At 31.2% G+C, this 72,089-nt stretch overlaps 2 protein-coding genes, 1 long non-coding RNA gene and 1 pseudogene across 4 annotated transcripts; 1 reads left to right on the forward strand and 3 right to left on the reverse strand.

Moving 5' to 3' along the window:
- Positions 1-8,923: 8,923 nt before the first annotated feature.
- Positions 8,924-11,731, reverse strand: LOC107888559 (uncharacterized). Its single transcript, XM_016812713.2, has 2 exons — positions 11,403-11,731; positions 8,924-10,236 (listed from the first exon to the last, which is right to left on the reverse strand). Exon 2 carries the CDS (start codon positions 10,085-10,087, stop codon positions 9,284-9,286), a length of 804 nt encoding a protein of 267 aa, XP_016668202.1. The 5' UTR covers positions 10,088-10,236; positions 11,403-11,731; the 3' UTR covers positions 8,924-9,283.
- A 9,403-nt stretch (positions 11,732-21,134) lies between these two features.
- On the reverse strand, positions 21,135-26,306 carry LOC121206608 (uncharacterized). Its single transcript, XR_005901671.1, has 3 exons — positions 26,088-26,306; positions 21,300-21,426; positions 21,135-21,210 (listed from the first exon to the last, which is right to left on the reverse strand). It is a non-coding gene; the product is annotated as an uncharacterized lncRNA (long non-coding RNA).
- Positions 26,307-33,944: 7,638 nt separating this feature from the next.
- LOC121206746 (cyclic nucleotide-gated ion channel 2-like) lies at positions 33,945-40,293 on the reverse strand (annotated as a pseudogene).
- Positions 40,294-60,088: 19,795 nt separating this feature from the next.
- Positions 60,089-65,915, forward strand: LOC121206609 (cyclic nucleotide-gated ion channel 2). 2 transcript variants are annotated; one of them, XM_041077629.1, is made up of 8 exons: positions 60,089-60,364; positions 60,448-61,105; positions 63,159-63,374; positions 63,682-63,998; positions 64,631-64,742; positions 64,843-65,079; positions 65,179-65,265; positions 65,341-65,915. In XM_041077629.1, the coding sequence occupies exons 1-8, from the start codon at positions 60,180-60,182 to the stop codon at positions 65,827-65,829; spliced, it is 2,301 nt and encodes a 766-aa protein (XP_040933563.1). In that variant the 5' UTR covers positions 60,089-60,179; the 3' UTR covers positions 65,830-65,915. The 2 variants fall into 2 exon arrangements, with proteins under 2 accessions (XP_040933563.1, XP_040933564.1); XM_041077630.1 differs by having other exon boundaries at positions 60,089-61,105; positions 63,673-63,998.
- Positions 65,916-72,089: the final 6,174 nt, after the last annotated feature.

Genomic DNA, 72,089 nt, shown 5'->3' on the forward strand with positions numbered 1-72,089 from the left:
TTTTCTAGAATTTATATAATAAAAAAGCCCTCGTAATATTGTTTATTATTTTATAAAATAAAAATTATTCATTACTTACTCAATTGAGTTCAGAACTGATTGATAGTTGATATAAACTCATTTAGCTATTTAAATATAGTATAGATATATTAGATAATTTCTGTGTGATGCACATGTATTTTATATTTAATTAAAATATATTAAATCATTTTCCAATTGTTGAATAGATTTTTTTTTATAAAATTTGATAATAAAAAATTATATATCATGGATGGAATATTTTAAAATTATTTGGAATAAATTTTAATATTTATGTATAATTAATTATGTAAAGTTATTTTTTAACACATTCTATATTTAGCTCACTATTTTTTAAGTCTTAGAAAATAAATTCTCACTTTTTTTGGGTAAAATAACAATATCTCTAAATTGTATTTTCTTTAACTCTGTCAGTGCCATCTATTTATAAGGAGAGATAAGAATTTGGTTGAATTAGTATAATACAAATAATACTTATTTGATAGAAAAATTAGTCTCCTAATTTAAGTAGGAGGGGAGTTTTTGGACCTCTCCAGTAGGGTTTTTGGACTTCTCTTATATTGAGTCTAATTATATGTGCTTCTGAGGCTTTTAACCTAACCATTTATAATTTAATCGAACTCAATACATATTTTCTATTTTCCAAAATAAATATTATTATTAAATTAATTTAATTAGATAAATTAATTTTTCAATTAAATAATTTTCATAAATCAATTGTAATTTCGTTAAAGTTATGACAAATTTATCGTAATAGAATCCATGATAAAATATATTTAATTTTCATATTCAACAGATTCACAATGAACAATTAATTTTATTTCATTTTCGAACTTCAATTATTTAATTAAATAATAATTTGAAAATTTTAAATTAATTCTTAGGTCATTTCCATACTTAGTGAGAAACCATTAATTTTCGAATGTGACCCATTTCTCTAACTTTATCATTTCTACTCATTTATTTTCATTTGGTTCAACATGTAATTCATTTTTGGTTTTAATGAGCTAGTGGAGGAATTGATTGGACATATATAATTATGACTCAAATGATTTATAATTAAGTTCTAACTTTTTGCCTATTAATTATAAACTCATTTAGCCACGAAGTCATTCCTCTATAATATCTTGGTTGAGCTGTCCTTAATGACATACCATTGTGAAAGCTACTCGATCAGTGCTTGTCTAATGACCTTGTCACAAGTGTGTTACTATCATGTCACGACTTTAGACCACTCGATGTCGTGACGTCACTTACTGTTGGTTGATGTTGTGATGAGGTAGGTTGGTTATCAGGACGTGGACCCTATTTTTAGTAAAAATGAACCATTTGATACCTATTTCAAAGTTTTCGACAATAACCATTCAATATGTTCACAAAACCACCACATTTACTTTATTCAAAACATACCAAAACATTCCAAATATGTTCAAACATCCAACTTCAACTACTTATCAAGACATTAGCTAATTATACAACAATTAAACCTAAACATTTTGTCATTAGGGCATACCAAACAAATCATTCAAATACCTATCTTTACTTATACCATACCAATTTGAAACATGCTAATTCACCTAAAATTCATACACTTATGTTCATTTTTTTGATTAATGACTTATAAGCCTTAAATATGAACCAAATCAACCATTCAACAATACATATCTCAAGCATACCATTTCAACTAGGCATCATTTCAGCCATTCTACTTACCTCATTTCACTATCTTTAAAATACCAAGTTCAAAAGATTCTTGATGCTCATTTCCAAAGACATTAAATATTGCTTAGATATGCATTGTTAGTTCATATGCAATGCTTAACATTCAAAAATCAACATTTTCTATTATCATCTCAAACTTTTCAATTCACCACAACTTATATACATTAGGGTATCATCAAGACATCTTATATATACATGCCACAACCCTAGACTCAAAATGACCAAATAGCTACCGATTAGGTGATAGTGTGAGCTTCGAGATGATCTGACTTGACATGTTTTGTAAGGTGATGATCTATAAGAAAAAAGGAAAACAAGCATGATAAACATGTAATATGCTTAGTAAGTTCATAGGTCTTTAAACAAAACTTACATTATCTTTTATCTAAATGCAACAAGCTACCATAACTTGGCATAGTTTGGCTAGACATGAAAAATCAAAACAACAACAAGGTGAGCATTATCTTGTAATCAAAAAATTTTATATCACATTCACTTATTATGCCAAATCATATCATTTTATTTAACAAAACTAAAAACTTGTTTAGTTAAAGGGATGCTACAATCATATACATTTCAAAATCAATATTTCAATACCTTGCTCATGCTTAATTCAACATTAATCTATTTGAACATCAAATTCATATTGTTCCATTTTAACCAAATCAAGCTTGAAACCTTCAAATTTTCTTAAATATTTTTAGTAAAATCAATAGAGCAACCTCATAGCAAGCTTAGCAAGATATATTTTTGGTAGAGGAGAGAGAAAATCAAACTAAGGTTTCAAATCAAGAAAACAAGGTATAAATATTAAAGTTTTTCATGTTTTTAAGTTTAATCTTGCTAGAAAAAGCATGGAAATGATGTTAAAATAAATATTTCTAATGGAAAGTTTTTTATCCTCTTGACATGTAATTGAAGAGAGAGGTTGATGTGAGTCTAAAGGCCCAAAATTAGGCTCATGAAGGTGATGGGCTCAAATTTCCTCAAGGCCCAACAATGAGGTCGAAGGCCAAGCAAATTCGAGCAAGATTGAATGAGACCATCCAAGACTTTATTACCAAGGCCCTAGATATTCACATAACCGAAAAAGAAAATCAAGATTCACTTTCTTGTTTTCAAGAACATCAAGAAACCAAATCTTGGTCCAAATTTGATGTTTCAGATAATTTCAAAGATCAAGAAGATTAAGATTTCAAATCTTGGTCCAAGAAATTGAATCTTGTAGCCAAGGCGCATTGAATTTGATATGCGAGCTTAAACGAGTCAATTTCGAGAGCAAACAGATCACAAGACCAAGTTCTTGAAAAAATAACCCATTAAGATATTTACAAGCCCATCCTGAAGTTTGAAAAATAATTTAATTGAATATCAGGTCAAATTATCACAGTGGCCCAAATTGTAAAATATTTAAACTATAGGTTCAATTTTATTTTAATAGGTGAATCATCATGTAAGAATTCATCCCAAGGAGCCCAGTTAATTCATTTGGCTGAATTCCCATTAAAAGTTACACTTAGAATTATTTTGTTTTTTTTTATTTGATAAGTTGTCATATTAGTTATTCCATTAGGGTTAAAAATAACTTATTTTGGGGGCCTATAAGTAGTATAGATGTCCACCATTATAGACACATTATTTACGTTTTTTTTAAAGTTAATAGTAATTCTCTTTGAGTTTTTTTCAAGAATTGCTCTTGAGTTTCTTTTAGAAGCTGTTTTAACAATTTTTCAGGTTATGGGAATCATCTTCAAGCTTTTTCTTGCAAAGATTTTTTTTCTTAGAGGGGGAATTAGAGCCATTGAAAGGAGTTGTGGATTCTTAATGTTTCCAAGGCTTCTTAAGACGCCATCTTCTTTTTTCTATCATTAATTTATCGTTTCTTGCTTATTTAAGTTAGTTCTTGCTGTTTTGGCTTGCTGATTTTATTGATTTTCGTTCTAGGTTAAAGTTGATTCAAGAAAGACGTTCTCCTATCTTGTTCCATTAAGAAACACATCAAAATTAGGAGTTTTAATATTTTCTTGTTGTTTCAAACATTCTTGCAAAAAACAATTTGCTTTTGTCTTTAAAATCACTTCTAACAAATCTATTTGTGTTTTGTTTTTCCAGGTCTGGTTGGGGCATTTTCTTGAGGTCTAAGGACGGTTTCTTTGCATTCAAGAAACCCTAATTCGTTCTTTTTTGGACTCTTTACCAGCCGGTTCATCTTTCTTTTGTTTTATTTTCATTTGACTCTCATTTGTGACAACTAATCTTTTTTTACTGTTTCTCGTTTCAGTTTATGTTCGTCTAGAGATCTAGGATAAATCTGTAACTTAGACAAGCTACGATCCTGTTCTGCACGCGTGCCATATCATTCTGTATCAGAGGTAGATGAACTGACTTAAGTGATCAAAAGAAGAGAGAACATGTGATTTAAGGTGGAAGATTGATAAGTACTTAATATGGATGCTTTTATTGCAATAAGAGTTTTAGTTTTACTTATTTATTAAATCAGATTTTATTAAGAGTTTTTTTAACAGTAAATTCATTAATTTATTCAGTAAATAAAACCATACAATTTAGGAAAAAAAATAACAAAGACACATCGTAAATGGGGAAAGACAAGCTCCATCAGCACAACAAAGGATTTAGCCTCAGTATCAATAGAACATTCTGACACATTAACAATTGGTTTTGTCACAACTCAAGTAAGACATATTTGGAGTGATTGCAAGCACTTAATACGATAAGAAAATCAGCCATGAATGGTCCAAAGCGGCAAGCAAAAATTGAACATTCACCAAACTATAGAGGATGACAACAAAAATATCTCTAAAATCACTTGTAAAACTAAGATTACATGCATAAGCAGGACTAAAAACCGTGCTATAAGAGCAGACAAAAACTTCTAAAACTGAAGACTTATTAAACAATGGAAAAACAAACAAAAAAAACATATAAAACTTAAGACAACAAGAGTCCAAATCGACTTGTGAAATCATTTATTATACTGAAATATTCTCAAAACAGAAACAAATTAAGAAATTGACGAAGAGCCACCCACTTTAAAATAAAACAACTGGTGCTCGGTGGAGTTTTAACGAACGAAAAATATCGTCATCTATCCATCATAACTTGTGAAGACACCAAAGATACCCACAAAATATATCTGCAAACTGAAAAAGAAAGAAGACATGTAGAGTGAATGAGAAGAAGAAACAAAGAAAGAGTTGATGGGATGGGGAAAAGAGCAAGTGATAGCCAGCCTGAAGGCTGGCACTGCAGTTGAGAAAAACAAAAGATAAGAAACAAATGGCTTATGTTTTATTAAGAGTTTTTGTTTTACTTATTTTTTCTATTATATTAGGTTTTTATCTCATTCATAAAATCTAAGTTAGGAATCTTATTAGGACTCTTTCCTTTGTTATTAACAGTCTATAAAAGGCTGTCAATATGAAATAAACAGGTAAGTAATTATTCTATAAAAAAGAAACATTATTTTGGAAGGGGTTTAGTCAAGGACAAATCTACCTCTTTGAGTACCATAGGTCGAAGCAAGAATTCTTATTCGTCTAGACCTGTGACTAGATTCTACGGCAAGACACATAACAGTACCTTTGAATTCTCTTGTTACCTAATGACTAAATTGTAAACTTTATAAAATTTATAGTCAAATTAGAAAGTAAAGTGTATAAAATTTTATATGTGAAATAAAATATAATGATGAAGTGTTTAATTGAAGTGATTTATGTAGTGAATTAAGTAAACAATGGTATTAAAGTGATATCATTGTAATTATTGAATTTTCATAATACTAAGGACTAAATTATAAAATATTCAAAAGTGACCATATGTATTTAAATAAGGAAACAAAGTATTTGAATGAAGTGTTATATGGAAGCATGTTGATTCTAAAGTGAATAAATAAGGAATATAGTAAAAATTGTCGCAGTAAAGACTAAATTGAAAAGTATGAAAAGTTTTACATGTAACTAATTGATGAGTAAAGTGATGAAATAATTCTAATTGTGCTAAAATTCTTGATAAATAACATAATTGTTTTTGAAAAATTATATGAGAAATATCATGATGTGATAAAAATAGATATATTATGTTAATGATCTTGATAATACAATTAAATGTACCCAAATGTTCCATTGATGTGATTATTGGATTAAATTGTAAATGAAGCAAAAGTAAATTGAAACAAGTAAATAGAGAAATTGATATTAATGAGTATGAAAGTAAGATTTGTCATTAACTAAGAATATAATAATTAAAATCTAAAGAATATTCACAATCGAAATTATAAACATTCTTAAAATTGTATAAATGAAGACTAGATTTAAAGAGATATAAAATACTCCTGAAATCTTGTGTACTGATATGTCAATGTAAATGGCAATAAATTTATTAGATATAATTGGCATACCATAAGAATGATGGAGCACTTCGTCCCATGCACTTATGTGCTATAGGGTGTCCTATATGTGAAAATTGTCCTGTATAGTTCCATGCATCCATCATATTCAAGTCTACTATGGGCAATAAAAGAAATACCATATGGAGATGCTAAGTATTCCTAGCAAGTGACTCTCATTAACAAAACTTGTTAAACAACAAAGTGATAGATTCATGAATAAAATTTTTTGCTAAATTTATAAATTTTATTTAAGTTATTGCTTAATATATTATTATCTTAAAATTCTAGACAATAATGTTATTTAGTGTCTGTTTGTTTCATTAAAAATGACTTTTGAAAAATGATTTAAAAAAAACTTAATTTCTTAAAAAAAAGTTAATATTTTCTAGTGTTTGGATGAATCTGTGTAAAATATTTTCTGTTGTTTGACAGATTTTTTAAAAATATTTCATAAAAGTTGTTTTCAATGAAACAAACATACATTTGAGATTTTCTTATCTTTCATTGTTTAATTGAGTTTATTTTATATCTATAAATTTATATTTTACATTATTTTTGCATATATTAAAAATATTTTGTTAAATTCAGATTCATTACGTCATTTTTTAGTTACATAACTACCAAGTGATTAGTTTTTATTTAAAAATGAGACATCAATAAAATTGAAAAAAAATAACAATATCAACAATTGGACTTGATTTTTAAATTTGAAAAATAGAGAGACTAAATTCTTAAAAATAAAAGTACAGAGACTAAATTATAAATTTGTGAAGAGTACACAAACTTATGACATTTTAACCTTTATACTGCAAAAAATTTATTATTAATATATTTATAATTGTAATAAATATTTATTATTAAAATATTCATATTAAATATTTTCAATAATATGTGAAGAATATTATTTAAAATTATTATTTTTACAAATTATTATTAAAATAAAATTAAAATATTAGATAATTTATTAAAATAATAAATTATATTAATTATATTAGTAATTTATTAGATGACTAAATATAAATAATTAAATATGTATGTTTAATAATATTGAAAAGGATAATATTTTATATTAATAATTTAATTATTTTAAATATTTTAAAAAAAATAAAATTTATTATCAATATAATAATATTAAGCTTGATTTAAGTTAATTTTTATATAAACATAAATTTATCTATAGAAGAGTTTTTTTCGAAAAATAACTTACGCTTTTTGTTTAACATGTAGGTGAATAATCAGATTGAAGCTCCCAATTGAAATAGTGAACTCAACACAACTTATCACATCACCAAGATTAGAAAGAAAGTATGAATTTAACCTTTTGGTATAAAATATGGCATGTACATAAGTTTAATTAAAGTTTATGTTTAATATTACTAGTGAAAATACTTGGTGAATCTTGAATATTTGGTTAGCTTTATGAACTAAGTTGAGCTTTGTCTTGAGCTATAAAATGATTATATATATATATATATATATGATAATTTGAGATGTTTTATGGTTTAAATTGGTTGGTGGATGTTTGAGAATGAATTGGATTGATTATAGCATGAAAATGAGTGTTTTGAGCATGATTTAGGATCCATGCAAAAAATATCAATTCTTGTATAACTTGTATTGGTATAAGTGCCCTATTTTACCCTATTTTTGCTCAATTTGGCATGAACAAGCCCAAACAACCTCTGATTGCAACTAAATTTTAGAAAAAACTTAAAAATGGTTCGATAAGCCTTAAATAATCTTTAAAAAAGATGAATAGAACTTCAATGTAAAATTTAGAACTAAAATGAAGAGATCAACTTGTAAATGTAGCATTCCTTACTTGGATTTAGATCTAAGCTCAAGTAAGAGGTGTTACTTATATACATATACATATATATAGCTAACCTCATCATGCTTACCTTTACAAGCTCGCCTCTTTAGGCTCACTCCAACAAGCTTGCCTCCTCACGCTCACTTGTACAAGCTTGCTTTGTTGGCCTTTTCATGCTCATTTCTACAAGCTCCCCTCTTAAGGCTCTCTTCTAAACGCTACCTCATTACGCTGTTCCTACAAGCTCTAATGTAAGTACAATTATTAAGTCTAACGTTTAAATTGAACAAAAAAGAAAATTTCAAACCCCAATATAAAAACAAATATCCAAATTAAAACTTAACTTGGACAAAACAAGTTGAGGCTTCAATATGAAAATAATTGCCAAATTTAAGTCCGAAAAGTAATTTAACCATGTATATATATCTATACATCCAACATTAATAATGGGTTTGCATGAATACAGTATCTAATCTCACCGCCACCACTATTTTTACATTAACCGTAAGTAAACATACTGCCCATCCAAACCAACCCTAATTCTTTTAAAATCCAAATATATATCTAATACAGAACATATATTCGACCAGTGTTCAATGGTTGAGAATTATCAAATTCATTTGTATTTAAAACTCAAAATTGCAAATAAGTACCAGAATTTTTGCTTGGAACCTGAAACTCATTTTTCAACACATGCATAAATAAAAAATTTCACAAGATAAAAATAAAAAATAAAAATAAAACCCCCTAAATATACACATACTGGACACATATTCTTAACAAATACCTGCATGCAACTAACATAAAGTAAAATTAAAATCATCAGCTTCTACAACACCATGACCAAACACATGAAAAACTCAAATTCCGTACATATGAATTAGAACATAGATTAAAAACGAAAAATAGAACCCTGCAAACCATATATCAAGCCATGCTCATCCATAAAATTGATTGATTTCATTCATACCAAAAAGAAGTACAAGCATAAGCATAAGAGCTCCATTATACATGAGCCCTTCCTACTGTATCTTGAAACTTTGGTTGGCATTGTTGGACGATCAAATCCCACAAATAAGAATCGAAACAATCATGCCTGAGTTGAAATGAAATCAAATGTTCCAAAATGGGAAAAAAACTATCAGGGAGCAACTTATTGAGAGCTTTGAAGAACTAATATAACCTAGGGACAGCAGAAAGTCGTCAAATTCGGAGATTTGATGGTGTCTTCGAGTGAATAAATGGCATGAAAGTGTGAACTTACAATCATGATGCTTGCTGAACAAGAAACAGATACCATCTCAAGTGATGATCTCTTTCACAAGCCAATCTAAACTCGGATATGCAAAGTATAAGATAAGAAACGAAGGGAAAGCAAAGAGAATGGTTATAAGTATGTACAGGGCTAAGATGGCCGCACTAGCAGGAACTGCATAAAGGATGATCAAGAGAAATATGATGATTAATGGGAACTTGGCAGTCAGATGTACAAAGAACACCAGAGATTTCCGAAGGACAGTGTGTATTCTTTCCAAATTGAAGTAACCGGTAAGATGAGTACGATTTTGTGTTGATCCCGATGACTCAGAATGATGGTGGTATGCCCTTCGATGGTTACAACGAGTTACTTGGTTTCCAACGGGTAAACTGTTGTTAGATGACAAGTCCGGTTGACGATCTTCTGAGAATGAAGAATGAGACATTAGTCTATCACCATTCATGCTCTCAACCATCCAAAGTAGAAAATAGTTCTTCCGAGGGAACTTGAGGTTTCCTCGATAAACCAGACGAAATGACAAGAGATTGCACCACGGGCAAGAGATGAAAAGTGGAAGTTGGATTGGTAGAGTAGGGAATTTCATGACAGCCCATTGAAGTCCTAGAATGCAGTTTTTACAAAGGGTATGACCACACCATAAAACATACGGCACATTTTCGACAATGTTGAAGGATTCACAGCATATCGGACAATCTAAACCTTCATCCCTGCTAACTGCTGAAGAACTTTCATCATCTGAACATTCCGATGCAGCACGCGTTTGCCTTAGAGAATCATTTTTCAATCCAACAGTTCCAGCGATGCATTTGGATGCAAAACTCCACATGCTGATGTAAGGAACATAAGCTATTACATAAACAACATCATTTTCGAGTAGTAGGAACTGAACCTTGTGAATTACAACATAATGTCAAAACCCAAAAGTCAGTCTGCCAAGTGCAAATAGAAACAGTGCTGCGTACCAACACAAACAACCTAAAAGGAAAACGAAAGAAAAACTTCAGGCAGCAATAATTTAGGCCATTTTAACCGTAAGCAACTATCGTTAATGTAACGAACTACCAGTACATTCAGAATTAACCTACTATTAATACAAATCCATACCATACTACAAATCAAAGGGGAAACAGTAAGGTCTCATGTATATATATTCAATAAACATACAAGAAACTCAAAACCACGGGTTAGCAACAAAACTGAAAATTCAATATTAGAGGGACCATTGTTGGCCTTCTAAGTTTGAAGTAAGCCTAATCAGTAGAATGAAGAACACAAGGCACCAAAAAAACACTCGCTTGAATGAAAAAAGATGGTAAAAGTACCATGGAAGCCCTTGTATTAAGAGTCAGATTGCATTTTTCCCTTTTACTAAAAAAAGGGTAAATTAGTCCCTATCCGTTAGATCAAAGAGTAAACTATTATTTTTTGTTAAAAAATGTTACCCATTACTAAAAACTGGCGTGATTGATGGAATAATTAGACATTTAGATGTGACCTCACCCTCACGTGTAGCTCGTGATAACATACAAGGACCAGTTTTCACCAGTAGAAATGGATGTGATACTTTTACCGAAATAAGACACACACACACATATATATATATAAGCTTAAGGATATATAACCATATATTATTGTTGGCTTTCTAAGTTCCAAGTAAGCCTAACCAGTGTTGTGAAGGATGCAAGGCGTGAAAATGAATGCTAGCTTGAATTTAATAAGACGCAATATGTATATGTATATGTATATGTACATGTACATGTTTTTGTATGTGTGTATATACACACACAAAGATATATACATATATGAACTCTTAAGATGTAGAACTACAACACTAGATTTCAGTTTCAACTTATCCCGTTATCAATAAAAGATTCTAAACAAAACACCCAATTCCTGAAAATGACAAATCATCTTAAATCAGAAAAGGATAAACAAATTGATTTACATCTTCCAAAATCATTTTAAGGATTCCAACAGATTTCATTTTGAATGAGAATTGAGAAATGCAAGAAAATAAAATGAACCCAGAAAGGATAACACTTCAAATAATCATTCATATGACCCGGAAAGAAAGCAAGAATCCTTACAATTGAAAGAATCTTTTAACAGTAAATAATAGAAATTTAAAATAAAGGTCTTACAGAGTCTTGGGTATCTTTGATTGATGATAACAAAGAATTTCAGCTCTCTTTTTCAGTTTTTCTCTATGCTTTTTTACCTTTTTTCCCCTATGACTAGATGCTGGAGACGGGATTCTGCCTAAAAATGGGGGGGAAACATGAAAGAATGTAAAATTGGGGGTTTTTTAATTAGTATATAAAGAGAGAAAAGAAAAGAAATCAAGAATCAAGGATCGTGGAACATGTATTGATTTGGTAGAGGGGACAATATTAATACCAATGTTGCCTATTTCCGATCGGCAAATGGCAAATGGCAAATGGCAAATGGCAATGAGGGCTTTTTCTTGATTGTGACTTCACCATTTTTGCGTAGACCGGGCTTGTACTATTGATTTTATAATTCAAAACTAGCCCAAATTTCTTTTTCCTTTTTCTTAATAATCAAAAGGGCAATGTTTATTTAAGTTTACGATTCGGTCATTAATGTTTCAATTAGTACTTAAAGGTCACGAATGTTATTGATCATTGACCTTTGTTACACTCTTTGAAGATGAAGGATGAACGTATATATACACTCTTTGAAGATGAAGGATGAACATATATATATATACACATACACATACACATACACATACACATACACATACACAGGGACCTTTCATTGATTATAAATAGAAAGCCAATGGCGAATAGAAGTGGGAGGGAGTTGCCTTTAAGTCGAGCAATTCACTTCCTAGGGAACTTAGCCTGGTTACGTGACTTGATTTAGTAAAAATTTTATGTATGCCAATCACATCATTGCCTCACTAATAAATTTACGTGGATTTTTAGTCGATTGACATGAAATTTAAGATTCGATTTTTATATATGTAAATTCTTTTGTTCTTTTCTCCGTTATAATGTAATTGTTTGCTTGTATAAAGAAAAGAGAGACTCGATGTAATCAATTAGAAGGCTTGATAATCATGTAATATACTTTAGCAATGTTGTTTAAATTAGATTAGATAGGTCACTCAAACTAGAAATTAATTGAGATATCAATTTGAAGAGAAGAGTTAGACCGATTGATTTGTGAATCACTCAAAATTGGTTTAATTAAGCTAAAAAAAATAAGTTGAACCAACTATTGAACCAATTTCTATTTTCAATAATTTTTTAAAATTTTCTAATAATAAGTTTATCAATGTACAAATAAGTGATAGAAACTCTCGATACAAAATCTATACAAGTTTCTCCAATATACTTCATTTTTTAGCAAGTCATACTTTCACAATACCGACATGATTTATAACTGTTCTAAAAGATTGTCAACTCTAATCATAATAAGTTATTGTATGTCGCCTGTCGCAGTGCTAAATGATCAATATCAACATGATTTATAACCTAAGGTATAAAGTAGTAGACACAAATGCGAGTTGGGGGGTCTCGTAAAGGCCATGGATTTTCTCTAATGCTAGCTAAATGATGAATGATCTTTAATAAAAAATGTCCTACTTGAGTAAAGAATCCTAACGCTAAAAGAATAAGGCGGTTGATTAGCAAGGTTTTCATAGATATCGATTAGGGCTTTCACTGAGAGCGCATTAACAATCAAGCAAACCAAAAAAGATTTCAGCTATTCAAGGAGGAGGCACCTACTAATGGCTGCTAAGGCTTTGGCCAGCTACGCAAAGTTTAAGCACCGCAAATCCTCTATAGGAATTTAACTTATGTAACGTGTTCCACACCCTTGGGATTAATGTAAATTTTTTAATCTTTTAACGCATCGTTTGGTTACTAATGTAATAATATGAAGAAAAATTGTATTAATTATATATGTATTACAATAAAATAAAACATAATTAATAATTAATATACATCGACACTTGACATTAGAAAGATGAGTAATAATTGTTGGAATATTTTCAAAATATTTATAATGTTCCAAAAGTTATAATTGAAAAGTTATAAGTGCTCCAAAAATAATGTCATTTGGTAATTAAGTAAGAGTTGTCACTATTCAAGTTGATACCTATTGAAGAGACATGAGATCTCTTATAAATAGGAGAGGAATTTCATTTGTTGGACACACTGAGAAACATAGAACAAAGTTTCCTTTTGGGCTCCCACCTTTTATATTCTCAAGTTGTTTTAAAAAATAGTATAATTTGTTTTCATTTACAGTTCAACTCTAAATAAAAAAATTTATCTGCAAAATCATAAAAACTTTTCAAAATATAATATTATTAAATATAAATGTCATTTTTAAAAACTCAACGTTAACTTTATTGAAATTTGATCTTATATGCATGGCACTTTGCTTTTGATAGTCAATATAGATTAGTGATGAACTTGTACTTGAATGTGAATGTTTTAACTTAGGATAGGTCATCGCAACAAGTTTGGCATTTGTGTATCCCTCCATATGTGAAGGATTTTATTTGGCGCTATCTGCACTTTTTTCTTCCGATTAAAAGTTAGCTTTTTAAAAGGGGTATTCCCATTATGCAAGCGTGTAGAGAGGGTGATGGGAATGAGAACATTGAGCATGCCTTGTTGCGTTGTTGTAAGGCGCAAGTTATTTGGACTATAGCAACAGTGCCTACAAATGGGGTTACATGATCGGATTTTTTGTCAGGATTGCTAGCTAGGTTGAACAATGAGGCTCAGTGATGGAGGCTTGTGTTGTTGTGGCAAACCTAGTTGGCTAGGAACTTATCTTTATGGCAACATCATGAGCTACCACCATCTCAGGTTCTTTATAACGCCGAATGTTTCATTCAAGAATGGATGGTTGCAAATGTTGTTTATTTGGAAGTTGATTCCCAAGCGACCTCAGGGATGGCAGGTGGGGGTGAGAGAGGGATTGCTGGAGGCTCCGAGGTGGCAGCCACTGACCGCCTATAAACGTGTTCTTGTTTATAATAAAATATTACAGCAAAAATATATATAAATTAAATCGGGGGTATCTGCAAGTGTACGGGTCAAATTGTAATTTGATATGTGTTACAACGAAAACCTGTAAGTATTTCAAGGATAGTACTCAGAGATTGCAGATTAGATAAATTAATATTAGATTAATTACATAAAAAAAATTATTGATCTAATCGAGTCACGAATTAGTAGTGTTAGTCCAAATTAATAGATTTATTAAACTAATTAAATTATTAAGCCTAAATTAACCTAAATGACTTTCCTATTCCTAGTGTCGACAACGCGAGCCTCTAACCTATGATCGATTAAATCCCTAAGTAATAAAGAGTAGTTTAACTAACTTTAGAATTAGGAGTTTAATATGAATTAGCTATTAATTAATTAGTATTACCACCCGACGCTACTAATTAATTAATCGGTGGATACTCGCTTATCTTTCGACCTCACTTTCTCCGCTAGGATAAACCATGATTTACTCAGTTCGACTTATCTCCCGATCTCGTCTCCCATATGATAACTTATCAGGGTTATCAAACCTAACAATTTAAGAACACATAATTCATATCCATTAATCCTATTATTAACCCTTATTATGTTGTTAATTAATCGACTTGCTTAATTAATTAGTTTAATAAACGAATCATGCAATATATAAAATAAACACAAGAAATTATTATAATATTCATATGACAGTTAATTAATCAAGTTAACAAAGCATAAATAAAAGAATAAAGAAAGAGATAAGAGAATGCTCATGAATATTATTGAAGCTTGATGCCAGAGCAATCTCTGCTCACTATTGTCTTCACATCAGAATAAAAAAGTTTCGACTAAAATATAAAAGAAAAGAAAAATAAAAAAATGTGTATAAAAGATGTGCACTTTATGCTCGATATACGCCCGATACTTTGGGTGCAAGTAAGAAATAAAATCTCCAAGAATTTGCCAAAATGTGGTTGTCAACATCATCTTTTCTTGTAGCCCACATCTATGCTTTATGGTTCAACACAGGTTGATGTGGCTTAACATAAGGCTATTGTGGCTCAACACAAGGTTGTGTGTTGCAACACAGACATTGTGTGTCGCATGACACACATTGTGTGTCATGCAACACAAGGCATTTTGTGGCTTTGGACGTTTTTCTCATGTTTTTACAATCTGGGAAGCTTGTGCATCACTCGCCCCAAATTCTTACCTCAATTGGGCCTAAAATTAAGCTTCCTACAAGTTAAATACCCAAATTAAACCTACCTAAGACCCATATCGACCTAATAGGTCATCAACACTAAAAAAAAATATGTTAAAAACACCTAATTTTATTAACTTTTAATCTTAACCTATTAATACTAAAACTATAATAACTAATTATAAAATACCTAGAAAACAAACTTGTTAAGTGCGGAAACAACCTAAATAACTACTACAAGTGATTTCAGGTCAGCCACCTCCTTCTAGGTTGTTCAAATGTAATGTTGATGCATTTTCTTTTCTTTTTTTTTATGTAGATGAATCAACTGTCGAGATTGGACTAGTTCTTCAAGACAGTCGTGGTGATTTGGTAAAAGGGCTTTCGACATTTGAAAAGGTGACATTTAGCCCTCTGTTAGCTGAGGCCTTTGCCATTTAGGAGGCCTTGGCTAAGACCTAGTCATTATGATCGCATCATTATTGAGTCGGATTGTGTGTTGATGGTGCATGTCTTGAATCGATCCATTGTTTACAAATCGGAGTTTGACTATTGAATTCCAAACTGTTTAATGTTGAGTACTTTATTTCAACATTAAACTTTTAGTTGGGTGCGTCGATCGACTAATAAGGTGGCTCATTCGCTTTCTCGAGTAACCTTATTACATGTAAATCACATTGAATAATCTACTTTATTGTATTTGTTTTTAGATGTTTTAAATGGTAATAACGTTTTTATTTCGTCTAATAAAGGTGTTAGATAAAAGAATATGGGTGTATAAGTAAGCCTGTTGGCTCGGGTCTTAGTGTTCCTTCCCATTAGTCGTTAATTTTGTTGATTTGTTTCTATTTGAATATAAATTTTCATTTTCATTTTGGAAAAGACCACATTCATTTCCAAATGTTTCAAATTTATCAATTTTTACTATTTCTATCCATTTCTTATCATTTGATTCAACATGCAATTCATTTCTGGTTTCAATGAGCTAATGAAAGGACCAATTGGACATATGCGATTAGGATAAAATGATTTATAATTAAGTTATAGATTTTCACCTATTAATTATAAATTCATTTAGTTACGAAGTCATTCCACTATAGTATTGTGACTGAGCTTTCCCAAGTGACATACCATTACGAAAACAACTCAATCAGTGCTCATCCAATGACCTTGTCATAAGTGTATTACCCTCATTGAATATCCTTAATCTCTTTGGGATAGATTTGTTATCCCAATATGATCCTATTTTATCTCATGGTAACCATTACATCTTTCTTCATGAAAATTTAATTACTATCAAATAGTAATCAAGTCATTCATCACAAAAAAGACTGACCTTTGGCCACGTTTACTTTTCATCAAACATGTAGTTCCATTGAGAGGATATCATTTACTCATATATCGGGTTATGAATTCCATTGTTGTGAATGACGCTACATATTGCAAAAGTTGTATACCCAACATACCAATTTTTGGTTCCTTATCTATTTGAATTCAGGCTTTCACTTACATCAAAGTATACAAGTCATGCATACATAGTCTATCATCCACTCAGGATTAAGGTATGCCGCACTTTGAACATCACAAGTTGTAACATCCCGAATTAGGGTCTAGTCGAAACAGTGATTTTGAGACCACAAATCTGAAATAGAAATAATTATTTTATGATTATTTGATGATCCATAACATGATTACATGTTTGTGTGAAATTTTCATGAAGAAATTCTATGCTTAAGGTGTCTAATTTGACTTCAGGAACTAAATTGAATAAGTTGTAAAACTTGTGTTCTAGAAGCTACAAGCATGAAATTGCATTGGATTATTAATTAGAAGTCTTAAATAACAATTTGACCAAGTTTTAAAATTTTGAACAAAAATGGGCATGAATAGGAAAATTTTGAAAGAAAGGCCTTAAGGGCATTTTTGTCTTTTGGTAAATAAAAGATTAAAAAGAGAAAAAGAAAGCAAAATTTGTCCATCTTCTTCTTGCTTGTACCGAAATTTCAAGGGTCACCATAGCTAGGGTTTGTTCATCTTTCAAGCTCAAAAGTAAGTGCATCCTAGTCCCATTTTTAATGTTCTTTACATTTTTTAAGTTGTCATCAACCGATCTAGCTATTTCTACCATTATTTTGAGTTAGGGTTCATGGATGAAATTTGACCCATGTGTGACATGTTTTTATTTTGATGTTTAATGGAAGAATGTGAAAGTCTGATGTGTGTTTAACATCTTTTACTAAGTGATTTTTTATAGAAATGCATAAAAATGACTTGTTTGTAAAAGATGTAAAAATGAATAGTAAAAAGGTGAAATAAAGGAAAATGTGGGCTGACATGAGCATAGTATAGGTTCGACTAGACTTGTGTAATAAAGCAAACGAACACATTTAATTTTACGAGCCTAGGGACTAATTTGTAAATAAGTGAAAGTTTAAGGGCAAAACATAATTTTGCCTAAATATAGTTTTTGGACTGATTTGAATAATGTGATGACTAAATGAGCTGAATTTTCTATTATAGATAAAGAAAAACGGAGTCCAGAGTTAGACCGGGGAACAAACAAGATTTTGGACTAAATCGAATTAACTATCCATATTTTGTACCGAGGTAAACTCGTGTGTAAATAATGCAATGATATATCTTGTTTGAATGCTTTATTTATGTATGAACCTCTATGTTTAATTATTATGACGAGTGTATGAACGAGTTTATTATCTATGACATGACATTTCAAATAAGTTCGACAAAGATGTGACATCGAGAAAATCCCGTTTGAACCTTAGGAATAGTTTAGGATACAAGTGACATGTCACTAGGAACTCTGCGATTATGAGCTCACGAGATTATGTGTATATGTGATTATGTGACTCCGAGTGCTAGTCTTGTACATTCTACTGGTGGCTGGGTAGCCCAGCATGTGTTGCGGGTACCTATAGTTACATCCTGAGTGTCAGCTTGTGTGAGCAGGCCCGTGATTAGCTTGAGAACGAGCAATGTGTGATTGTGATATGATGTAGCATGTGGCTACGTTTGAAGCACTATGTGCAAGTCTTCTGTGTATCCAATAGTATTCCGAGTGTTCAACAGGTAAACTTATGAGTTAATCAACAAGTAAGTCAATGATGAGGAAATATTACAGTGTGATTCGAGTTGGTATAGGTATGTACGAAAAACTCATATGTATGAACTCGGTATGTATGAACTTTTGGTAAGGTTGAAAATGTGTAAGTTATGTCTACAAATTTGAATTATGCCTATGAATCTATGTTAACACATAACTATATTATGTCATTGGTATTTATATATATATGGTCATGTTGCTATTAATTTGCATGTGAACTTACTAAGCTTTATGTTTACTCCCCTCTCTTATCCCATTTTCTGATAATATCCCCAAGTTAGCTCGGGAATCGAAGGACGTTGGAAGCTCGATCACAATATCAATTGGACATTTGGGTGTAGTTAGTCTCAACATTTTGAATATGGCATGTAAAGGGACTTGGTCTTTTTGTTTTATGTTATACTGGTCTAGTCAAATGTGTTGGCTTATGGAAATATTTGATTCATTTTGTATATTGCAATGTGATATGATTCATATTGATTATTTGGGTTGTAACCCTAATCAATTATGTATGCATGCAATGTGTTGTGCTTGATGTGATTGCTTGTGGATGAGATGTGTGGTGAATGACACATGTGCTAAATGAATGAACTATGGCTAATAAGTATGACCAAAACTATGGTATAATTGAGTAAGTTGAAAGTAGGTTTAACATGAGGAATGACTATGAAATTGGTGTGGAATGCCATATGAAAGCATGATGTTTTGGACAGGTGATATGTTGACATATCAAAGGCATGGATTAATCATGTTTATGAGTGTTGAGAGTGACTAAATATACTACGTTGCATGCCATCAAAGATGAATGAGAGAATGAGTATTTAAGGGTGACAAATGGCTTGGAAAATAGCCTCAAAGTTGTCCATACGGGTAGACACACGGGCGTATGTCTAGGCTATGTGTGACACACGGTTTGACCCATGGGCATGGGATCCGACCGTGTGTCCCCTGCACCCTATTTAATGCAAAACAGAATGCCCAGTAGTAAACACACGGGCAGAGACATGAGCGTGTGTCTCTGCAGTGTGAAGGGCATGGCCCTAGAACATGGGCGTGTGCCTAGGCCGTGTGAAGTCTACACCAAATTTTAGAATTTAATTCACCACACGGCCTAAGCACACGAGTGTGTGATTTGGCCGTATGACCTTATTTTGGATAATGACATCATAGTCAGAGAGTTACACGGGTTGAGGACACGAGCGTGTCCCAAACCACACGGGCGTGTGCCTAGGCCGTGTGAAGTCTGCACCTGATTTTAGAATTTAATTCACCACACGGCCTAAGCACACGAGTGTGTGATTTGGCCGTGTGACCTTATTTTGGATGATGAGGTCATAGTCAGAGAGTTACACGGGTTGAGGACACGGGCGTGTCCCAAACCACACGGGCGTGTATGACCACACGGCCTACTCATACGGGCATGTAACTTTCCAAAATAAGAAAATTTACCTAATTTTTCCCAAAGTTTTTCTAAAGTTCTTGATTTAGTTCCGAGTTGCTTTCGACATATGTTTTGGGCCTCGTAGGCCATTATAAGGGACAATTTGCATGAAATTGAAAAGTTCTAAATTTGAACGAAATTTTATGACTCGATTTTGCGTAACTGTTTATGTAACGACCCAAAGTTTACGGATGTTGAAAATTTGAATTTTCGGGTCATAATTTCCGCAAAATGAATTCGTAAATATTTATTAGAAATATTTACAAAGTTAGTAGTGTGGTTAATTATATTTTGGTTAAGTGAATTAGTTTAAATTAAGGCTAATTTAGTGAAATGACTAGATTGAATAAATGTTAAAAGTTAAATTGTAGAATAAAGAAAAGTCAAAGGATTAAATTAGTAATTAAACCAATTAAGTGACAAATAGAGGTGTGCATGGGCCGGGCCAGGCTAGATTTGGGTCGGGCCCATAGAAAATTCTAGGCCCGTTTTCAAAGCCCGGACCCAGCCCGGCTTGAAATATGGGCCTAGAAATTTTTCCAAGCCCGACCCGAAAAAAATTGGTAGGCCCGAGCCTAGCCCGGCCTGACCCGACCATATTAAATTTTTTTTATTAAACAGAAAAATTTAAAATATAATAAATCAAATACATTTAAAAACATAAAAACAAATATTAAAACAAAAAATTAATAAAAAATTATACTAAAATAATTCTTAAAATAATACATAATTTGAAAATATAATAAAAATAGTTATATTAAAATTGAAACAAATTAGAACTAACTTAATAACCAAATTAATAACAAAACAAAAGTTTTACAATATCAAATTAATATTAAAAATGACAACAGATAACATAATAAATAGCTGCAAAAGAACAATAAAACACGACAAAAAGTAGCAGCAAAATAGCACCAAAACAGCAGCAAAACAGCACCAAACAGCAACAAAACAACACAAAAAACAACATCACCAACAACACCAAAAACCTGCAAAATATAATCACCAACCAAAATATCTATACGTTAATCAATCAACATATTTAATTTTATAACAAAATATAAATTGTAAGCTAAATTAAATTGTCAACAATTAGAAAGGAAGGTAACTTAAAAAGCAATCGAAGAAACATCATCCTTATCGTCCTCATCATTCTTGCAACCAATTTCTAACATGAAATAAGAATAAATAATTAGATAATTAAATTGATAAAAAAATAATATAAAATTACAACAATAAAACGAGAATAAGAATTACCTGTTGAAAATCCCTTAGCTCGCATCCAATCATCCAAGCAAACAACGGCTTGAATCGTTTTTTGGCTTAAGTGAATTCCTCAAAGGTGTGATAATTTTCTTACCCATGCTAAAAGCCGATTCGGAAGCTACAGTTGATATTGGAATTGCCAAAAGATCACGAGCCAATAATGAAAGCTCATTATATCGAACTAAACTTTTGCTCCAATAATCCAAAACATCTATTTGACTATTCAACTGTAACGCCCCAATTTTCGGGAATTCTGTGAATGTTGGGATAGGTTTAATTATGTTAGTGGGCCTCTAGAAGGCCCAAGCTTAAGATAGAACCCGACAATTTTAGTTAATTTTTGTTCCATAAGAAAAATGGGGTGAAATTATGAAATAGGACCTATGTGAAAATGTTTGAAAATGCTATATGCTAAATTGAAGTGGCCAAACAAATAGGAGTGCAAAATAGGAGGATTTGCATGACAAACCTCCCATTTTACATGAAGTGGCCGGCCATCATGTTGTTGAAGACAATATGTGCACTTGATATCCATAATTTATGGTACAAATTGATAAAAATTGATAATGGGTTAGGTAAATGTTCCACGATAATAGGTTAGGTAAATGTTCCATGATGGGCAATTAATGTCTTTTGTATTAAAGAATTAAATGGATGAAATATGAAATTTTATTAAAAGAAAAAGGGGTGAAAAGAACAAAGTTTTGTCCATCTTTGTTCATCATAGCCGAAAGTTAGAGAAGAGAAAGGAGAGGAGAAAGCTCTTGAATGTTCGGTCACTTGGGGAAGAAAATTGAAGGTAAGTTCATGGTAGTTTGCTTCTATCTTGATGTTCATGAGTTCTTCTTAATTCTACCTTAACTCTTGAAGCATATTTTGATTTTTGGGTGTGTTGTGAGCATTTGGTCATGAATTAAAATGAAGGAAATGGTTGTTGTTTCATGTTCTTTTGATGAAAAATGGAATATAGGTGAAGTTGAGCCAAACAAATGATCATGCATGTGCCTTAGATGCTAAAGGGAAAAATCGGCTAACATGTTGTGCTTTAAAATGATGAAATGGAGATTATGCTTAAGTAAAAATCATAGATATGTGATGATTGATTGGTGATATACATGTTTAAATAACATACATGCAAGATAGGTGTGTGAAAGAGTGATTTGGTAATAAATCTGCTTGGGACAGCAGCAATAACGTGACTTTGGAAAATCACCATAAATTGTGGGAGATGAATTAGAAGCTGAATAAATTATGTAATTAAAGCTTAATGAGTCTAGTTGCAAATGAAATAAACGAGAACATATTTTGAATTCTGTACAATGAGAAATTTGATTCGTAATGAAGAGTGGTCAGATTAGTCAAACAGTGAAACATGGGAAACTTTGAGAAAAATCTGGTATTGATTGGCTAAACCAAAAATTCTGAAAATTTTATGGATAGAAGATATATGAGTCTATTTTTAGGGAAAATTAACGGCACTTGATTTGGAGTTTCGTAGCTCCAGTTATAAATGATTAAGTGACTGTTGCTCAGGAAGACAACTTGCAGTGAAATTATAATTATGTGGTAAACATTGACAAAAATTTGTTAATGAGTTGCTTATTGATTTCTTATAAGCTTACTATGACCTGTAGGTGTGGTTGGCCGAATATTGTAAGGGGTTAATACGTAGTTTGTATTTGAATAGTTATATTAACGTGTTAGTAATCCAATTGTAGGCGGTTCGTGTGTGGATCTCGTCAGCATATCGTCGCAAACAGGTGTGTAACTAACACCCTCTTTTTTAGTCTATATCGGCAAAAGCCGAAATGCCGAAAACCGGTATTTTGTAGATTTGCGAGTGTGCGAATGCTCGTGAGGTAAATTGATTAATGTTTTTGGTAAGCTGTAATGTTTGGACTGCAAAGTGCATGATTTCTGTGCCCTCGATATTTTTGGGCTTAATGGGCCAAAATTGGAATGATGGGCCAACGGGCTCAATTCGGTAAGAACCCTCGGTATGTAATTCTGTTAGTACGTGAAAGGTAGGAATATGCATGAAAAACCCTAAAATAGATAAATTACTGAAATACCTTTAAAAGTAAAAAAATTACAATTTTACCCCTAGGAGATAAATTATCGAAATACCCCTAGGGTTAAATTGACCTAAATGCATGTTTGACTGTTGTTATTTATTGCATGCCATGTTGTTATTATCTGATGCATGGGACTGGGATATTGACGGAGGAAGTACTGAAAGTGGCTTGTCCACGTACTGGAGGTTTTGCCTCAATTTACTGTTAATTGAGCAACAAGGCTGCAACTGTGGAGTGTTGGGCTGGGTGGGTTGAGCTATTCCCCACATGGAGTGTATGGCTGGTACGGTTGGAGTGTAGTGGTTGGTGGGTTGAGTAGTCTCCCCAAATGGGCTTGCATATGTTTATTGATATTGCATGTATTTTGAAATGGGCCTATGGGCCATACTGTTATATGAATAAGGGGCTAAGGCCCAGTTTATTGTAATCTGAAAAGGGCTCTGGCCCAGTACCACTGTTACCTAAATGGGCTTAGGCCCAATGGGCTTGAGCTGACTTGGGCTTTGAATGGGTTTTTCTTACACACCGTGTTTCCCTAAACTCACCCCTTCTTTAACCTTGCAGGTGAGCCTTGATGTGGGTGACTTGGAGCCGGAGGGGATTCAGAGTGGCCATGGTGAATATTTTTGGGTTTGAAAAAGAGACTGGTTTTCTTAAGTTATTTTTAATTACTATTTAATTTTTGGGTTGTAATAAGGTCATTTTAACTTTATTTTCTTCTTTGATTTTCTGGGATTATATTATTTTAAACAACTTTAAATTGATGGATAATAATTCAAATGGGCTAGACTTAGGGCGTGATTTCAAAATGATACTTGTTTTTTTTTAAAATAATACGACGTCATGAATACTCGATTTACCAAAGATAACCAATCAAAGAAATTTCAACTTGTTATAACCAAGTGTGGAAATGGATGTGGACATGTCTAGGATTGGATCCAATCGGAGAGCTTGGTACTTAAGCAGCCTTCATGGCTCACCTCCTCTGTTATGGATACCTACCTGGTGCCCAGCTTCCATTCACTTGGTTAGTTTAACAAAAGTCGGCTTTTAAAATACTAAAAAGGGAACACGGGTTTTTGACTTCAATGTGGCACGTCGGATTCGGCCTTAACGTCTGGGCCGAGTTTGGGGGTGCTACATCAACTCAAGCTCCGGTTCTTTCAAATAAATGTCCAACTGTGACTTGTCACTCATAGTGCTAGATTCATTTAAATACCGTTTTTAATCATCACTCTCATCAAAATCTCCCCCAAATCAACACTATTGACATTGTGTTCATCCAAACTAGAATCAACAGGATTTTTATCCGAAACATTAGAACTCCCAGCCAAAAAGGAAGACGTGGATTTGGATTTCTTAACATACTTATCAAACAAGAGTCTAAGATTGCTAAGAATGGTTTCAACAAAATCTGAAGCATGAATACCATAGATTGTAGTAAAGCAATACTACACATAATTCAACTTGTAATGAGGATCTAAAATTGCAGCACATGACAATATCAACGAATGCTCAGCCTAATATTTATTAAATTTCTCTTGCATTTGCTTAACCATTGGAATTAAAAACGAATAAGGACCTTTAACTGTATCAAGCAAGTTCTTGTGAACCTTCCAAACCCCTCTAAAATAAAGATTATTCGTTGGATAATTAGAACCAGAAAAAACACAAGCCACATCATAAAAGACTTTCAAAAATTTGCAAAGAATAGCAAAATTTCTCCACTCCTAGTTAGAAAGTGCAAATATTTGATAATCTTTATCCCGTTGGCCCCAATAATCTAGCACATCTTTATAGTAAAGAGAAGATTCAAGCATCAAATAAGTAGAATTCCATCTCACACAGACATCTTGACACAACTTTTTGGTCATATTCAAATTAAAACTTTTGTCAGCCACATCATAAAATATTTTTCTACGAAGCCCGACTTTTTTATGTACTTAATTCCATTTCGAATCTTACCAACAACATCATCAGCAAGTTTCAAACCAGCTTTAACTATAAGATTCAATATAGGTGCACAACATCTAACTTAAAAAAAAGCACCATCATACAAAATAGCTCGGTTTGCACGAAAATGATTTTTAAGACAAGAAACCATAACATCATTATAAGAAGCATTATCCAAAGTGATGCTAAAAATTTTCTTGTCTATACACCATTGAGATAAACATAAAACAAGTTCATCCGCTATGTTCAAACCATCATACGGAGGAAATAAAGCTCTAAACCTTATGATTCTCTTTTGTAGCTTCCAATTTTCATCAACCCAATGAGCAGTAATGCAAATATATTCATCATTAGTATGCTCCGAGTTCCAATTATCGGAAGTTAGACAAATTAAACCAGGTGTTTTAGCCAACTCTTCTTTAACATGATCTCTCTCTTTTGCATAATACATTAGGACATCCCTAGCAGCTGTATATCTACTTATATTCTTAAAATTAGGACTAGAAATACTCATCATGTATTTAGCAACTGTCCTAAATGAATGCTTGCCACACACAAGAAAAGTAGAAACAGCTTACGACACTCATCAGCATCAAACTTGTGTTTTTTTTAAATAAAACACCTCCTACTGATGGTTGAGTGGCTATGGTGTATTGACTGATGTCTTTATTAACTTTTTTCAAACATAGATTTAGATGACGTCTTAAATGAGAGGTTTCATTAGAAGATTTAACATATAAGATAGTCTTACAGTGATTACATTGTGCCTTCAATTCATTTTTGTTCTTGCATTCAAGCTTTGTCATTTCATCCCACACCTTTGAAGTGGTAGACTTTTAACGTTTGGCAGCACTTTCATACTCATTAAACCCATCATCCACATGTATAGGACTGTTCGAACTAGCCATAGTCATAAAAACTCAAGTCCTGAAATCCAAATAAACCAAAATATTATTAATTTTCATACTAGAAATATCTAATAATTATGAAACAAATTATAATTGAGACCAAATGGCTTCATCTTATTTAAATATCTACCACAAGCCTGACAAAATCAACTATAGTTTGGAAATAATTAAACAGTCATTGAAACCCCAACCAATCAGTTCAGTCCAACCAAAAAACAGATCAAGATAATTCTGATCATGATATATAGATTGCATTGATGTTTGGTTTCAAAACAATGCCAATTGCCCACTTTGCAGAACGAGTATTTTGAGTAGTAACATCAATGCACCAAGCTTAGCTCCACAAGATCCAATCAGTAATGGTGGTGATGAAGATTATGTGGTGATTGAATTAGGCGATAATAATAACCATAGTTCAAGCGATGAGTCAATTAGTTGTTAACCTATGGAGCTCAAGGATGTGGAGAAACGAGGAAGGAAGTTGCATAAAGGGACAAGCATATTTAATTTATTTTAATTTTATGAGAATTGAAAAATTAGTTTATTTATTTTAATTTATTAGAAATTATTTCCTACATATTTTATTGTTTGACTTTTGCTTATTCATTACATATAAATTGCTAAGTGATTAATTTTCAGATTAGTAATTTAATGGCAACATTTAATGATTTAAAAAACACATTAAAGAATGGAATTCAAAAATAGAAAAAGAAAATGATGATTTTATTTGGATTTGTTTATGGCATTTATAAATTATAATGACTTGTCATATGGAGCTGGTCTATTATGTTCTCAAATGACTCAAAGCCATGATTATGGACATCATTACTTATTGCTTAAACAAGTAGTTGATTAAAGATTATGTAATTATTATCTAAAAACACACTTCATTAGTTATAGTTTTATGTTCTCTGCAAAATATAAATATTTTTAATTAGATATAATATTTTAAATTATCTTGAAGATAACCTAAAATTGTTTAATGAAACCCAATATATGTCATGATCCTCTTGGAAATTAATGTTAAACCAGAAGTGTTTGTTTTAAAGACATCAAATAAAGACATCAAATTGTTTTATTATGTATGGTAAGTAAATTAAAGGTAAGTATTGTTAAATTTGAAATGTATTAACTGTTATACGAAAATTTGAAAGTGAAAACCCTATTAACAGTGTCTGGCTAGTCAGATATAGTTGGCATGCCATAAGATTGGAAGTGTTCAGGGATATTTCGACTTTGTGTCGAAGAGGCACTATAAGTGTCTACTACTGTTACTTTCCGGATTCGTTCTGATGAGGTACTCTGTGTACCGCTATTGTTACTGTTACTGTTACGGTGTATTCCTGCTTCGGTCAATGAAACACTATATACTATCTCGGTGTATGGGTTGGATCCGTGTATCCGTCTAGGTCTGAGTTATGTTAATAGGGGTAATTTAATGTACTGAACTATTGAATGATTGTGCCACTGTACTGAAAATCGACTGTTTCTTATTGATATCATTGAACTGAATGTTTCATTGAAAAATAACTTTAAATATAAGTAGTGCAAATATATTTGAATTAAGTAACTTAAATGTATTTTGATGTTAATATTTGTTTAAGTGTTAGTTTATAGAAATACCACTGAGTGCATACTCAGCGTACGGTTTGTTTTCCGTGCGCAAGACTAGGTACGAAAGAAAGCTAGGGACTCAGCATCCAAGCCAATCCCGAACTCATAGTGGTGAAATACTTTTCTTTTGGTAAAATGGCATGTACCTAAGTTGTTAAGATGTTATTTTGTAAATGATAGTGAATGAACATGAAAGATGTTGAAGCATGGTACGAAATATACATATTTTGGAAGTTAAATTTACATGAATTTGATCAGTATGATAAAGTAGTATAATTTCAATATGAATTATGGTACCAATGAAGATACATTGGTTGGATGATTTATTGTTTAATTGGACATGTGTTAAGTGTGTTTAATCGAGTTTTGGTTGAGTTAAAAGTTGAGGAAATTATTAGCTTGAAGCTTAAGTTATGCAGGGTTGTAAAACTTGAAACAAAAGGCTCATTTTGAGTCCACACAGCTTGGCACACGGGTGTGTGCTCAGACCGTGTATGACACACGGTAAGCCCACGGGCGTGTGATATGACCTTGTGTCCCCTGCATCATTTAATGTGAAGTCAAGATAGTATACGGGAAAAAGACACGACTGTGTGTCTGGGTCGTGTGAAGGACACGGGTTTCAAGCATGGTCGTGTGTCAAGATCGTGTGAAAATGACTTAAAAATGGTGAAAAATCAGTTTACCACACGGCCTAGTCACATGGGTGTGTGCCCAGGCCGTGTGCCCCTTTGATGCTTAAGAAATTGCAAGTCAGAAAAGCCCATGGGCTAGCCACATGGGCATGTGCCCCTAACTACTTTAATTTTTTTTTAAGTTTTCAAAAGTTACCGGTTTAATTCCAAATCACTTCTAAAGTATGTATTGGGCCCCGCAGGCCCATATTAGGTCTTTATGGTGAAATTTGAAAAGTTTTGATTTGGAATGAAAATTTATGATTAGGTTTTGTACAAATGCTAGTGTATAAGTCCGGTAATGCCTCGTAACCCTATTCCAGTGACGGATACGGGTTAGGGGTGTTACAGTTTATGTTATAATTTGATAATGCTTTAAACCCTGACCCGACATCGGATACGGGGAAGGGGTGTTACACAAGTGAATAAATCCATAAACGGATTTAGGATCTATTTTTCTTGGGTCCAATCCGGTGTACTGTCCGTCTAGCCAGTCACATCTATGTCTCTATCTTCTAGGAGTCATCCCCTTCGATGCCCAAGACAAAACATCTCCCCAATTGGACTTGATAGACGATATATTAGTCTTTCAATTAGTTTGCTCATTTCTAATTAGACTAAGAACATGTTTAGATTTATCTACTAATACAAGTTGTCTTTTTGTATTATGATTCAACCAGATAGTACCACTTAGAATTAGTATAAACATTAGACAACCAATGAGCTAATATTTGTTTTTATTTTACTTTACATGCAAAAACTACGTGAGGAATGTTACAAACCCAATTTGCCCGGCCCAAATAAATTAAACCCACCCCAAACTAAACCTAAAAAAAAAACCAAACCCAACTAAGCCCAATTTCAAACCCTAGCCCAATATCTAAAACAAAAAAAAACAAAAAAGAAAAGAAACCCTAGCCCCTGTGGCCACCTGCCCTATGGTCTGCCACCACCACCTGCCACCACCCTTCTGACACCTCTGACACCGTCTCAGCACTGCCCCAACTGCTTCTGCAAGAGGAACATGCAAACAATAGTGAAAACAATAGGAAATATGTGTAAAATGGCTTTAAAAAGCCAAGCAAAAAAATCAGTTAAGGGAAACAGCAACTTTTGAATAAATACAAAGCCTTAGTTTTTTTTTCTTAACAGGAGAGCAAAACAGTGATCTCAACAACAACAAATCAGGAAAATAGCATCAAATCGGAGAATCTAAGTGCTAAAAGAGCAAGATCGAAAACCCTAGGTGACTTTATTTTTGTTTTTTTTTTTTTTACTTTCGAAACTCCCCTTTTTTACACTTGTGCATGCATAAAATACGAAATAATAAACTAAAGAATCGGAAAATTTCAAAAAAATAAAAAAATATACCTTTTTTTAATTTTCGGCCACCGTGGCGAAGATCGTCGGCGGTGGAGACACGGCGGAGGACCGTAGCAGGTCACCGGAGTTGTTGACCGGGCCATGTGAACCTACAAAGAAAAAAAGAAGAGAAAGGAATTTTTTTAAAAAAACAAAGGAAAGAATGAAAATTTTAAAAAAATCTGACTTATATAGGCCCCCAAAACGACGTCGTTTTAATGCGACCCGGTCCGACCCGACCCATACTCGCTTAGGATCCGCGTGTTTTTTACGGAAGGGCTAATTGCACTTTTAGCCCTTCCGCTTTTTTATAATTTTATAATTAAATTTTTCGTATTTTTAATTTTGCCCAGAAATTTTGTTTTTGTCTCATTTTGGTCCCTCTTGGTGCTGTGCGTTTTGGGAGGATGGGATATTGCCCATTTTGGTCCTCCCTTGTTATCCGCACGCCCAAATTGGTCCTTTTCTTTGTATTTTATTCCAAATTCGCTCCGAACTTTTAATTTAGGCTCAATTTAGTCCTTTTTTTGTTATTTTCAATATTTTAATCAAACTAATCAATTCAATCTATTATTATTAACTATTATTTTACTATTATTATCAAATATATTATCATTATCTCTATTATTACTTTATTATTGTAACTTAATATATTATTATTATTATATTACTATCATTATTATTATTATTACCGTTAGCATTATTTTCATTACTATTATATTTTATTGATTATATTACTATATTTGTTATATTATCATTATCATTCTTACTATTGTTATTATTACTACTACTATTATTCTTATTAACATATTATTATTATTTTTACTATACTATTATTATTCTTTTTTTTCACTTATTAATATTATTGATATTAACATATATTAATGTATTATTATTATTATTATTATTATTATTTTACTACTATTATCATTTTTAAATTACTGTTACCATTTGTTTTACCATTTAACATGTTAGTATTATTACTAAAATTTTTTATTATCATTATTATTATGGTATTATTACTGTTAGTATACTTTCACCTATATTTATTTTATCTAACTTATCTACCTATATTTTTATTTTTATTATATTTTAAAGTATTATACCTCTATTTACATTTATGTATTAATATCATTATTGCTATATTTTTCATATTACCTTACTATTATTACTTATTATTTTACCATTGTAACTTAATATGTCAGTATTGTTATTTTTATTTTCATCTTATTATTATATATTAGTGTATATTTTCATTATATATGTATATGTATATATATATTTGTATATAGTATTATTTTTATTATTTATTTTAATATTTTTATTATATTTGCTTTTTTTTGTATTTCAATATTATTACTATTATTATTATTATTATTATATATTAGTGTATATTTTTATTGTATAGGTATATGTATATATATTTATATCTAGTATTACTTTTTATTACTTTATTTTAATATTTATATTATATATATTTTGTATTTCAATATTATTACCATTATTATTATTATTATTATATATTAGTCTATATTTTCATTATATATGTATATGTATATATATATTTATATATAGTATTATTTTTAATTACTTTATTTCAATATTTTTATTGTATTATATTTGCTTTTTGTATTTCAATATTATTGCTATTATTATTATTGTTATTACTATTAGTGTATATTTTTATTATATATGCATATATATTTATATATAGCACTATTTTCAATTACTTTATTTTAACATTATTATTATATTCTATTTGCTTTTTGTATTTCATTATTATTGCTAGTGTTATTATCATTATCATTATTATTAACATATATATATACATGTCTATTTTTCATGTACATACTAATTTTTTTCTACTATTATTACAAATATATTATTTCTTTGATTATATTAGTAGAACATTATATTTTGTTATCATTTTCTTTATTGTGAATATTATTGTTATTTTTATTCTCATATTGCATTCTAATATTTGTCATTAATCATATCATCGTTCGCGTTATTTACAAATTCCTATTGCAAATGATATTTTTTTATGTTTTTAATAAATAAGGCAACGTACCGATTTCAAAACTAAGTCACTGATTTCATCGCCATGTTGGGTGGATATCATTGGCTTGTGTTAAAAACGGAACGTCCTTCTCAAAAGAAACCGAAATTTTAAAAATTCTTGTGTTTTGATCGGATCACGATTAAAATTTAAACTGAACTCGTATTTTTGAGAATTAAGACAACGCGTGTTTAATGAGATACCAATTTTGGGCGTCGCGGGGGTGCTAATACCTTCCCCGTTCGTAAATGACTTCCGGACCTTGTTTTTCTTTGAACTTTTGACGTAGACCTAAACTCGGCCTTCTTTTTCTTTAAAAATAAATTTTCTTTTAAAAAAGAGGATTTATTAGGTGTCGGATCATACCTAAGAAAAAGGATCGGTGGCGACTACCTTTTTAAATAAAATCGAAAGTCAGTTTTCAAATTTTCAATAAATCGCCTCAATTAGCGACCGAAAGCAAAATTTTTACGTCACTACAAGGAAGATATGCAAAATATATTAATGCAATCCATGAATTATTTTATTAACCAATCTGTTCAAAAAAATTGCAAGTGTACATAAACGAAAATACTACACTTAGGACACTAGATCTAAACTTGTCCATAGGAAGGCCCGCCCAAAAAGGCCTGAAAATAGGCTTGGACAAAAAAATAAGGCCCATTTTCTAAATGGTTTGGGCCGCAGGTAAGCTTTTTTTGGTTAGGCCCAACTCGAATTTGCAAAAAAAACCTACTACTATTTGTTTACTGTTTTGCCATTATTTTTCCATTTTTTGCTATTATTTTGCTATTATATTACTACTATTTTGTTGCTATTGTTTGGAGATTGTATAGCTCTTGTTTATTATTAATTTTGCTACCATTTTAGAGGTATTTGCTTGCTAAGTTGCACTTATCTTAGTGTTATTTAAGTATATATATTTTTAATTTTTTCTATTGTTGGGAAATATTTATTTTAATATGTTTAATGTATTTGATGTATTATTTTTTTAAAATTTATTTTTATATAGAAATTAATACGGGCAGGAGGTTTTAGCATTTTTATCTGGATTGGGCTTGAGCAAAATTTTAAGCCCATTTTATGGGCCGAGCTCAAGCATAGAAAACATGCCTAAAATTTTTACTTTGCCCGGCCCAGCCCGACCCATGAACAACTCTAACCAGATCCAACACAATTCATATTGCAAGTAATCTTGTTTTTCATGAAAGGATAAAACACATAGAAGTCGATTGTCATTTTGTGAGAAATGAAGTTACTAGTAAGAAGATTTGCACTCCCTTTACCCTTTAAGAGAACAAATTGCTGATATGTTCATGAAACACTTAAGAAGGAAGACTTCATCATATTGAGTGACAAGCTTTGCATGACAGACATCTATGCTCTAGTTTGAGGGTGAGTGTTAGTTGTCTTTCTATATCTAGTATTTACCTAGTTTAAGATTGAAAGATTTGTGCCTCATTTGTAAGCTTAATTTATAGGCTAACTTTTAGTTGTATCCATATTACTTGTATAGTAGACTTTCCTATTAAGACTCTTGTATACATGTATATAAGATGTTACTATTATATAGAATAATATCATATTATTTTCTCTACAATTATGCTTGTTTACACTATAAATGTAAATATTAAAAACTATTTAATTGTATATATACAATTTTAATAAATGAAAAATATATAAAAGTATAAAAGTAAAAGTTAAAAATAATATAAATATTTAAAAATTAAAAATAATATAGAGAGACCTAAAATGAGTTTAAATTAGTCATTTACAGATATGACAAACTTAAATAAAATTTTAAAAACAAACTGAAATTTAATAAATATAAAATATATTAATATTTTACTCCAACCCAACTCTATTTATAAACTCCTCCATTCGAGACAGTGAAATATGTCTTCATTTGCCAAGAAAAAGGTTTTATTATAAACACAAGTATAATTTTCAATCTACAACTTTTATTATACATTATTTTCACCTTTCAAAAAAGAAAAAAAAGTATATTTGTCACGGTCCATGCACACCGGTTCGTGACCATCCGGTTTGGACGAACCAAAAAGGTTTTTCTTTTTTTTGTCCTTATTCAAGATGATCATGTGGCTTTAATGACATGAACATTGCAGCATATTTTCTAAGTCGATCTTCACTTCCACCATTAAGTATACAGGAATCGACGGATCTGATTTAATCTTCATCCTATAGCATCGCCATGCAAATTGTATATTCACAGCAGCCCATGATCTCCAGTTTGATGAATAATATCTAGTCGTTCTTTTGAGCTGATTGTTGGCGAATCGGTACCTAAAGTGTTCGGTAATGTACCGGAGATCATTCGCGTTGAGTCCGAATGCTTCCGTGTATTCAATGCAAGTGAATGTTGTCGATGAGGCTGGAAGACGGTCTATAAACGGGCGACGAAGGCACCACGAAAGGAGTTCGTCACCCAAAAATCCACCTGGTTCGAGTATACTCGTGGCTATTTTGCCTTTGCTGAGGCCTTGGCTACGTTTAACTCGCCCGCTAACGATAAACACCATTCGTAGCACCGGATCTCCTTCTCGTATTATCTGTCTTGTATGGACTACAAGTTATTGTTTGTAGCATGGTACTCGAATAATATGTTGTGTTTTTCTTTTTTTTAAGCGCACCTTTTCATCTTTTGAGTAAACGAGAGGCTTCACACGATCGCATATGTTGTCGAGGATTATATCATCTAAGCTATCGAAAAGTGGTACCTAAGAAAAGAAGTTCCAATTTTGGATGAGTATTTGTGCTTAGACCAAGAACATACAATGACGATGTTCGGGCTACCTTTTTTATCAAGTCGAGGCAAAGATAGCGTTTAATGTCTCTCCGAAGCCCATCGGGAAGCTCTTCGATCCATGTCATCTCTTCTTCACCTCCCATGGTATCCCAGGTTTGGGTTTCGAAATGGCGTACTCGTTGCCTTAAACCGGAAGGCAACTGCCTTCTTCTCATCCACCATTCGATATCTCGACGCCTTAACTGCAATTTTTTCCGGTTCGCCATGACCACATGTAAAAATACCTGCATAACAATCAAAATGACCTTTAGCAATTTTCCAGAAAATAAATGAAAAAAATTCAAGGAGTACTCATCCAAGTAATTGAATTTACCTGAATATTCCCTATCAATAAGGTGAAGAGGAGCAAGCCCCCAAGGACAATGCAAATGCTGAATGCCACCTCTAAAGGGTTACTTGTTGGGCTAAGCTCGTTTCCGAATGAGCTGTAAATTTCAATTACCACAATGTAATTAACCTACAATTTTCAACTGAAATATCTGATAGAAAGCTTGTGTCGCAAAGATTTAGATAAAGACTTGAAACGTGAAAACACTAAGGCTTTGTAAGTTTGCCTCTAGGATACACTGAGTCAGAAAACAAGAAGAAAAACATTGTAGTCAAAATAATATTGTTGAATATTATATAGGCACAAATATGTTTTTCATCAAAGAAAGTGTCAAGTTGCCTCAAGTGTTTATCTTTTCCAGATATATATATATATATAAAGCCCAATAGGTAAGTTCAATTATCTAGTAGGCTAAACACAAACTCAAGTACTCGAGTTATAAAAAACTACTTATTTAAATTCTTTATACTATATATTCGGTTCTATTTGATGGGGCTTCGGTCATATCCAGCTATAAGTTAATACCAATACCAATATGGAGCCAATTGAATGATATGGACTGCGTTTATTTCAGTATTATAGTCACGAACTTTGGTTCACTTGTAGGTTACCTCAGGTTCAATAAACCCCAAAATATAGGATAGAGAATCTTAACAGCGAGAGAGTTGCTAGAAATGACTGGAAGGGCAGGTTCGTAGATCCCGTATCGGAATATTCCATCGGGATCAAAACAAAACGACTTGGTCATCAATGTCGAGTTCCCTCCGCATCGACTCATCTTCAACATATTTGCCAGCGACAGATACTGATTACTGCAAACTCCCTTAGAGCAAGAGGAAGATATATCGCAACGAGCACTTCTTTCGCACTGTTGTTGGAGGCACGTGACGACACGTTTTGTCGCTAGGACGTACCAGCATCCGCCGGCAACCTGTGTAGCAAGCAAAAAGAGAATGTCCAAAGAAGTTTGTTAAGTGTGGAATGCAAAGAAAGCTTAATACACAGGTCTGCAACCCAAAATCGAAATGGAAATCAACTCACATGAGATGCGATTAAGTAGGCGATGAGATTAAGTCCGAAACCCCACCAAATGGAACCGAATATATAACCTGTAACTTTCCTCATTCTCCTCATTAAACAAATGCTATGGTACACCTTAGGGAGGAATTGGGACAAGAAAATTACTAAAAGGATCGTCATTATTAGCTTGTATTGTTCCTCTCTCAGCAATTTCGGCACAATTAACCAAAATACCGCCTGCCAGAAATCATGGTACACAACGTCTCAAATAAGTACAATTAACCAATGTACATACACACACAAAAAGAAAAAGAAGTTGATCACAATGAAATGAAAAGTAAAAGTATCATGGAAGTCCAGTAATAAGAGTTAGATTGTATTTTACTTTTTCTACTTAAAAAATTAGGTAAATAAATTCTTGTACATTAAATTAAAGAGCAAATAAGTCATTTCTGTTAAAAAATTCTTTTTTTTCCTGTTAAAAACTGATCTGGTTGACGGAATAATTAGATATAACATGTGTGACTTGCTATATATACCTCATTTGATGTACAAGGTTAGTTTTTAACAGAATGACCAATTTGCTTTTTAATCTAACATACAAAAACTAATTTGCCCATTTCTAGAGTGAATGGAGCAAAATACAATCCAACTCTCAATATAAAGATCTTCATAATACTTTTACTCAATTCTCAGTGAAGCCCATGCTATAGAACGAAATAGTAATAAGGGAAAAAACAACAAGGGAAAAGGACATTTTCTCTTTTACTTTTGCTAGAAATATCAGCAATTAGTGGATACCCAATTTAAGGTAAAGCAAACTTTCTAAGGCAATTTTGGATATTTTCTACTGGTAGTTAGAACCTCATTGTTGAAAGCCTCTAAGCATTTCTCTATTGATCTCAAGCTCTTATGCATTGAATACATCCATTAGCTTGAAAAATTTTGCCTGCTTTTGGGGTAATATTTTCCATTTTCTCATCCAAGTTGATAATAAATGCACATTACACCTGAGATGTACAAGTAGCTATTTTTAGAAGACACCAATGGTTGGAAGTGTAATTATAGTCTTTTTAACAAAGGAGACCCTAATTTTATGGGAAAAAATATATTAAAATTTGGTGTAACTCAGTTTGATGTTTATTTTAGTATCTACATTATATTTTTTAAATGATACCTATCTTTGATTTTCGGTATATAAAATGGTACATGAGATAAATGGTTTTAATTTTTTCATGTTGTTCATTGAATATTTGACACGTGATAAATCTTACATTTAGTATATGGTGACAATAATACCAAATAATGTCATCATTCGAAAATTATAAAAATATCTAAAAAAATTAAAAAATAAGAATAAGAATGTATATTAAAAATTCAAAAAAAAATTAAAAACTAGAAATATCTGTATAATTTTTCATAAAAAAATTCATTTTTTTATAGTTTTCTTAATGTTTTCTAAAAGAGTATAATTTTTTATAAGAATAAAAAATTATAAAACCAAAAAAAAAAATCAAAATCATGAAAGTATTCATTGGGTTACATAAAATTATTTAGTAAAAAACGAAAATTATAATTTTTTAATTTTATGTACCAAATATTTATTGGACCATATCAAAAAGTTAACACCATTGATCTCATATACTGTTTCGTGTGATGGAAGCTAAACCTAGGTAACATTTTAAGAAAAAAAAAATAAGTATTAAATTAAACATCGAAACCAAACATAGGTACCAAAAAATGAACTTACCCGTTAAATTTTGAACCCAAATGAATTAAATAAATGAATGAAATAAGCGAAACCTGAATTGAAATATGAACTTAAAGTGATTACATGAATTAAATAAGGGAATTTTTAATTTTGGTCCTTTAAAATTTATAAAATTTTAAATTAATATATGATAAAATTGTACTTTAACCTCCTAAAAATGATAAATTTTTTAGTCTTTTAAAAAATTTTAAAAATATACAATTATTCCTAAAAAAATTCTTGACTTTAACCTTAATTAAATAGATAAAAATTGAATTCAAATGAATAAAATAAGCTAAATCCGATGGGCTTTTAAGTGAATACATGAAGGGCTAAACTCGGATTCAAAGTCATTCTACTTTGCTACAACATAATAATGATGTCAGTAAATAAAACACTAAAAGTATCGTGGAGATTATTATATTAGGAGTCAGATTATAATTTATTCATTTTATTTTAAAAATAGGTAAATTAATCTCTGTATGTTGATTAAAAAGTAAATTGGTCTTTTCTGTTAAAAGTTTTATTCATTTTCACTGTTAAAAACTAATTTAACTGACAAAATAATTAGATAATTATACATTGTGTATGATGTTTACCTAAGCCTCCATGAATGGGTGAAAATAGAATACTGACCTGTGGAACAGGAAGAATAACGAAAACATCAAACCAAAAGCCTTTGAGGGACCTCACATAGTGAGAAGCAATAGCTCGAGCATCCCACACCAGTTTCCCGCATCCAATCACCAATGACTCCTTCGACACATACGCCATCTTTAATTGAAGCCAAAGGTGCCACAAGTGCACCCCATCCACACAGGTCCTAACCACCGTCACGATCGCCGCCAGCTCACCGTCCAAGTACACACACGGTGGCCCGTCATCGATCACCGCCAAAGTCAAAGTAGACAAAAACACCCTTATATAAGTTTTAGGGTTGTAAAGAAGAATGTGAAAAAGTTACATGCATAATATACATCTGACTTTCTTTTAGTTAAATTACGTACAAATTCGAGTACAAACATGCATAAATATTTTTAAAATAATATTATTTAAAAAATAAAAATTATTCAAAAGTATAATTTAGAATGAATTTAGACAAAAGGTTGTCCTAGGTCATTGAAATCTAGACACTCATTCGTCCAAATTCATTTTTGTCTAGATCTGTTTTTTTTTTAATTATAAAAAGAAATCATAACTGTCGAAACCATTTTTATTTTGAAAACAATGGGGATCGACTTTTTAAAAACAAAAATGTGGAGTTGTCACCAATCTCTTGGTTTAGGTGTGATTGGGCCACCTACTAGAACGTTTTATTCCATTAAAAATAAATTTGGTTCACGTAAAATAAAAATAAAAAGAGTTCGGGAGTCGGTTATGCATGAGGAATGGTTAGCACCCCCATTACGCCCAAAAATTGGTACCAAATTGATTTGATGCTATCCTTATACCAAAAGGTTTTTTAAAGAAAAGATTTTTCAAAGTATGATTCTTTTTAAAATGTTTGAATAGTTCAAATTAGCAGTCAAAATTCTCTCGTTTCAAAGCTATGCAGTATCATACCTAGCACGATTGGATACGATCCTTTATACCTTTAAAAATACGATTGATTTTTGATTTTTGAAAACTCGTACACTAATGTAAGACCCTTAATTTGCCCGGGCCCAATAAAATAAAACCTATTAACAAACCCACCTCAAACAACTAAAACCAAACCCAATTTCTAAAGCCCAATATGCAAACCCTAGCCCACAACCTATTTTCAGAAATCAGAAACCCTAGCTGCAAGCCTCAACCACCCTCTGCCGCTGCTCCTCTGACACCACCTGTCCTGCAGCACCTCCACTTACTCCACTTGCACCTGCAAAAGCCAAAAAGAAGAAAAGACAGCAAAAATAATAGAAAAAAAAGCATGTAACAAGGCTATAAAAAGCCAAATCTAAAACCATTGTAAGATTCGGCCACTTTTCATCAATACAAAGAATAGATTTAAACACAAGAAACAGATCTAAATACGAGCATAAAATCGCAGCAAAAAAAACACAAAGGAGAGTTCAAAGGTTTCGAATAAAAGGTTTATTATTTTCGTTTTTTTTGTTATTTTATTTTATTTTATTTTATTTAGAACCTATTTACCCTTTTTTTACTAAATACATATATATACATATTTTTTTAAAAAATTACCTTTCGGGTTCCGGCCACCGCGCGGCGCCGGTGCGACGGCGACGGCGGCCCTCCTGGCCGGAGCTGGACCTGGTCCAGAGAGAAATTTCCTTCCCCCCCCCTTTTTTTTTCTTTCCTCTGCTATAAAGTGTTTTTTTTTTTAAATTTGGGCCTTTTATAACCTCCCAAAACGACGTCGTTTTGGGGGCTGCCTTTTAACCCCAAAACGACGTCGTTTTGGCCTATACCCATGGTCAACCCGCGACCCAACCCGCTCCAACTTCAGGATCCGCGTGTTTTCATTGGAGAGGCTATTTGCGCATTTAGCCCCTCCGCTTTTTTATTACTTTGCAATTAAGTTTCAATTTATTTTTAATTTGGCCCATAATTTTTCGCGCTTTTCAATTTAGTCCCTACTGATACGCTGCGTTTTGATGGAAGGAATAATTTCTGTTTTGGTCCTTCCAGGTTACGCGTGTATTGTATTTTGGTCCTTTTCCCTTTATTTCTTTTTAAATTTGCCCCAAAACTTCATTTTTGTTTCGAATCTAGTCCTTTTTTCAGATTTAATTTAGTTTATACATTACTTTTACCATTTTTTATTATTTTTTAATATTATTTATTATTATATTTACCATTATCGTTATTATTATTATTAGTATATTTTTACTATTCTTAGAATTATTTTTTAGTTTCAATTAATACTTATATATTTATATATTTTATGTATATATTTATAGTTATTTTTAATGTTATTATTATTCCTAATAAATATATGTATAATATTTAAATACTATATTATACACATATTTTAATACCACGTTATATACATATTATTATTATATCTGTTTTTTTACCCTTATTATATTTGTTATTAATATTAGTATATGTTTTATTACATATGTATATATCTTTTAATACATATATGTATATATTTATGTAATATTATTAATAATTGGTTTTTAACATTATTATCATTTCTAATATATATGTGTTTCGTATATGCTTTTTATATATATTATGTATATATCGTTAGTATTATTAGTTATATGTTTTTTATTCTATTTCATGTACATATTTTTATTATCCTTATTATCATTATTAACATTAGCATGTGTTTTATTATATGTATATATCTTTAATGAATATATGTATATATTTATGTAATATTATAAATAGTTGTGTTTTTAACATTATTATTTCTAATATGTATATACTATGTAAATATTTTAATATTACATTATGTATACACTTTTTTATATATTACGCATACATATCTTTTAATATTGTATTTTTATTATTATGTATATATTTTTAATACTACGTATATATTTTTTTATTTCTATTATTACGATATATTTTAATACATATATGTATATATTTATATATCGTTATTATTAGTTTTTTTTATATTATTACTGTTTTCAATAAATATTGTATATATTTACATTATTAACATTATTATCCTGTTTAATACCATATGTATTATTATCATTTTATACTATTATTATTTACATTATTATTATTATCGTTTTCGTTATCATTGTCATTTTTATTTTGCCATGTTTTATTTATTTTTATTTATTTATTTATTTACTTATGTATTCGATCATTTTATTTTCCTCATGCATTTGTTTATATTTACATATTACTAACGTTGCTATTATTTCATCTTTTATAATTGCTTATATTATTGTTTTTGACACTGTCGCACCTATTATTATGTTATTATACATATTAATACCATAATTTGCTTTTATGTTTTACTATAAATCCCGTTATATTTTTTTACTCAATACATTAAAATAATTCTTTCATAAAAGTAATATTCCGTATTTGGTAATTCGAGACAATCGTGCCCTAACTTACTGGGTTTCGATTTTTCCCCTTTAACCTAAATAACGGAATATTCTTTTAAATCACAACACAAGTTTTGAAATAAATGCTTACACTCGAAGATGCGAGGTGTTGTGTTCTAACTTACTGAATACGACATCTTGTTACCTCGACATAAGAGCTTTTGCAAATAAATGCAATATTCGATATTAAGAAATTCGATAAAACGTGCCCTAACTTACTGGGTTTCGACTTTTCTCATTTACCCTAAATAACTGAACATCCTTTTAAAAAATTAGAATACATTAATTTTAAATAAAAGCAAGTTCATTCTCAAAAGTTCGAGATGTCGTGTCCTAATTTACTGGATGTGACATTTTATTACTTGGAGATGAGAAAGTCTTTAACACTCGAGTGTTTTTACAAAAAAATGGATCGTATTTTAAAGTCTTTCAAGTTTTCAATTTTCAACACTAAGACACTAATTAATCAACTAGGTACAAATTTTTTGGCGTTATGAGGGTGCTAATCCTTCCTCGTATGTAATCGACTTCCGAACCTGTCTTTCTAAATTTCGCGGACCAAAATTGTTGTTTAAATAAATCAAATCATTTATTAAAAACAACCACTTTTACAAGGTGGCCCGATCACACCTCATAAAAAAGGATTAGTGGCGACTCCCGTTCTGTCATTTTTGTTTCCAAAGTCAATTCCCGTTTTTCCAAGAAATGGTTTCGACAACTAAAATTATAAAAGGTTATTCAAATATTTGGTTCACCGAAAAAACCATACCCAGCACGATTGAGCACGATTTTTCGAATTCCCAAATATTGGATATTGCCTTATTTCGAAATTTTTGAATAATAAAGAAAATTAGAAATTCGCTCAAAACATGTTTATTTGTTTTAAAATAGATGGAATACTTAATGCATTGTATCGAAACATTTGCATAGGAAATGATTAATGAACGTGAAATAATAGGATACAACAAGTCACAATTAATAAATCCAACAATTATGTACAACTATTCTAAGTAAAATGTAACCAAATTCTTAATCATGGATGGTGAACAATCAATACAAAAATAATATGCAACAATAATTAACATGGCACAATATAAAACGATCCACAAAATATGTACAAAATAAAATAGAATTAGAAGTCAATTTAGTATAGGACATTTTCAAAATAATGATGAATTAATTAACATATAACATAAGTTGACAAGTTTGTATGAAAGCTAGGGATATATAATTATTTGAAATAAATATTGTAGAATAAAACATTTGAATCGAATAATATGCAAAATATTTTAAACACAAATTTTAAAAATTGACAATATGCATGGTAGCTTAAATAACCTATAAAATATGAAAGAATAATAAAAATACATGATAAGATGTAATATACATACTAGATTTATACAACATGCGTATGTAAATAGATTTTGGAATAACTATCTGTAAAAATAGCATGAGATTAATAATATATATATATATAAAATTAAGTTAATTTATAAATTATATATGTACCATTATACATAAAAACATTTAAATGAGATACTACATAATATAACATAAAGAATAATTTCAAAATAATAATTTTATAAACACAAAAATGAAGTTCTCAAGTAACTTCACATACATAATTAAATGAATTTTAAAACAATAAGTATTTTAAAATAAAATATGCACAAAAATATTTAAAAAAAAATTATATAAATGATTTAAACAATATAATATAAAATAGCTATCCCAACATAATTTAACATACATAGATGAGAAAAATTAAATGAATTCTCAAAATCATAATGAATAGAAGACTTGATTTAAATAATATAAGTACAAGTAAAAAATTTGAGTTAAACACTATGCAAAGCATTAAAATTTTATAATTAAAATTAGACTACAACTTAAATACAGACACAAATGCAGAAAAAACATTAACATAGATCAAATAAAAAAATTTAAATGAATTTTAAATAATCAAGTATTATAAATTAAGGTCTCAATAATACAAGTATAAATACGTACAAGTCATTCAAGGAAATATTTACAAACCAAAAGGGATCAACACATGTACAAACAGTAAGTGTATGGTAAGCTATACAAATAGAAACTGAATTAAAATTGAGCTAAAATATGAAGGATAATTTAAAAATAAGCTTTTGAAATCAAGGTAGGGACTCATGCGTCATGCTTGCAAATGTAGAAGGATCAGAACTGGAAATAATTCAAGCTCCCAAAACGTTGTGTTGAGGCACAGACCCATTTGTAAACATGAGCAAATTACAGGGATAGATTTAGAAATAAAACAATGCATATTTGGCACAATCGAATGCTTGTGCAAACGGAAAGGATTAATAGCACAAATTTCCCTCCAAGGCCTAAACACATGGATTTCATCGGATCGTGACTATTGTACGGCGTCGTTTTTGAACCATTGAAATTGGTCAAAACGGCGCCGTTCCTTATCCTTTAAGAATAGTTAAATCAGCAGAATTTTCCTTGGCCTTTAGCAAACCCCAAATCGTCCCTTAACTGCTGATTTTTCTTTGCAGCCTTTGCAGTTTTTGAAGAACCATTTCAGCCTTGACCTTCCTTCCAACTTCGATTCCAATGAAGCAAAGAGAAGATCCTTGGCCTACTCGCACGATATTGCTCCCTTCCTTTGTTTTTCTTTATTTTTTTTTTAAAAACGCAATAATGATGTATTCTAAAAAACAAATTGAAAAAGAAACTCGAATCGGAAACCACCTTGAACTTTGATTGATTTCCTTTGTTTGATTAATATGCGTAGTGTGCGTGCGTATGCATACAGTATGGGTAAAAAATTAAGGTCCAAATAATGGCTTTTTATAGCCAGATTTACAGAATAAATGAAAAATAAAAATTATATTTTTCTTCTGTCATTTGGCTGTATATTCTGTTACTCTTTCTTCTCGTGTGTTCTTTGCAGGAATGGCCGTACGGAGGAGCGGGGAAAGGGGTGCGTGAAAGAGGCCGTGCGAGGAAACCGTTCGTGGGAGCCCGACCCCTTGGCACTGTTCTGGGACGTTCCAGAAGATTCTAGTGCTCGCAAGCTGCTGAGATAATTTTTGGGTGTATTGGGCCTCGGGTTTTAGGGCTTATTTAATTGGGTCATGGGTTACTTTAGTAATTGGGTTGGGTTATTGGACTTTTATTGAATTGTTTTTTAATTTTTCATTTTAGTTTTGGGTTTTGTAAATGGACTTTGGCCCTATAAATAATCTGATCTTTCATTTATTTTTGTTTGGTTTTATAAATATATTTTATTTTTGGTTTTTTGTCTTTTATGGGCCCGGGAAAAATGGGCCTATTACAATAACCAATGAATATTTGGTGCAATGAATCCCTATGACGAATCCCTCAACTTGAAACGAAGAAGAGACGTGGTACATAATTATATATATAAGTCTAGGCAGCCGTCTCTTATCTTGCAAAAGAATCTTCTAAAAATTACCACCTCAACTAATCATAGGCTTTATCTAGATCAACTATCATCAGCCATCCACCCATCCTTGCTCTTCTTGGTTTGCATGGAATGAATAATCTCTTAATTCGAACAATCAGAAAAGGCATTACATGCTTTAACTTGTTGATAATCGTATGAGTCAAAATCTTGTACATGATCGAGCATAGGCTTATTGGACGAAACTAAATAATTAACTCTGAATTTTTAACTCTCAGAGCAAAACAATAAGCGTCTTATAAAGGGACGATTCCAAGTCTTCACCATTAAATACTCTCCTAATCATATTACCAATGGGAATTTTTTATAATTTTAAAAAATTACATCTTGACAAAATGAATCTGAACAAATTGAGTGTCTAGATTTAAATGAACTTGATCAACCATTTGTCCAAATTCATTCTAGACTTGAATTTTTAAAATAATTTTCTAATAATTTTTATTTTTATGATATGGTCAATTTTGTAAATTCAAGGGCTCAATTAAGCGTAAAAATTTCGAAAGAGCCTAATTAATTTTTTTTAAATAATTCAAAAAATTATAATATCATTAAGCCCTCTTGATATTAATACATGTTTAGTATTGTTAAGTAATTCTTAAAGTAAATGCATTTAGAATCAAAATTGGATTACTATAGCAAACTATTGAAATATGAAATGATAAGTACATAATATGAAAACTAGTTTGCTACCATGGCTTAATTTTGTTTATTTAATTAAAATATTTTAAAATAAAATCTATAATATTGTCAAATTATTGTTAGAGTATGTAAATATGATAAAAAGGCATTGTAAATACTATTAAAATTTAATAAATGCATTATACATTTCTATAAATTTAAGTAAACTATGAATTAATATTAAAAGTAAAACAAATAAATCACGGGAGTTACGCAAGTTGTTAAGGGTCTCTTTTACGTTAACCAGTGGTTGAGGGTTCGATTCTCAACTTGGGTATGGAATAGTTTTAAAATTCATGGCTAACATTTACCTCTTTAATGGACCTATGGACCTACCAAACGCAAAAGGTTAGTCATTGGGCTCGCTCTAGTGGTTACTCAGCAAAAACTTTGATCACTATAAATATCATTCAAAGGATATAAAAAATTATCATCTAAAATTAAATAATATTTATTCTAATTATCTTCATCCTTCTATCTTTTTACTCTTCTATGAATTTTAGACTCAACATTTTAATTCTATGAAAATTAGGGGTGAGTATCCGATCAAGCCAAGTCGAATCGAGCCAAAAATTTTCGAGTTAGTTGAGTTGACAAATCCTATTTTAGTACTGAACTCAATTTGAATTTTTTTCGAATCGAGTCAAAAAAATTCAAGTCGAGTGGAGTCGAATTAACGAATCTTATTATTTATACTCAATGTTCTGTTTACATGGACCGATTATTTTACTAGTAGACGAAGTACAAGCTTTTAGATTAATTTTGAATAAAGGAAAAAAGGAGAGTGGGGCGATTCGGGAAGGAAAGTAAGATTAATGGGTAAACATTTATCAAAACAACATAGTTTTGCAACTTAATATTTTTATTTTTAACTTTAGAAAAGGAACATTTATCAAAACGGTGTAGTTTTGCCTTTTCTTATTTGGATTTTCAGATAACTCGAATTAGGGGTGAGCATCCGATCAAATCGAGTGAAACCATTCGAGTTAAATTAGAAAAATTAATAATGTTAAATTAAAATCTTATACAATATAACTATTTTCATGTTATAACACATAAATTTGAAACAAAATATATTTGAAAACTTTTTTAAAGCCAAATAAAAAAAAAGATATTTTAGTATAATAAACTTAAATCATTAACCACTTATTTAGATTCCAAAATTATTATTTATTAAAATTTTAAATTTTTGATATATTTTTTAGATTTTTTTAAAATACAAATTTTAGAATTTTTATAAATATTTTAAATTTTAAAAATTATTTTCAAATTTTGAAAATTACTTTGATTTTTTTTTTGTAATATCTGTTAAGAGAGACAAATTTACTCATTTTCAAAGTTGACAGAGACCAAAACGATATTTATATTAATCTGTTATTCTAATTGTAAAAATTTAACTCAACTCGAACTCGAAATCTGAAATTTTTTATTCGAGTTGGCTCAAATAATTCGAATAACTTGATTCGATTAACTCAAAATTTGAAAAAAAATTGATTTTTTCGAATTGAATCGAATTTTGCTCACCCCTAATAAAAATTATCACAATTTTTTTTATAATATTATTAATAAAATCTCAACTGAAATTCTATTCATTACTAAAAATAAATTTTATTCAATCAAAACAATGAAAACATAATTTATTTACTATAAAGCTCTCTAGAAAATAGAATTCACAAATTAGACAAGAAGTAAAGCTTGTTTTTAAAGTAGAAGCCCATATTTTAAATATTGCAGACTAGTAGTTAGTCCATAAATTTATAATTTCCAGGCCCATCTTCACATATAATTGAATCAAGTTGTATTTAATTCCATAATCAACTTCTTCTTCTTCTTCTTCTTCTTCTTCTATATTGTTGTCTGAAACCATCTTAGCAAGCCTATCAACAGCTTTATCCTTATTTTAGAGGTGTGTTCGGTTTGTTTATATTCATGAACAAGCTTGTTTAAAAGCTCGTTTATTGGCTCCTTTATAAGTTTATTTATTGACTCGTTATTTATTGATGATATTTTCTTATAAAAATATTAAAATAATATATGTGTGTATGTATGTATGTATTTATTGTTTATTTGTTTGTTTGTTTGTTTGTTTATTATTCATTAATATTGTTCGTGAACATGTTCGATTAAGTTCAATCAACATGTTCGTGAACATTAAACAAACGAACATGAACACACATAATTTTAAATAAACGAACATAAGCAAAAATTTGAATTTTTTAACAAACACAATCTGAATACGAACAAACTTAAAAAATAAACAAACGAACATGAACAAAGGTTCGTTTGTTCAAGTTCGGTTCATTTACAGCCCTACATAAAGAACATTTTTAAGTTAACACTAGATACAAAATTCATCTAACTAAAGTTAACACTAGTTAATTTGAGTTAAATGTAGCTAGTCACTTACGAGTCTACTCATTTTAAGATTAAATAAGGAAAACCTTAAAAGGAACAAACTCTATGTCTTGACTAAGTCTAGATTCTAGAGTTCGATTACATGAAAGGAAAGTTAAAGCACCCCTACAATACCCGGCTTAAAATAGTTTTTTTTATTTATTTATCTCTTTTAGGTTTTCCAAGTTTTTATTTAAATTCCCTAAGTTTATGACTCTATTTTACCTTAAACAATTTTACAATTAATTTACAAGATTCACAAGTTAATTAATCTAAGTGACAGATTATGTGCTTCAACACACTCGAACCCACATCTTCTACATTGGCAACAATGTTCATGCCATTCGAACTAATACTCAATCGACTCCTTAAAAGATAATTTAAATATGTTTTTTAATGATAAATGTAAGCAATATGTTTCTTTCAAATATTCAACATATCAAATCCAAGGTTTTTTTTATTATTATTGTCTTTTTAGCAAGAATCAAAATTCAAGTTAAGCATGATTAGCAAGAAAAAATATCTTCAAATTTTAATAAATTTCACAATCAATAATTTCTAAAAACAAAAAAAAACTCACCTTTCTTTCCCCTCTCCCACTTATCATGTTATAAATAAGGTTAAAAGCTTTACTTGGATTAGTATGATTTTTTAGTTATAATTAATTATATTAATAATTTTAATCAGAATCAATTATTATAAGACTCGTAAAATATTATATTAATAAAATTAAAATTAAAATTAAAAAAAATAATACTCTGTAAAATTTAGGAGTAAAAATTCATTACTTAAACTTTCAATTTATCAAACCTACACATAACTTTTACATAATAAGACTCGAACTCGAATATTTAAGATTTTAGAACCTCAACCACAACAATACATTATTAGTGAATTATTATTTAATAGAAATTTAAAATTTTAATTATAAAACTATATATATATATATAAATGATAAAACTCACCACTGAAGTGATCAACATAAAACCAATGCTTCAATTTGACTAATGCCAAAATTCTGTGGTTTAGAAAGATAGTGTTTCCCCATCTTTATCTCCAATTTCCTCCCTTCACTATCATGCCAAGACAACACTGATAGCAACCTTCGTCTTTCAAAACCCTAACTCCAATTTTCGTACAATTCAATCACATCGTGAAGAAAATATTTTATTTTGAAATATATTTACAAATTACAAGTACATATACAGTACAATTATAAAGAATCGAAACATAATTAGACAAAATTCTATATAGAGACTACGCATAGTGAGAATAAAGACTCGGTTGAATCAAAGTCTATTGGACAAGGGAAGATTAAATCACTTTTCTGAGGCCTGAATTTGGTAACTTTTCAATTGATTCTTTTTGTTCATGATAATTTTTGAAAATAATTACTAAATTCAGACCCCAAAGTGAGAACAATTTGCTAAATTCGAGAACTAATTTGGACAAAATAAGACCCCAATATAAAAATAATTGTCAAGATTAAGACTTAAGATGAGTTTAAATGAACGATTAGTGTAAAAATAATAGTAACAGTGAAATTAAATATTATAACAATCCTATAATTTAAAACAAAAAGTAAAATAAATATACCGCGCTGTGCCGCGCCGCGTCACACCATCGATTTAAACTCAGTAACTTTTGGTTTTTTGCCGGCGGTACGGCCACCCTATATTTTTGTGTAAATCGTAAAGAAGCCGTGATATATTAGGCATTTTAGATTACGACCTATGGAGATAGATACATAGAGTACAATTTCTTTAATACTTGTAAATCACAAAGTGCTTCTTTCTTTTATAATTTTATGTTTGAAAGTGGAAGGTTCCTACAAAGCTTAAATAAGTGAACAAATCCCTTTCGTTTGTTCGCATATACATCAATGTTTCCAATTTTCATACGAAAACAATGATTGAATTAATTTTTCATAAGAAATTTTATCTAAATTAAGAATAAAATATAAATTTTTTTTTTAAATAAGCTCGTTGATATAAAGAAGAGGTTGCGACAGTTTATTATGATTCATTCGAAGGGTAGAGAGCCGTAAGAAAATTAAGATGATTAATATGTGAGTATCGGGGAAGATTGAAGAGAAGAAAAGAGAGTTGAGAGCCTATTCTTTAGAGGAAGCATCTTGCCCTCTTTCCTTGGTTCCCATAAGCCTTTAAGGGGTTCTCTGATAATTTTCGATGTACTATGTGTAGCTCATGTATTGGTCTAAGACTTCCTACAAGTTAGTTGGTCTATGGGTATCTTGTCATCGTAGGTTGTCTTGTGTAGGTTTTAATATAGGTTTTCATGTTTAGAGAATGAATATTTATAATGTGTGAATGACAGACGTCTTGGCTATATCAAGCAAGTGATCTCAATAGTTTAGGCTTGCAAGATCTTATGCTCACGAGTGCCTCTGCTTGTAAGGTGATTTACCTTGATCAAAAATGCTGACTCGTGAGACGTGAACTTATATGATGTGAGCTCGCAAGGGATGAGTATAATGGAACCCATGCTGAATTTGAACAAAAGTATCAAAAAAGTTCGAGTCATGGTCCCATCTAACCAATAAACAAGTGTATTAAAAAATATTCAATTTCATTAATTACATATCCGGTATAAAAATATTGATGGTAAAATCCTCTTTTAGTCACTCTACGTAAAGATCACTCCTATTTTAGTGACTTTTAATTTTTCTTTTTGTTAATTTGATCACAACTATTAAAGAAATTGATCAAATTTATCTCTTCACCGTCGATTTCAACTCTTCCACTATTAAATCAAATCATTTCTTTATTTTTTTTCTTCTTCTCATTTCCCTCATCTTCTTCCTTGAACCCATCTCTTCCACCAACTTGCCACACTTTCATGTGATCTGTCTTCTGCATTAAAGGCTTGTTTCTTTCGTTCCGCATCTTCTTAGTGTTGCTGTGAAAATCGAGGCTCTGTTGGTTGGTGTATATAATTAATAATAAATATTATGTGATTTTATTAAAATTAGTATAAATATTTTATTATAAATATTATTTAATTTTTGAATAAAGTTTTCAAATTATTAGATTCACCCTTTTTCATTCCCAAAATGAGCACTACAATGTGCACTAGATTTAATGCTTTTTTTTCTTTTACAAAAAAGGTAAAATATCAAAACTAAATTAGATAAAGCAAATCTCTTCTAGATTAATCATTGTGCAGTAACTAAAGTATTTCCCCAAAGATTTTGAGAATGCCATTTTAACCAAACCATCAGTTATTTTGTTATCCTCTCTGAACATATGTTTAACACGAACTATCCAGGGACGTTGGAGTAAGTCCTTAATGGCTCAACCCACAATAAAAAGTGTTGTTCATCCTAATTTGCTTGGATCACCTTGGTAGCTTCAGTGCTATCCATCTTAAGTACCACTCTTTCTAAGTCTAGATCCCATGCTAGTTGGAGTCCATCAAGTGTACTCCAAAGCTTTGTATTTTTATTTTTTTTTTCAATGATAGTGGGTAGGTGGGAAGGCTTGCCTGAAAAGTGAAAGGATTTGGGTAAAAATATAAACTCGAAAAATGGCCTTGGGCAAAAAAATAAGACTCGTTTAGAAAATAGACTGGGTCTCAGGTAAAACTTTTTTTACCCTGAGCCCGGCTCAGCCCAAATGTAAAAAAAAAAACTGTTATTTTTTATTGTTTTCTTGCTCTCTTTTTTTAATGTTTTGTTGTTATTTTTCTTCACTATTATGTTGTTATTGTATAACTCTTATTTTATTATTTATTTTGTTACTATTTTAGAGACATTTGCTTGTTAAATTGCACATATCTTAGTGTTATTTAAGTATACATATATATATATTTTTAATTTATTTTCAATTTATTCAGAAATATTTATTTTAATATTTTTAGTATTTTTGATGTATTATATTTAAAAAAAATTATATAAAAACTTAATACGGGTGGGTTAGGTTGGGCCCAGATTTAGCATTTTTACTCAGGTCAAGCTTGGATAAAATTTTAGATCTATTTTTTTAGCAGAACCAAGCCAAAACCTAACAAATTAGCCTAAAATTTTAGTTGGGCCCAGGCACCTCAAGTGAAAAACAAAGAAAAAAAAGCATTTATATATGCTGGTTTCAAATTTACAAAAAGGTGATTGAGATTTGATAACAAAAGGCTTCACAAAAAAATTCTGGGGTGATTAGAATAGGAACGAATAACTAACAGATAGTTTACCCAAAATTTAAAGTGACTAACGTAAAAAATGCACCGCTAAACTTCCGTCACTATTAAACAATTAAGTGACGAAATTGAAGAGATTAAATCAAAAAAATTCATTTTTGAAATGGCGAATAGGAAAGAGAAAAGTTGGGTTAGATTTGGTATAGAAACAAATCTAAATGGGAGGTCATGATGAATGATAAATTGGAAGCAATGTGGGGGATGATAAGGTTATAATTTTAACTTTTTATCAATCAATTGTGGGAACATGTGAAGTTGGGGATGTAGTTGTAATAATTTCGAATCTGAATTTTATATTTTTAGAAATTTCTTACATTGCCTTTTCGCCTCTTTCCGTAAAGCTATGGAAACAGTTTTCATGCAAATACGATACTTCCCTTTTTTCTTTTCTTTTCTTTTTTTTTTTTTAATTTTTGAGCACAAAACAAAACTCAAACGTGATGCACGGCAACTTATAATGCACAAAAAAACTTATCAATTATTGATACACGAAGACCAGCCCGAGGGGTAAACTTTTCAACTTTTCCTTTTTCACTTTTAGTCCTCATTATTCCGAAATGGGATATTTAGTAATGAGCCCTTGAGTTGCTGGCCACAAAAATAGAGATCAAAAGTATTATGGAAACTAGTGTATTAAGAGTTAAATTGTATTTTATTCGTTTTACTAAAAAATAGATAAATTAGTCTTTATATGTTAAATCAAAGAGCAAATTGATCATTTCTACTAATAAAAACTGACATGGCTGACGGAATAATTAGATAGTGACATATGGCATGTTACGTGTACCTCATGCTGGTGTAGAAATCAATGAAATTTTTAATGGAAGGGCCAGTTTGCTCATTAATCTAACGTATAGGAACTAAGTTGCCTCTTTTTTTTTAGTAAAGGGGCAAAATGTAATTTAACTCCTAATATTAAAGCCTTCATGATACTTTTATTCGAATCTATATTACTTATTAGGATTCATATTTGAATACGCGAATCTATTACTCATATAATGATTATAATTTTAATTTTATACACAAAGTTAATTTTAACGGATTCGAATTCAAATTTTTTATAATTTAGATATTTGAAAAATATTGAAATAAGGTATTTTTCAAATTTGAATATCTAACAAATAATAATATTTAATTTTAATTTAAATAATAATATTTAAATAATTTGGATTCAAATTTCGGACAAATTTATTAATTTAAATTCAAATAATTAAAAAAAATATAAATATCTGACCATATATTTCGAAGTGTAATCCGGTGAAAAAATATATATAGTTGGTAGCGGCGAAGTGTCATTCAGCACTTCTAGAATATTCTACACCTCTATATTACTTGGGTCGGGTCACGGGTAACGGTTTGAAAAAAAATTAATTTTTTTTAAAAAAATTTAAATCAAATCAAACTCAACTTAGTATAAAATTAAGAATTAGTTGATTGAGTCTTTAACTCAGTTAGTATTCGTATCGTTATTAGTGTAAAAAAATGTGAATTTGAATACGCTTCAAGCGCACTTATCTTTCTGTCTAAGGATTAGAAAAATATTATGTCTAGGGGTGTTCAAGTTTCTGTTAAAACTGAATTAATTGACCAAACAGATCTAATTCGATTAATTGGTCGATGATCGAACTTAATTTAGTCGGAAGTCGGTTAATGGTTTTTTGGAATTTCGGTTCAAATTTAAGTAATGTTTCAAGACATAAATTTTCAATTAATTCGGTTAACTTTCAAGACAAACATATATTTCGGTTAATTTTAATATATTTTTTTATATTTTTTATACTTGTTTTAATCAAAAGACAAAAATATATAAATTTTAGCTTATTCGATTCGATTAACGATTAAAGGATTATGCGGTCTAATTAATTTAATTAATGCTCATTCAGTTCAGTTATTAAACATCCCTAATTATGTTTAGTTCTAAGCATTATACGAATATAATGAATGTTAAAGGAATTAACCATTTAGCATATTGGGATCAGTCGAGATGTTGTTCAAAATCCATGTATTATTTGAGTTGCACCTCTGTACTGAAAGGGTGTCATAAATTGGCTTTTGGCCTTTGCAGATTAGTGAGGGCGAGAGAGGAAGGGAAGTCGCTAATGAATTGGGACCATTTTAATTAACTCTTCCATATAGTTTTATATTTGGTACCACATTCAATGTTTGGAAGCAAACTCATGGTGAACCCCCCCCCCTTCCTCCCAAAAAAAAATTATGAAAATAATTTATTAAAAATTAAAAATTATAAAATATTATATTTTTTATATAATATTAAAGGCAAAGGATGAGATAATACGGTTTAAACTCATACCAGATGGATGTTCAATAAAAACTTTAATTATTATTTCATTCAAGTCAAGACATAAAAATGGTTAAATCGATCAGCGATAATTTCTTTAATCATACCAAATGGATGCCAAATTGATATATTTATCGATGTGATTTTTTTTGAATCATATTAATGTTCATAAATAGTTAAATCGGTCAGTGATATGGACTCAATTGTGCGAAATTTTTCAACAAGGATTTAACTATTTTTTTAAGCTTAATGATAAATTTGGCCACTAAATCGCCCTAATTGTATTTTTGAGCCTTTGTTCTCTTTTTTCAATCTGTTTTTCTAACGGATTTAATGAATAAATTCAATCTTTTAATCTTTCGTACGTTTGTTTACTGAGAAGTTTTTCTACCAAGTTAATTTTTTTAGATAATTACGTTTATTTTCTTTAAATTAAGAGTTATTTTTTTAATTTAGTGTATTATTTATTTTATTATTTTTCACATGTAATTATCTTATTAAAAATAATCTAGAGGGACTAAAATTGAAATTTTCCCTTACAATAATGACATTATACTAACAATATTAAAAATGCAGAAGTAGGATTACTATTTGAAACTTGATAATCTTAGGTTTTTTTTTAATAATATAAAATTAAAATATTAATATTTACGTATTTACGGTAAGAACATATCTACATTATACATATACATTATATCAAAAAAGAACCGTCTAAATATAAACTTATCATTACTCTTTAAAAAATCGAACTTAAATAAATTCTACAAATAAACAACCCTTGACCACGAGACCATTAAAATAGACATCGAATTACTTGTTTCTTTCTAATTATTAGGAATAAAATATATTAAAATAAAGTAGACAACAATTCTCATCTAAATTCCTTAAATAATTGAATCCGACAACATGCTTTCTTAGTGAAGTGGGGGTATTTTAATGGTTGTCCTGTCAGTGTCACCTTCAATGTTTTGTATACACATCATCACTTATTTCACTTATTTATGTTTAAATTTAAATAAATAATCTAATTTATAAATCGATCTAATCTCGATTTATTTATAAATAATTTTTTAAAATATATTCATAATACGTTTCAGCACACTCAAAATCACATATTCATATATTGATTATAATACTTATACCAATTAAACTAAGACTCAAACAGCTTTTTCAATAAGAATGATGTGAAATGATTATAATCTCAAATTATTTTCCTTTTATTTATATTTTGTATTTTGTTTCCTTTAGGGTTGGAGATTGAATTTGGAGTAGATGGAGGAACCAATCACAATATTACTTGAATTTGTACAGAAAATAATAATAATAATTATAAGGATTTGTCTTTTTAGTGTTGATTAATAGAGCCAAAATAATGTGCCCACAATAAAATCTTCTATTATGAACAGGTCTTACTAATAATGCAGCATATGGGGTCCAAAAATATTCAAAACTCTCTTTCATTTTTATTTTCTTCTTTTCATTTAAATTTTTATGATTAAATATAAAGAATTTAATATTATTTTTTACAAGTGTTTTACTATGTTGGTTCAAATACACAATTGAGTAAAAAAAGTTTTTTTTGTGAATTACAAAAAGATAATAAAGCCTTAACAGCAACATGACTGGCGTAATTTGAACCCAAGCCACGCTTAAGGGCGATGAATACCTTAACTATCAAGCTAACACATAGATTAGTCAAACAATTCTCTTTCTCAAAATTATTAAATTACTTCTTAAATTGATTTGAAGTATAAACATAAATTCTTAAAATTTAAAAGAGAATCAATTTTTAAGTTATTGTGCTATTAAAATCTATGTTATATGATTTTCTTTGTTCATACTACCTGCACCAATTGAAAGCTCTCTTTCTCTTTCTCTTGTATAATTCAATTTTTTTTCATGAAACAGCTTTAAACGTCACAAATCTGCAAACCAAAATTCAAACAATTTTTTTCTCTCTAATCTACGAAATTAACCACCAAATCGACTTGGGTCTAAGGTATGTTCTTCTAGTCGTCAATGAGTACTTATCCATCCTATTGACCGTTGAATCGTCGATTAGAGCTCACTGGCGAAATTTATTTTTTTTAAGAAAAAGCTTACCAGCTCGATAACTTAAACAAAAACTTAAAAAAAATTATAAGTAATACTTAAATATTTATTTGTTAAACGTTATAGATCTTAAAAAATTATTTTAAATTAATAAAATAATATATTTTAATAGATATATACAATAAATCCGTATATTGTATGGGATAAAAACTAATATAATATAAGGTAAACTATACTAGTAATCACTCAACTATTATAAATTTCTTTTTTGGTCATCCGATTATGAAAAGTTATAGAATGATCATCCAACTATTAGTAAATTTATTTTTTAGTCACCCAATTATTTAGTTTTGTCTCTTTTGGTCACCAATTGGCTAATAGGGGAAGCTTTTAAAATTAGCATTATAGCAACTTTAATCCTCAACATTTATACGTTGTGTCAATTTAGTCTTGATTTTAAAAAGTCTATCCCCCACCATTTACATATTGTGTAATTTAGTCCTTTTTGCAGTTTTGTTTCTCTTTGTGACCCTTTTACCTAAAAAGCTAAAAAAAAATTTATTTGCTAAACTTGTTTGAAAATATACAAAAGAAAAGAAAACACCCAAAAACCCATTATAATAATTTCCATCTTTGATCATTATTTTAAAATTAACCCCCAATGTCATAAAGAAAAGCAACACTATAAAAAGAAGGACCAAATTACACAATGTACAAATATTGAGGGTTAATTTTTTTTAGAGTTAAGACCAAACTGACATAATTTATAAATGTTAAAGGTTAAAGTTATTATTATATCAATTTTAAAAGCTGCAACCGTTAACCAATTGGTAACCAAAAAAAAATTAAATTATTGAATGACCATTTTATAACTTTTCATAATTAAAGGACCAAAAAAGAAATTCATAACACATTTTTTTTTCAATTCATTATTCAACATTTTTTTTAAAGAAAAGAAGCAGTAGATTATAAAGGGTTCAATAGTTGAAAGGGTAATAAAAATCTTTGTCTCTTTGCAATTAAAATTAGTTATTTCCCTTTAGACAACATTTGTTGACAAGTTCTGCACTAAGAAACTAAAAGGGGCCAGCTTCAGTTCTCTATTTACAACTATATCCCTCACCACTCTTGAGACAAAATGGAAATCTTTTACCATCTATATATAAATTACAATTATTAAAATAAATACAAAATCATCAAACCCGAAACCATAAACCCAGAAACAAAATAATTATATTTCTTGTAAAAAGTGCGTATATATATGTTGTTATTTTTTTATATATATATTTTTCATGCCTGTTCCATAGTTTATATTCGGGATTTGTAATTGTTTCTCTCAATAATATTATCTTAAAAATTTAAACTTATTAATAGTATATATATTATATATGCAAATATATTACACATGTTTTTATTAAAGATATACTAATAAATTATATATTTGAAAATTTATGTTTATAAATAAATTATACATAATAAATTTTATCACACCTACGATGTGAGTGAATGGAGATATTCTATAATAAAAATATATACTTATAGTCAATTAAGTCTTAGCTCGATTGGTAGTAACATTATTGCCAGTGCAAGAGGATGTGATTTTGAGTGTGGTGAAACGTATTATTTTTCTATTTAAGAGATTGAGAGTAACTATGAGTATGTGTAAATATTTTATTAAAAAAGAGTAGATATAATAAGAATTTATGATTATGCGTGAGATAGAAGAGTGTAGAGTAATTGTATAATACAAATACATCCATAACAATGAATACAATTATACAAAAATAATACAAAAAAGTAAGGCAATCTCCAACCACGTACGTTCTATTATCATTCCTCATTTATCTTGCTCGTTCTCAAACAATAGACCCACCATGTGCCATATGGACTATTGTCCTTAGGTTGGGACCATTTTTCTTTTTTTCCACCCATCTAAGACTCTAATGAACTTCATACAACAAGTTATCGTCCATTATTATTAATTTTTATTTTGTTACAAAGTTGGAATTACATTATCATCATACAACAAAAAGTCACTGCATGAGATAACTGTTTAAAGAAAATATGTCTAGTATATATAAATAAGCAAAAGGAAGGGACTGTTCCTTGTGATAAGTAGTGATTTCTGCATTAGAAATTAGATTATATATTGTTTTTTTTACTACTAAAATAAATAGACAAATTAACCCATTTTTACTCGTTTAAATATTAAACTGGTAATTTCAGTTGAAATTTTTATCCATTTCTATTAATAAAAAACTGATATTGCTGATAAAATGATTAAATAGTTACATGGAGCGTGCCAAAGTACTAAGACCAATTTTTTTTTTAATTATTTCTTAAGGTATTTATTGAAGCGAGCCCAATAACTAATCCTTTGCATTCTGTATGCCCATTAAGGGGGTAGATACTGGTCACGAGTCAATAGTACTGAGACCAATTTTTAATAGTAGAAATAGATAAAACTTTTAATAGAATGATCAATTTGCTCTTTAATCTTACGTGGAGGAATTAATTTACCCATTTTTTAAGTAGAGAAGTCTAAATGCAATTTAACTTGATAAAAGTACTATAGAAGTCTTTGTACTAAGAGTTTGATTGTATTTTGCTTTCTTTACTGAAAAAATGGGGTAAATTAGTTTTTCCACGTTAGATTTGAAAGCAAACTGATATTTCTGTTAAAAGTTTTATCCATTTCCAATGTTAAAACTAGTCCCTTGAACATTAAAATGGCATGTGTAATTCTAATTATTTTATCAACAATGCTAATTTTTAATAGTATAAATGAATGAAATTTTACATACCGATTTTGCTCTTTAATCTAACGTATAAGGACTAATTTATCCATTTTTCTAAGTAAACGAGCAAAATACAATTTGACTCTTAATGTAAAGACTTTTATGATAATTTTATCCATTTAACTTCGAGTTACCATAATATTTTTACCGCAGTAACAAGCGAGATTATTGGGTTAAAAATGAGGTTTAAATTGGATATTGACAAGTGGCAAGGGTGTGGTTATGGTTGATCGAAGTCACGTTTATTTTAGAGTCATGGGGCATGGGTGTGGACCCAATGGTTGAGGCGTGAGGGGGTGGAACGAAGCCCACCACGGACTCGCATTCTGATCACACACACCCTTCATGTTCCGTGCCTGGTTTTGGCTTCTTTCTTCATGTGCTACCTGACACCCAAAAGCCCTCTCATTATTAATCCCTCCAAAAACTCCCATCCTTCCCAAACAACCCCTCTTTTTCTATTCCTCCTTCCTTCCTTTTCCTTCCATTCGCCCAATTCCTTTCTCTCCCATGGTTCCACTTTTCTCACCATGCCTTCTCAGTCCAACTTCTCCCTATCAAGGTTTCACTCTTTCCAAGTTTTCATCTCTCTTTGAAATCAAAATCTAAAATGGTTTCGTTATAATTGTGTTGTTCTTGTCACAGGTGGTTTGGACTTTTTCAACTTCCAAACTCAATGCCAGAGAGATCTGATAATGGTAGTGTTAGCGGCGAAACCAATGAAGAAAACCCAATTTCCTACACCGTAGAATGTTACGCTTGTACTCAAGTCGGTGTTCCAGTTTTTCACTCCACCAGCTGTGACCAAGCTCACCCACCGGAATGGGAAGCCTCCGCCGGTTCTTCCCTCGTTCCAATTCAAGCTCGTACGGCCGCCAAACAGAAGAAGACTCAACAGCCTGCCGCGCCTAATACTCGGCGACCTTCTGGTCCGTTCGGTCGGGTGCTTGATCCTAGGACCAAGCGAGTGCAAAACTGGAACCGGGCTTTCTTATTGGCTCGTGCAATGGCTTTAGCCATTGATCCTTTGTTTTTCTATGCTTTATCCATAGGAAGAGGTGGGTCGCCGTGCTTGTACATGGATGGTGGCCTCGCTGCCATCGTAACCGTCCTTCGCACGTGTGTGGACGCCGTGCATTTGTTCCATCTTTGGCTTCAGTTCAGACTGGCGTACGTGTCCAGGGAGTCGCTGGTCGTCGGTTGTGGTAAACTCGTGTGGGACGCACGTGCCATCGCTTCTCATTACGTTCGTTCCCTCAAAGGTTTCTGGTTTGATGTCTTTGTGATTCTGCCGGTTCCTCAGGTTCCTTTTTCTTACCCCTTATTTAATTTATAATTAATTTTCATTTTGTTATAATGTAAAAATTAATATTACATATCAATTAACTTTAAAATATATAATTTTTTTTAATTTTCTGAAAATTAATTAATAAAAAAGATGCCTAATTCGATTTTTGTTCCTTTTTTTTTTTCAAATCAGAGCAGTGCACGATAACCAAAATTTATTTCCTATAAAACCCACGTCTGACCTCACGGCTTCTTTTGGATTTTTCAACAATTTCATCCAAAAATATAATTATAATTTGATTTTGTTTTTCATTAAAATTTTGATTAAAATACGACATAAGTTTTTTTTTTTGAAAATTCAGAATTTAATCCTTGTACCTAATTTTTATATTTTAAAATTTAAATTTAACTTTTATTAAATGATATTTTAAAATTAAAAAAAATTCACTAGTATTTATATAATTTTAAAAAATAAGATTATAATGAATTTAAATTTAACACAAAAAATTAAATAATATTATCTAAAAATCATAAAGATTAAATGCTTGAAAATAAAAATATAAAAGTTAAAATTTAAATTTTCAAAAGAATAAGATTTATGATATATTTTAACTTAAAATTTTTGGTGATATAAATCGAATTAAAAGATTATTTTAAAAAAATAATATACCTAGTATATGTCATCACGTTGTTCACGCACGTGAAACTATTTTTTATATATAATATTGAGAGTGAAGATAGACTTAAATTTGTGTGGAATGAATATTTAATAAAAACTTTAATAATGAGATGTGAAATTTTAAATTAATGATAATAAAATTATATTTTAATCTTTTGATATAATTTTAACTTAATTTTTAAAAAATTATAAAGATATAAATTATTAAAATAATAAAAATTATATTTATATAATTTAATTTTAACCCAATAAATATTTCTGAGTTCACTCCTGAATTGTTGGCTGAAATAGAAAGGATGTTTTGATTTTATTTTTAAAGAAAAAACAAAACCTAAACTGTCATAACATTGAAAGTGCTGCAAGAAATAGACTGTTGCCAGCTTTAGTTTTTTACTCCATTTATTGAGTTAGGCTCCATAATTAACAAATCATCATACCTAATCCTAGATGTTACAACTTTCCAATTTTTGTATATGTTTTTAATGCTACTTCTTTTTTAGTTTCTTATTGATGGGTTCCTACAAGATTGACAGTAATTTTTTATCCATACTGTAGGGAAAATAACTTCTATATTGCTAATGAATTCGAGTTTAACTGGATTTATATAATTATTTTTAAGGTGTGATATTTAATAATTTATTATTTAAATCTCTATATCTACTAAATAATGTTTCTTTTCAGGATAAATTATGGTAGAGATCACCTAATTATTATTATTTTTTTGTAATTCAGTTACGAAAGTTATAAAATGGTCACTAACTATTTAATTTTAGTTTTCTTTTTCACTCGCTGGTTAATGTAAAAATGAAAATATTAAAAATTTAAAATAGTTAGGTGACCAAAAAAAGATAAAATTAAATAATTGAGTCGCTGGTTATTGAGTGGCTATTTTATAATTTTTTATAATTCAATGACAGAAAAAAAATCATAGTTGAGTAACTACTCATATAATTTACAACTTTTTTATTATTAAACCCAAAATATTTAGAATTTAAAGTGGGTCCCCAAATAAACATTGTGTTTTGGACTCTTTTGAATATTACTTTTTCTTTTTACTAGGTAATTTTCATAATGATCTTAAAGCTAAAAGCTAGAAAGCCATTTCCCCCTATTGTACAATGACTCAATGAGATTGTTGACAATTACTTTAGTTGCTTCATAGACAGACACCAGAGGTTTCTTCCTCGTTGGATATTTTTGTCCTTGGAACATGTTACCTGTTTCCATGTCTTTTGTTATATAGTTACAAATGGACTTATGTTATGACTAGTAGTTTTCAGTTTAAAATCTAATTCTAACACAATTTTTGTGAATAATTCCAAAGCTAATAGAAGTTGAGTAAAATGATTTTTATTTCTGCATAACCAGAGAGTTTTTTGGTTTTTTGCAGGCAGTATTTTGGTTAGTTGTACCAAAATTAATAAGGGAAGAGCAGATCAAGATTATAATGACAATATTGTTATTAATCTTCTTGTTCCAATTCTTACCAAAGGTTTTCCACATCATTTGCTTAATGAGAAGGATGCAAAAGGTTACCGGTTACATCTTTGGCACCATTTGGTGGGGTTTTGGCCTTAATCTCATTGCCTACTTCATAGCCTCTCACGTAAGTCTTTGCATTTTCTCACAAACTTTATAACAATCAGGTTCTAGGGCGTCTCTCTAGTGCTGCTCTATTGCACCGGGATTTGGCTCGCGTGCACTTGCATTTAAGGTATTGTCTTCTTTGAATATACGTTCACACCCTTCAAGGCTTCATCTTTAATGTAAGTGCACATAGGGGAAAAATGTCCAAATCGCGGTAATGCCTTGAAACTCGGTCGTTACAAAGCTTTAACAACGCTTTACTCTTGTGTTCTTCATTTTCCTTTTGTTGATATTGCAATTTGTTGGTTTTGACGGAGTGGTCTCAGGTTGCTGGAGGGTGCTGGTATGTCCTTGCAATACAACGGGTAGCCTCATGTCTGCGGCAACAATGCGCGAGAAATGAGCAGTGCAAGCTTTCATTGTCGTGCTCGGAGGAAGTGTGCTACCAATTCTCATTTCCAGCTCAAGCAGTGGGAAAAACTTGTGGTGGTAACTCAACCAACGTTATGGGAAAACCTTTATGTTTAGAGGTTCATGGACCATTCAATTATGGGATTTATCAGTGGGCTCTCCCTGTTGTTTCTAGCAATTCTGTTGCTGTTAAGATCCTTTATCCCATCTTTTGGGGCTTAATGTCTCTCAGGTAAATCACATTTCACTCTTAATATCCTTTTTACTCCTTTCCTCTGTTTTCATATTGACTGTAGGCATCTGTCAAATTCGGATGTGGTTGGATTTATGAAGGAGTTAAATCACTTTTTGGAACTTGAACTCGGTAACTTTTTCAACATTGGGGTTAAATATTTTTTTTCCCAAGTTAAACTCTGAACTTGGCAATTGTTCCACATTGTGGCTTGAACATTTTTTTTCTTTTTGTCGAAGTTAGGCCCTGAACTTGGCAATTGTTCTCACATTGGGACTTGAACCTTTTTTGTCCAAGTTAGTTTTTGGAAACCCTAGAGTTCAGGCCCCCAATTTGGGACAATTGCCAAGTTTAGAGATTAATTTGGACATAAAAAATAAGTTCAAACCCAAATCTGGAAACAGTTGCTTAGTTCAGACCCCAAGGTGGGAACAATTACCAGGGCCTAAATTGGACAAAAAAAAAATTAAGTTCCAATATAGGAAAAGTTACCAAATTCAGACCCCAGATAACGATTTAAAGAGGATCTTTAGAGGGGATATCCGTATATTCAGCTAACAAAAATAGTGTTAAACACAAATACCTTATATTAATAACCATTCTTATTGGTACTATCTGACATCCATTTGCAGCACCTTTGGGAATGATCTTGAACCAACAAGTCACTGGTTAGAAGTGATGTTCAGTATTTGCATTGTGCTTGCTGGATTGATGCTCTTCACTTTATTGATCGGAAACATTCAGGTCTGTATTTGGGTTTTGTTGTCACCCTATTGAAAATTGTTCAAAGTTTCCATAGCCAACTTACCTGACAATTTGATCCTACATTATTATCATCATCAAGGTATTCTTGCATGCTGTCATGGCGAAGAAGAGGAAAATGCAGCTGAGATGTCGAGACATGGAATGGTGGATGAAACGCCGGCAACTACCGTCTCGTTTGAGACAACGAGTCCGCCATTACGAACGCCAAAAATGGGCGACCTTGGGCGGAGAAGACGAAATGGAACTGATCACAGACTTGCCCGAAGGCCTCCGGAGAGACATTAAACGCTTCCTTTGCCTTGACCTCATCAAGAAGGTCCAAACATAATTTCAACATGTCCATGAGCCTGATTGCATCAAACTCAAATATATTTGTTCAAGCTTGGCCTGATTGCTTGCATCTCTTTCATTTCAGGTTCCTTTATTCCATAACTTGAATGATCTTATTCTGGATAACATCTGTGATAGAGTTAAGCCGCTCGTATTCTCTAAAGACGAAAAGGTTTGAGCTTTACCCTACCTTGTTAAAAGAGCTATTCAAAATTTTGTTCATCTTGTAATTGTTCCCATAAAACAGATAATTAGAGAAGGTGATCCAGTACAACGAATGGTGTTTATCGTTCGTGGACGTATAAAACGTATCCAAAGCCTTAGCAAAGGCGTGGTTGCCACAAGTTTAATCGAGCCAGGAGGCTTCCTAGGTGACGAATTGTTGTCATGGTGTCTTCGCCGACCATTTATTGACCGTCTTCCAGCCTCGTCCGCAACATTTGTTTGTGTAGAGCCGATTGAAGCATTCAGTCTCGACTCAAACCATCTCAAATACATCACAGATCACTTCAGGTACAAATTTGCCAATGAGAGACTTAAAAGAACAGCAAGATACTATTCATCGAATTGGCGGACATGGGCAGCCGTGAATATACAACTTGGCTGGCGGCGTTACAGAACGAGGACTCGAGGTCCGATGATTTCTGCTGCCGAAAACGGCAACAGCAGTGACCGCCGGTTGCTGCAATACGCTGCCATGTTTATGTCAATAAGGCCACATGATCATCTAGAATAAAGAAAAGCCAATTGCCTTCTGCAATTCATTTGCTCATTATGTAATCTGTACTGTCATTTAATAAAGTTTTTCATTCACCATGGAAACCATTTTGAACATAGTTGTTTGCTCATTCTGTACTCATCTGCTTCAAGTACAACTTGGTCGAATCTGATCGTTTGTAAGACAAATATACATAAACGTTGATGTTGGTTGTTAACAAGAAAATAACCGGAACATATGCCAATAGCTTTTGCCATTATTGAAAATAAGAACAAGGAGGCTTGGTATTTTTTCTTGATGAACTTGCATATGTATGCCTTCAGTACGCACAAGACCATTCATCAAATGATTGTAATAATCAAAAGGTTTTCATTACTACGTTCAATCTTTTATTTCCGTAGAAAATAGAACTGAATAATAATGCCCCTAAATAACTTGACTATTCTTTATTCGTCTCGGTCGATTACTATTTTAGGTTGGGGCAACAATAATACATCAAAATTAGTATGAGTTTATTGATGACAAGGTATAAAATGCTGAGCTAAACACATGAGTATATGTTAAAGAACAGTTGTTAGGATTTTAACCCGATTAAGTAACGAACAAGAAAATAGCAGAATAAATTGAGAAATTGAACACACAAATTTAACGTGGAAAAATCCCTCCAAAGAGGATAAAAAACCACGGGCAAAGATAATTTTACTATAATGGCAAAAGAACGAAAAGTACAAAAGATGAAGATAAAAACTAAACCCCGAAAACCCGAAAACAAAGAACCCACAAAACGTAAACACAAAATTCTCTAAATGTGTTATGAGTTCTAATCTCTAATGGGTGTATTTTCTAAGGTTGTAAAAGAGACTATTTATAGGCTAAATTCATAGATCAAATAATAATAAAATAATCTAAACTAATCAGTGTTTAATTGAAACAAGTAAACAGAGTTTAACTGAAAGACTATTTTTCAAATTTGACTGAAAATAGGAATCATATTTAACAAATCTCCACCTTGACTCATATTTCCACAACGCCATCTTTGCCAAAGCCCGCCACGAGCCTATCTTGAACTATGCAGGGAATTAACTGAGTCGAATTTGTGCTTAGAAACTGGAAGACTTCTAGCCTTCGACTTGTACACTGCCAAATCAAAATTAACCCGGGTTTGATTTTCACGAACACAGTGCCCTAACTTTTCAAAACCTGCATCTAAAAGAGAACCTCTCTTCAACGAAACAGTCATACCTTTTTCCCTTTTACGACCAAGTTGCCTCCGCTCCAAATAAGTTGACTTCAACTCCGTAACGGACGAGGGACGTTTGATTTCACCGGTCACTGTATAACCTTCCAGAATATAAAGACTGCCGGTTCTTTTGCCTTTTAACAAAACGAGAGCTCCACGAGATACTTCAATACCGCTCGACTCGATGTTGATTTTGCATCCTTTCAAGTCTAAAATACTTAAGGAGATGAGATTCTTTCGTAAATCAGGTACATATCTGACATTTGAGAGTGTCCTAATTGTCCCATCGTGCATCTTAATTTAACAGTACCAATACCAATTACCTTACTAGATGAATCGTTTCCTATGCGTACAACTCCACCTTCAATCGAACTGTATGTGGAGAACCACTCTCTATAGGGACACATGTGGAAAGAACATCCTGAATTTAGGATCCACTCGGACGTGAGCTTGTTGTTATAACTTGTTGATAACAAGAAATCATCCCCATTTTCATCGGTCAAATTAGCACCAGCTACATCTTCCTCGTTACTCTCAGCAGCTTTTTTATTTCGCAGTTCATAATAATCTGCTTTGACGTGACCTAACTTTTTACAATAGCGACACCTTTTATCTCGTTTCTTTGATGCTACCAAAACTGAAGCTTCCCTATCTGTCTTGCTATCCAAATGAAGCTCATTGTCGAGTTTGTCTCTACTCAACAAATGACCCTTCACATCTTCGAACGAGAGTTTGTCTCTGCCATAAATCAGGATCTCCCTAAAAGACTTGTATGAAGGGGGTAAAGAGCACAATAATAGCATAGCCTGATCTTCATCGTCAATATGAACCTCATCATTCTTTAAATCATTTAAAAGAGTAATGAATTAACTGATGTGATCTCTAAGAAGCTCACCTTCGTTCATGCGAAACGTAAATAGACGTTTCAACACTAAACGGTTAGCCAGAGACTTAATCGCATAAAGAGTTTCTAACCTTTTCCACAAGGCAGATGAGGTCTTCTCCATCAATACCTCCTGCAATACCGTATTCGTGAGGCACAATTGGATTGCAGATAAAGCCTTTGTAGCACCCCAAACCCGGCCCAGAAGTTATGGCCGGATCCGGCATGCCACATCAAAAACGTTAAATTTTTTTTTTCATTCTAAGTCCAGAAAATTGTACTTGATGTTCAAAAGATTAATTCATTAAGGGTTAAAGTGAATGGACGCTGTGCACCAGGTAGGAAATCAGAAAAGAGGTGGTGGTCCATCGGACTGCTTAAGTACTAAACTCCCTTCGGATCCAATCCTAGACATGCATACCGCCATTGCCACACCTTAACGTCATGGATATTTCTAGGAAACCGATTTGATTAAGTCATTTTTAGGAAAAGTGATAAATTTTGGAAAATACTTTCATTGCGGAAGCTTTGCTTGTTGTCGTGTTATTTTGAAATCAACTGTTGTTTTTGAAAACGCGCCCCAAAGCTATCCAATTTCAACAGTTAAAATAAGTAATACCTATCTTAGTAATACATATTAAAACCATCAAAAATAATTAAGCGGCCTTATTACATTTAAAAACCTAAAACCTCAAACGTAAATAAAAGGATGTCCAGTTCACCAGAAGAAAATCAAACTTTCAGAACGGGTGGCCACTCCGAATTCCCTCATAGCTCCAAGCCCACTATGGTTGGGGATTTCCTGCGTGGATGAAAATAAAAGGGTGAGTTTGGGGAAACTCAGTGTGTAAGGAAAACCCATTCAAAGTCGAAGTCAGCTCAAGCCTATTGGGCCTAAGTCCATTCAGGTAACAGTGGTACTGGGCCAGAGCCCTTTTCAGATTACAATAAACTGGGCCTTAGCCCCTTATTCAGATAACAGTATGGCCCATAGGCCCATTTCAAAATACATGCAACATCAGTAAACATATGCAAGCCCATTTGGGGAGACTACTCAACCCACCAACCACTACACTCCACCCGTACCAGCCATACACTCCATGTGGGGAATAGCTCAACCCACCCAGCCCAACACTCCACAGTTGCAGCCTTGCTGCTCAGTTAACAGTAAATTGAGGCAAAGCCTCCAGTACGTGGACAAGCCACTTTCAGTACTTCCTCCGTCAATACCCCAGTCCCATGCATCAGATAATAACAACATGGCATGCAGTAAATAACAACAGTCAAACATGCATTTAGGTCAATTTAACCCTAGGGGTATTTCGGTAATTTATCTCTTAGGGGTAAAACTGTAAATTTTTCACTTTTAAAGGTATTTCAGTAATTTATCTATTTTAGGGTTTTTCATGCATATTCCTAATTTTCACGTACTAACAGAATCACGTACCGAGGGTTCTTACCGAATTGGGCCCGTTGGCCCATCATTCCAATTTTGGCCCATTAAGCCCAAAAATACGAGGGCACAGAAATCATGCACTTTGCAGTCCAAACATTGCAGCTTACCAAAAACATTAATCGATTTACCTCACGAGCATTCGCACACTCGCAAATTTACAAAATACCGGTTTTCGGCATTTCGGCTTTTCGACTTTTGCCGATCCAGACTAAGAAAGAGGGTGTTAGTTACATACCTGTTTGCGACGATATGCTGACGAGATCCACACACGAACCGCCTACAATTGGATTACTAACACGTTAATCTAACTTATTCAAATACGAACTACGTATTAACCCCTTACAATATTCGGCCAACCATACCTACAGATCATAGTAAGCTTATAAGAAATCAATAAACAATTCATTAACAAATTTGTCAATGTTTACCACATAATCATAATTTCACTGCAAGCTGTCTTCCTGAGCAACAGTCACTAAATCATTTATAACTAGAGCTAAGAAACTCCAAATCAAGTGCCGTTAATTTTCCTTAAAAATAGACTCATATATCTTCTATCCATAAAATTTTCAGAATTTTTGGTTTGGCCAATCTATACCAGATTTTTCTCAAAGTTTCCCATGTTTCACTGTTTGACTAATCTGACCACCCTTCATTACGAATCAAATTTCTCATTGTACAGAATTCAAAATATGTTCTTGTTTATTTCATTTGAAACTAGACTCATTAAGATTTAATTACATAATTTATTCAGCTTCTAATTCTTCTCCCATAATTTATGGTGATTTTCCAAAGTCACGTTACTGCTGCTGTCCCAAGCAGATTTATTACCAAATCACTCTTTCACACATACCTTGCATGCATGTTATTTAAACATGTATATCACCAATCAATCATCACATATCTATGATTTTACTTAAGAATAATCTCCATTTCATCATTTTAAAGCACAACATGTTAGATGATTTTTCCCTTTAACTTCTAAGGCACATGCATGCTCATTTGTTTGGCTCAACTTCACCTATCTTCCATTTTTTTCATCAAAAGAACATGAAACAACAACCATTTCCTTCATTTTAATTCATGACTAAATGCTCACAACACAACTAAAAACCAAAATATGCTTCAAGAGTTAAGGTAGAATCAAGAAGAACTCATGAACATCAAGATAGAAGGCAACTACCATGAACTTACCTTCAATTTTCTTCCCCAAGTGACCGAACACTCAAGAGCTTTCTCCTCTCCTTTCTCTTCTCTAACTTTCAGCTATGATGAACAAAGATGGACAAAACTTTGTTCTTTTCACCCCTTTTTCTTTTAATAAAACTTCATATTTCATCCATTTAATTCTTTAATATAAAAGACATGAAATTCTTATCATGAAACATTTACCGAACCCATTATCATGAAACATTTACCTAACCCATTATCATGGAACATTTACCTAACCTATTATCAATTTGTATCAATTTGTACCATAAATTATGGATATCAAGTGTACATTTTGTCTACAACAACATGATGGCTGGCCACTTCATGTAAAATGGGAGGTTTGTCATGCAAATTCTCCTATTTTGCACTCCTATTTATTTGGCCACTTCAATTTAGCCTATAGCATTTTCAAACATTTTCACATAGGTCCCATTTCATAATTTCACTCTCTTTTTCTTATGGAACAAAAATTAACTAAAATTACCGGGTTCTATCTTAGGCTTGGGCCTTCTAAAGGCCCACTAACATAATTAAACCTATGCCAACATTCACAGGATTCCCAAAAATTGGGGCGTTACAACTCTACCCTCCTTAAAGAAATTTCGTCCTCGAAATTTACCTAATCCAAACAGATGAGGTTATTGCTGTTGCATCGTCTCTTCTGGCTCCCAAACTCAGAAGTTTCCCCTTCCTTAACTTGTTGAAAACGAGCGACCAAAGACTCATCGTTCAACTGTTTTTCCTTAATCTGATCCACCCAGGTTGGCCTCACTTGCAACTCAGCCAACAGACTTCCATCATCATACAGACTCAGACGAGCAAACATTGCTCTCAGATCAGATACAGCTCTACGAATTAGAGCATCGGCTACCACATTAGCCTTGCCTAGGTGATCCTCGATCGAACAGTCATAATCCTTAAGTAACTCAATCCATCTCCTTTGCCTAATGTTCAGCTCCTTCTGAGTCAACAAATACTTAAGACTCTTATGGTCAGTGTATATAATACACCTTTCTCCGTACAAGTAATGTCATTAAATCTTAAGTGCAAATATCACTGCTACCAACTCTAAATCATGAGTCGGATAGTTCCCCTCATAAGGCTTAAACTGTCGTGATGCATATGCAACCACCTTACCCTCTTGCATTAACACGCAGCCCAAACCCACGTGTGATGCGTCACTATACACACTAAAATCCTTCCCAGACTCCGGCTGAATCAACTCAGGTGCTTCAGTCAAAACTTTCTTCAACTTTTCAAAAGCTTCCTGCTGCTTCTTAGTCCATACAAACGGTACTCATTTCCTTTTGAGTTTTGCCAAAGGTGCTGCCATCACAGAAAAACCTTCCACAAACCTTCTGTAGTATCCTGCCAACCCTAAGAAACTTCGAATTTCTGACACTGACCTAGGCGACTTCCACTCCAAAATCGCTTCAATTTTCTGAGGGTCCACCTTAATCGCCTCAGCAGAGACCACATGTCCTAAG

Source organism: Gossypium hirsutum, chromosome A09 (genome assembly GCF_007990345.1).
Source record: "Gossypium hirsutum isolate 1008001.06 chromosome A09, Gossypium_hirsutum_v2.1, whole genome shotgun sequence".
Classification (NCBI taxonomy): Eukaryota; Viridiplantae; Streptophyta; class Magnoliopsida; order Malvales; family Malvaceae; genus Gossypium; species Gossypium hirsutum.

Bases quoted from the DNA above. Each gene is read 5' to 3' on its own strand.
- LOC107888559 (XM_016812713.2), bottom strand. From the start codon at position 10,087: ATGTGGAGTTTTGCATCCAAATGCATCGCTGGAACTGTTGGATTGAAA.
- LOC121206609 (XM_041077629.1), top strand. From the start codon at position 60,180: ATGTGCTACCTGACACCCAAAAGCCCTCTCATTATTAATCCCTCCAAA. The intron at 63,375-63,681 runs GTAAGTCTTTGC...GAGTGGTCTCAG, and splicing joins CCTACTTCATAGCCTCTCAC to GTTGCTGGAGGGTGCTGGTA. The intron at 65,080-65,178 runs GTCCAAACATAA...CTTTCATTTCAG, and splicing joins GCCTTGACCTCATCAAGAAG to GTTCCTTTATTCCATAACTT.